At 30.6% G+C, this 72,089-nt stretch overlaps 7 protein-coding genes across 10 annotated transcripts; 2 read left to right on the plus strand and 5 right to left on the minus strand.

Annotated features, from left to right (window-relative positions):
- Positions 1-1,311: 1,311 nt before the first annotated feature.
- On the plus strand, positions 1,312-2,382 carry LOC115720327 (uncharacterized). Its single transcript, XM_030649480.2, has one exon. It carries the CDS (start codon positions 1,312-1,314, stop codon positions 2,380-2,382), a length of 1,071 nt encoding a protein of 356 aa, XP_030505340.2.
- Positions 2,383-4,049: 1,667 nt separating this feature from the next.
- LOC115720326 (uncharacterized) lies at positions 4,050-5,330 on the minus strand. The gene has a single exon (XM_030649479.2). It carries the CDS (start codon positions 5,328-5,330, stop codon positions 4,050-4,052), a length of 1,281 nt encoding a protein of 426 aa, XP_030505339.2.
- A 3,693-nt stretch (positions 5,331-9,023) lies between these two features.
- LOC115719680 (large ribosomal subunit protein eL18y) lies at positions 9,024-11,293 on the minus strand. Its single transcript, XM_030648812.2, has 5 exons — positions 11,138-11,293; positions 10,954-11,043; positions 9,930-10,058; positions 9,633-9,815; positions 9,024-9,424 (listed from the first exon to the last, which is right to left on the minus strand). Exons 1-5 carry the CDS (start codon positions 11,138-11,140, stop codon positions 9,266-9,268), a joined length of 564 nt encoding a protein of 187 aa, XP_030504672.1. The 5' UTR covers positions 11,141-11,293; the 3' UTR covers positions 9,024-9,265.
- A 7,197-nt stretch (positions 11,294-18,490) lies between these two features.
- On the minus strand, positions 18,491-20,616 carry LOC115721213 (putative F-box/LRR-repeat/kelch-repeat protein At1g11620). Of its 4 annotated transcripts, XM_030650474.2 has the most exons (3): positions 20,472-20,563; positions 19,896-19,936; positions 18,491-19,645 (listed from the first exon to the last, which is right to left on the minus strand). In XM_030650474.2, the coding sequence occupies exon 3, from the start codon at positions 19,593-19,595 to the stop codon at positions 18,753-18,755; it is 843 nt and encodes a 280-aa protein (XP_030506334.2). In that variant the 5' UTR covers positions 19,596-19,645; positions 19,896-19,936; positions 20,472-20,563; the 3' UTR covers positions 18,491-18,752. The 4 variants fall into 4 exon arrangements, with proteins under 4 accessions (XP_030506334.2, XP_030506333.2, XP_030506335.2 ...); XM_030650473.2 differs by having other exon boundaries at positions 18,491-19,936; positions 20,472-20,616; XM_030650475.2 differs by lacking the exon at positions 19,896-19,936.
- Positions 20,617-21,358: 742 nt separating this feature from the next.
- LOC115713334 (uncharacterized) lies at positions 21,359-25,889 on the minus strand. The gene is made up of 5 exons (XM_061109550.1): positions 24,641-25,889; positions 24,211-24,525; positions 23,012-24,037; positions 21,465-22,912; positions 21,359-21,370 (listed from the first exon to the last, which is right to left on the minus strand). Exons 1-5 carry the CDS (start codon positions 25,887-25,889, stop codon positions 21,359-21,361), a joined length of 4,050 nt encoding a protein of 1,349 aa, XP_060965533.1.
- A 12,326-nt stretch (positions 25,890-38,215) lies between these two features.
- Positions 38,216-39,996, plus strand: LOC115723083 (alpha-1,3-mannosyl-glycoprotein 2-beta-N-acetylglucosaminyltransferase-like). Its single transcript, XM_061109051.1, has 5 exons — positions 38,216-38,353; positions 38,446-38,491; positions 38,636-38,698; positions 39,250-39,372; positions 39,463-39,996. The coding sequence occupies exons 1-5, from the start codon at positions 38,301-38,303 to the stop codon at positions 39,514-39,516; spliced, it is 339 nt and encodes a 112-aa protein (XP_060965034.1). The 5' UTR covers positions 38,216-38,300; the 3' UTR covers positions 39,517-39,996.
- Positions 39,997-58,477: 18,481 nt separating this feature from the next.
- Positions 58,478-60,288, minus strand: LOC115721264 (putative F-box protein At3g16210). The gene is made up of 2 exons (XM_030650527.2): positions 60,101-60,288; positions 58,478-59,876 (listed from the first exon to the last, which is right to left on the minus strand). Exon 2 carries the CDS (start codon positions 59,872-59,874, stop codon positions 58,672-58,674), a length of 1,203 nt encoding a protein of 400 aa, XP_030506387.2. The 5' UTR covers positions 59,875-59,876; positions 60,101-60,288; the 3' UTR covers positions 58,478-58,671.
- Between the last annotated feature and the right edge of the window lie 11,801 nt (positions 60,289-72,089).

Consider the following 72,089-nt stretch of genomic DNA (forward strand, 5'->3'; position numbering starts at 1 on the left):
ATTTACTTGGTGAATTCCAGTTCTACTTATTGAAAGCTCAGTTATATAGGCCCATGGTCTACTCACTAGTTGAGATAATACTGCTTGCAGACTCAGTTAATTGATTTTAATTAATCAATTATAAGTCTAAAATTAGACTTTGTCTTATTTATGAATTTTCACTAAGCAAGTGCTTAATTGTGAAGAAAAGAGATTTTGGGATCAATTTGTTAATTAAGAGACTTTGCATGGTTTAATTAATAAATTACATAAATGATAATTTTATTTAGTAATTAATTATAATTAAATAAATAGTTTTGGCATTTTTATGATTGAATTAGAAAATATGGTATTATTGAAAAGAAGAATAAGTGGTTGAAATAAAGTGGCAAAAATCTAACTAGAGTTTGGTCCTTTAAAGTGTACGGCCAAGAAGTCATTTTTGCCTAATATTTTATTTTTTTTTTTAATTTATATAATTCAGCCCTAAGCCTTAGTTGAAACACTACAAAAGGAACATGATACTCTCACTCATCCAACTAATGTCAACCTGACTATTCAACCAACCTAGATGAGAGAGTTCCTTCCTTAGTGATTTCACCTCCTTCATTTTTCTTCACATTCGAAACTTATAGTGAATGAGTGTCAAGCCCACACATAGCAAGTCAAGTACTCAATCATAGTGAGTAAGACAGTGGTAACCAAACCCGAAGGAGAGAAAGAGATCCAGGTTCAAATCTTGATAATGCTTTGCTACAGAAAGGATTCAAGGGCTAGGGATCTTGAACGGAAGGTGATGCGTGTTGTAAGCCACAACAAATTTACTATTTTTTTTATTCCAATACTTCCAATTATTTTAGTATAATCGTAAGTAAGGGTCGATCCCACGAGGACTATGTTTATTCAATTATTCACATTTAGTTTTTAGTATTTTTAATTTTTTTAAAAAAAAAAAATAGAAGAATAAATTATTAGATTTTTTTAAAAGAAAAAAAATCAAATTAAAAGATAGATATTTAAAGAAAAATTTATTAGAAATTTTTTTTCTATTTTTTTTTTTTTAATTTTTGTTACTAACTTGTGCTTCTAGTTGTGGTTTTAATTTTCAGATCTTCCTTTAGAAACATGGCGATGTACAATCAACAATACTATAATCCTTATTATACCTCGCCACAAGTGTATCAATATAATCCCTACTATGACACTTACACATACAATCAATAATGGGGAGATTATTCTAGCACTTCCTACAATGAAATTAATCAATATGTTCAACCAACTTCTTACTATCCTCCTGTACTATCACTAGATCTAGAACGTGCTCTTATTGATATGAGCAACTCTTTGAAGGCTGCTACTTTGGAGATGAAACAAAATAGGATACAGTGTCAGCAAAACTTTCAGAAAAATATGCAGATCTTTCAACAATCTCTAGAAAATCCTGCGGAGTCAAGGGAAACATCTACAAGTGAATATGAAATTCAATGTTCAAACATTATGCCTTCACAAGTAGAGAGTGATCCAATAGAGAATGTCAGTGGCATCACTGTCCAAAGTGGTACACAACTTGAATCACCACACCAAGAAGTTAATAATTTGATTCCAAGTCATGAAGTCAGAAATTCATCCCTTGAAGAGTCATCTCCACCAAAGGTTGAATCTCCTACTTTAGTTGGTCCACCATCACTGAAAAAGTCATACAAACCAATTGTACCAACTTATGTCCCTCCTCCACCTTTTCCAAGTAGATTGAAAAAATCAAAGAAAGAGGTGCCCATTAAGGAGATCCTTGAGACTCTTCCTAATTTTGAGGTAAAAATTCCATGTCATGAGGAAATCAAAGAAGAGAATCATTGTGCTAACATTTTTAAGGAGTTGTTTCCAAATGTGAAAATTTTGAATGATGGCGAGAAAGTAGTGGGAGAGAAGGTTAATGTAGTTCTCCAAAGAAAGTTGTTGCCTGAGACAAGTACAATTCCATGCACAGTTAGTAAAACCAGGTTTGATCATTGCATGATAGATTTAGGAGAAATTATTAATAATAAGTCTTATTTTAATTTTGCTTATTTAAATCTTGGTCCATCAAGAAAAACTCAGGTTTTCATGCAATCGATTGATCAAACTAATGCTTATCCTTTAGGGATAGTTAAAGATATTTTTGTGCAGGCTTATGGACTTGTCATTCCATGTGATTCTTACATAATTGAGATGGACGATGAGGGTGATCCCAATCTTACATCAACTTTATTTGGGAGAACCTTCTTACTCACTGCAACTAAGAAGTGGAATACAAAAGCATGGATACTTAGATTGGAATTTGATGGTGAAACACTCAAATTCAATGTGTTAGATTCTATTAATAAATACATAAAGAATGTGTCTTTATTAGAAGACCCAACATGAAGATCATATGAGCAAAACATGCAGTCGAGCTAACGACGTTAAACAAAGCAACCTTACGGTTGTTTTTCTTACCCTTTTCTTTTTATTTTGCATTGATTTTATTTGATTGAGCCTTGAGGACAATGCTTATATTAAGTGTGGGGGGAGATTAACTGTCGTATCTATCCAATCTTGACTCTTGCTCGTCCTCGAGTAAGTTAATGAATGATACTTAAACAAATCGTTCTTTATGAAATATAATTTTAGTTTCAAAAATTTTACATCCACTTATAATTCCAAGAAAATCCAAACTCTTCAATCATTAGAATTTCAACTCAAGATAAATTACTTTTCAAACTCAATTTTTGTGTGTGTGTGCAATCAAATCATCATACTACTAACATTCAAATTAATTCATGCATGTCAACAATCAATGTTTGTCTCAAAATAAATGTGTATTTCAACGAAAAACCACTCCATAAGCTTAATTATCAAACCATTCTCCACTAAAGTAATTACACACAATCTAAAGATCAATAGGACTTTATAGGCTTATAATGTAAGGCTAGGGTTGAAAGGTAGATAAAGAAGGTTAATTTGGGCTCAAATCACACCATAGTATATACAACATTCTCTCAAATAATTCCTATTTGTATTCCGCAATCACTCTCCTCAACAATTCAATCTTATATCCTTTTTTTTTATCATAAAACTTACTATTCCCCCACACTTAAATTGTTGCAAGTATTCATATATTTCTCATCGAATTTTTTATCTTTTCTTAATGAAATACTTAGAACTTACAAACATTCATTCTAAGGGAATAATAATTATTTTTTTCTCATCATCACATATACATAACCATGAATATTTTCTCATCAACAAAACTCTCACATCTTTACATAAAATATCAATATAGCTGGTGTGAAAAAGGATGAATAAGGATTTTTTTAGGCTCAAAGGTTATTGCATAGGGTTAAAAAAAATTGTTAACATTTAGGCTCAAATTGGGCAAAACTAGGAATTTAACAAATAAGGTAGGCTTGAAAAGCTCAATCGATCCCAAAAAAAAATTGCATATATCATATCTCAAAATCATGTGTAATTTATCAATTTCGCCTCAAATGATTATCAAACAAGTTCTAGAGTGGTTGGGACTTTAAATTAAAAGTCAAACATGCATTCATCTTTCCAAACAATAGCAAATATGATAATTCAACTGATGTGCAAAAATTTTTAAAAAAATCAAGTTTAAGCAGTAATTAATCATGAGTTAAGCACACAAATCATGAGAATCTATCATTTTTTTAGAATTATAACCAGAATTCATCATCAACAAAATTATTTTCCCTAAGACCATGCATAAGACATCAAAATAAAAACACATATCAAACACGAGCAATCATTGTTAACAGAATTTCATTCAATCCACACTTACTAAAATTAAAGCAAGAAAATAATATAAACTAAAAAAAACGATAAAAATAAACAAATAAATAACTAAACAACTAAAAAAAAATTGGATAGACACGACAGTTAATCTCCCCCCACACTTAATATAAGCATTGTCCTCAAGGCTTAATCAAATAAAATCAATGCAAAATAAAAAGAAAAGGGTAAGAAAAACTCCCGTAAGGTTGCTTTGTTTAACGTCGTTAGCTCGACTGCATGTTGTGGTCATATGATCTTCATATTGGGTCTTCTAACAAAGACACATTCTTTATGTATTTATGAATGGAATCTAACACATTGAATTTGAGTGTTTCACCATCAAATTCCAATCTAAGTATCCATGCTTTTGTATTCCACTTCTTAGTTGCAGTGAGTAAGAAGGTTCTCCCAAATAAAGTTGATGTAAGATTGGGATCACCCTCATCTTCCATCTCAATTATGTAAGAATCACTTGGAATGACAAGTCCATAAGCCTGCACAAAAATATCTTTAACTATCCCTAAAGGATAAGCATTAGTTTGATCAATCGATTGAATAAAAACCTGAGTTTTTCTTGATGGACCAAGATTTAAATAAGCAAAATTAAAATAAGACTTATTATTAATAATTTCTCCTAAATCTATCATGCAATGATCAAACCTGGTTTTACTAACTGTGCATGGAATTGTACTTGTCTCAGGCAACAACTTTCTTTGGAGAACTACATTAACCTTCTCTCCCACACTTACTTTCTCACCATCATTCAAAATTTTCACATTTGGACACAACTCCTTAAGAATGTTAGCATAATGAGTCTCTTCTTTGATTTCCTCAAGACATTGAATTTTTACCTCAATATTAGGAAGAGTCTCAAGGATCTCCTTAATGGGCTCCTCTTTCTTTGATTTTTTCAATCTACTTGGAAAAGGTGGAGGAGGGACATAAGTTGGTACAATTGGTTTGTATGACTTTTTCAGTGATGGTGGACCAACTAAAGTAGGAGATTCAACCTTTGGTGGAGATGACTCTTCAAGGGATGAATTTCTGACTTCATGACTTGGAATCAAATCATTAACTTCTTGGTGTGGTGATTCAAGTTTTGTACCACTTTGGACAGTGATGCCACTGACATTCTCTATTGGATCACTCTCTACTTGTGAAGGCATAATGTTTGAACATTGAATTTCATATTCACTTGTAGATGTTTCCCTTGACTCCGCAGGATTCTCTAGAGATTGTTGAAAGATCTGCATATTTTTTTGAAAGTTTTGCTGACACTGTATCCTATTTTGTTTCATCTCCAAAGTAGCAGCCTTCAAAGAGTTGCTCATATCAATAAGAGCACGTTCTAGATCTGGTGATAGTACAGGAGGATAGTAAGAAGTTGGTTGAACATATTGATTAATTCCATTGTAGGAAGTGCTAGAATAATCTCCCCATTGTTGATTGTATGTGTAAGTGTCATAGTAGGGATTATATTGATACACTTGTGGCGAGGTATAATAAGGATCATAGTATTGTTGATTGTACATCGCCATGTTTCTAAAGGAAGATCTGAAAATTAAAACCACAACTAGAAGCACAAGTTAGTAACAAAAATTAAAAAAAAAAATAGAAAAAAAAAATTCTAATAAATTTTTCTTTAAATATCTATCTTTTATTTTGATTTCTTAAAAAAAAATCTAATAATTTATTCTTCTAATTTTTTTTAAAGAAAAAATTAAAAATACTAAAAATTAAATATGAATAATAAAATAAAACAATAGTCCCCAGCAACGGCCTCAAAAATTTGATGCGTGTCGTAAGCCACAACAAATTTACTATTTTTTTTTAATTCCAATACTTTCAATTATTTTAGTATAATCGTAAGTAAAGGTCGATCTCACGAGGACTGTGTTTATTTAATTATTCACAAATTAGTAACAAGAATTAGAAAAAGGGGACTTTTGATGATCAGAATAGCAATAATAAAAATTAAAAAGAAAACAAGTTTAAATAAAGAATACGATATGAGAAACTAGTTGAAGGTTATTCGCCACCCTCAACAATCATTCCTAATTCCTATTAAAGAATGTAATTTTCAGTTTACAATAAAACTATTAATCCCGCAGATAACGCTGAAGCAGCCAATTATTCTAATCTCCCTATTGTATGTAATCGAGGCGAAGTGCTCAACAATTAACTCTTTTACCTTAAGCAGTAAATCCATGAAGCATGCAATTTATTTAACTTAGATAAAGCATTAAGATTTATGAAGATAGACTAATCTAGGCAACAAATCAATGAAGCATATAATTCATTTAACCTAAGTTCTATTCTTCATCACAAATAAAAATTGTAATTTGTCACAAACACTTGGAATCCTAGACTATTAGGTGAATAGTAATCCTAAGATGACAGTAGATTAAAGTAAAACCTAATTTAGCGGTCGTCTAAACAAGATTAAAACAATAATCATAACATTGAACATAGAAAGATAGAAGCAATTTAATATATAATGGAAACTAAAAATTAACATTCAATAATAAAATTAAGAATTCATATTTTGGATTTTAAAATAACCCTTAACTAAAAGAAAACTACTCAGAAATAGACATTAATAAAAATTATAATATTTAATTTGTAGTTTTTGGATTATTTCTATTTGTAGTCTAAGAGGTCTTATTTATAGTAATGGGAAAGTTAGATGAATCCTATTAGAATTAGGATTCTATTTATAGTAGTATTAGGAAATATCTCACTAAAAGAAAAGATAACTCATCTTTTGAAAAAAAGATAAAAAAAATCGCAACTCTACTTGAAAAGATATCTTTATTTTCACTATCTTTTTTCCAGAAATTTCCTGCTGCAACGATTGATAGTATTTTAGACATAACTCTCTCGATATTACTTGGAATTGGACTATTCAATATGTTCTGGAAAGCTAAGAACGAGATCTAAAACTTTCATGTTAAGCTCCAAGTCCAGTTCTGCCTCTAAGGTTGTCCGAATTTGCAATTAAGTTCCGCCTTGTACAATCGAGCTCGCCGACTTCCACTATTTTCCACAAAAATATGCTAAAATCCCTCTAAATGACTCTAAATGCATGAATAGTCTTTAAAATAACCTAACAAATTAAAATCAAACTAATCAATAATTTAAAGAATCAATTTAAGAATATTAATACATAAATTGATCATATTTATAAGATAAATATGGACTCATCAGAGGGAGACATTATGTTCTGCTGCAATCAATGTAAGGTTTTCTTAAACTCTTATGTGTTTATTTCATTGTTTTAGAGAATTCATATTTAGGATGTTAATCAACATTCTTGTTAGTAAATCTAGATCCTGGTAAAATATTCTCAACAATCTGGTCATAGTACATATTCACAATGTATTTGGTTATAGTACACACTCCCAACCAGGGTTGGCCCTAAGTAATAATGGGCCCAAGAAATTTGTTCAGTGTGTGTTTTATCTAAAGTAAAATGTGAGTGTTATTGGGCCTCTTTTTACAAAAAAAAATATCAAAAATACCATTTTTTTTCAATGCAAAAAAACGTACTACATAAAATTTTTTAGGCCTTGGGTTTGAGTGGGCCCTATGCATGGACCTAGCTCGCCTTAGCCCAAGGTCGAGCCTACTCCCAACACATCTGATCGTAGTACATACTCCCAATGCATCTAGTGGTAGTACACACTCTGTCATGCATTTAGTAGTAATACATACTCCTAATGCATCTAGTCGTATTACATATACTCAATGCATCTGGTCGTAAAATATACTCCCAATACATTTGGTCGTAGTACATACTCCTAATACATCTAGTCGTAGTACATGCATTTAGTCGTAGTACATACTCACATGAATCTGGTCGTAGTACATACTCCCAATGCATCTAGTTGTAATACTTACTCCACCATGCATCAATCACGAGAAATACACAAGATAAAAGCTTCATTGCTTAAACGTTTTTGCTCAATAAATGTGACAATCTTTAAGTGTTCAGGAACAAGTAACACCCAACTCATATATTATAAAACGAGCTACTTGGGCTGGTACCAAAAGGAATAGGAAGGCTACGTATAATAAGCCAGCTTTGTGCAAACCACAAAAAGTGACTTAGGGGGAAATTATACCTATTTTTTGGACTATTTATTATTTAATAATCATATCAAATTGTATGCCATGTGGCGTTAATAATAATTCTCGCAAAAAATATATTATGGGACAGTTAGGTCGAATAAACTCTGGATTTAACCTATGAGGTAACATCATCTAAATAAGGATCCCAAGGTTTATGAAGTGAGGTATTTCAGCGTTGTCGAGATGTTTTTCAATAAACAATCAACATCTCGTAATACAAGGATCTTGTAGCTAGTCGTAATACAAGAATCTTGTACCCGATCGTAATACAAGGATCTTGTACCTGGTCATAATACAAGGATCTTGTAGATGGTCGTAATATAATGATCTTGTAATACAATGAACTTTTACCTAGTCGAAATACAAAGATCTTGCATCTCCTCGTATTACACAGTCAGCAATGCATCCCCGCGTATTACACACTCAGCAATGCATCTCCTCGTAATACATGCTCAACAATGTAACTCCTTGTATTACACACTCGGCTATGCATCTCGTCGTATTACATACTCAGCTATGTATTTGCTCATAAACAACATGGCCTGACCAAGTCAAAAGCCACTTTTTTATATTTTAAATATAAACATTTATTTATATTTATCCAAATGTTCAATTGAATATGAAATGGTATTAACCACCCATCAACTAAAATAGGATTGAGTAATTATCATCCAATTCCTATAATTAGGGGTTAGGCAATTTTAATTTATGAAAACTCTATCAAATTAAAAACACAACCAAAACTCAAAAATAATAATTACTCAATATGTAAATTTAACTACAAAAATGTTCATTTATTATTTTCATCTCTTGTTTTCTTGAATTAATAGTAAATTGACAAAAAATGGCATCAACATCCCTAACCATTTATAAGATAAGTTCATATATTAAACACATAAATAACGCAGCAATAATTAATAACTTATTTCACATTAACGACAAATGGAAACCTGTCATGACATAATGCATGAAATCCGTTTGCTATACGCAATATGCAATGAAATTTCGTTTCGTTTCATATTGTTTATTTAATCTTTCTAAAATTTCTATCGATCGAGATAAAATTTCTAGCTAACAATAACAAATAAATAAAGTTGTAATTAACTCAATAACGTAGCTACTGATGTATGTAATAATTGAAAATTAACTCAATGTATGAAATGCCATTTTTTAAAATGGAAGGATGGAATCAAACTAACTAGAGTACCGATTCTCAAGCATAAAACCAATATTGAAAATACATGTAATGGAACACACATAACCAAGAAAGATCCTAACACAAAGCAAAATTGAACTGTCAGTCAGAAATGACAAAAGTTGACTTTTAATTACTGAACTGAGCTTAAACTCTAAATCCCCTGCTGTTTCTCTTTCCCCTAGCCTTCTCAAACTTTCTTCCCTTGGAACGAACATAGGGTTTGGTGTGACTGTGAGGCACACCAGGAGCTGGACCAAAGTGCTTCACTGCTTCACGCGAGTTCTTTGGACCTCTGAGAAGAACCTATGGAGATATCACCGAAAAAGATTCTTATTACAGAATGGTAATAGATTAAACAGATCATTCTAGTGCAATGTTAATTGATCTAACCGAAAAAAGAAAACTAGCAACAGCAACATTTGGCAATTATATTGAAGAGTGACTGTTGATAGAAACAGCAACATTTGGCAATTATATTGAAGACAAAGTGATTTAGAAAGTGGTCAAGTACCGTGTTCTGGCCAAGCGGTGCTCTCAAAGCAAGCTGATCAAATGTGAGGCACTCCCCTCCAGCCTTCTCAATTCTGGCCCTTGCTGTCTCAGTAAACCTTAAAGCTGTAACTTTCATGGCAGGGACATCATGAACCCTGATATCATCAGTCACTGTGCCGACAAGCACAGCAACCTTGGAGTCCTACATAGTTTTGAGGAATAGCTGATTAAAGACCATAGCATAAATAAATAAAAACCAAATTTCTCAAGTTACAAAGATCATATAGTACAAAGCAGATGAGAGCAGAGTTACCACCTTCCCTTGCATGTAACGGATCAGCCTAGAGAGCGAAAGTGGCGCCTTGTTAACCTTGCTCATAAAAAGACGCTTGAGAATAACAGCATTGAACTTACTTCCAGTCCTTCGCACAAGAAAGCGATACAACTAATATAGGAAAAAAAATCTAGTCAGTTCATATACGTAAAATTTTATCATCGTAAAACAATATAAAAGAAAAAGGAGATGATACAATGATGAACAGAACATCTTTAGAATAAAACACACTACAAGTTAAATAGAAAACAACCATAAATAAGAATGTTTTTCCTTAGCCATTAAAAAAACAAAACCCATTTACATCCATAAATAAAAATATGTAAACCAGAGTGATGGCAAATGTCAAACTATAAAAAGTGCCGATTCCCTCAAGATATATGAGATAAAAATCATCATACAGTGATCAGTATTAACAGGGTTTAATTAAAGTACCACCGACATTTCCATAAATCTACTTCTGTTAAAATATATATATGTTTGAAAATTAAGTTGAATAAAATAATATTATAGCCGAGTAAAACTGTCAGAAATGAGTTCAAAGAATTAAGCATTTCAGAAAAAAAAAATCTGGAAAGATACATTCCCATTTCATAAGACTATACCCTAAGATCGATACATATCTATATCATTGCTATTCGCAAAAAACCAGACTTGTAAAATTAGCATTCACAACCCATTTGCCGAATTAGTAACATATATAAATTAACAACTAAGATTTACAAACCAGTTAAATAATCAAGCTCGCCTAATATTATCACTTTTTTTCCTCTATGAATAGGAGAAATGTAAAGATAGAACTACAACGCAGTCAGAAAATCACATTTAGTTTCTTACGTTCTTCAGAGAGATTATAATTTCTATGCACATACAAACACACCCATATATACCAAATGGCGTCTATACCTAAAAATAAAAAAGTTAAAAAGAAAAAATAAACATGTACCACAAGGATTTAAATCAGTCTAATATAAAAGAAAAATGGGAAGAGGTAGGGTAAAAGGACCTTGACAAGAAGTTTCAGATAAACATCGTCGGATTTGGGTGCGGTCCTTTTGGTCTTCTTGGACTTACCTCCTGCAACTAGATCGATACCCTGTTTACCATAGCCAAATCGAAAAAAATGAGTCCCAAATTCTAACAAAATGAAATAAGGTCAAGCACGGAGAGAGGGGAGATATTAGATTTACCATTGTAGCTCTAGGGTTGGATTAATCGAAGCTGCTGAAGTCTGGAGACGCCGTTTGCTAGTCCAACACAGAAGTGGCTAGGGTTTTGGAGCCTTTTATAATAACGGTAGTCTGGATGAGGGTCCATTAGTCTTTCAGTGGGCCTTTTCGAACTCGCAAGCCACCAAAACTAAACCATGAAATTATTTTGACATTTAAATCATAAATATTTAAATTTAAATTGCAAATAAATATGGGCTATTTTAAAACATATGGGAAAAATTATTAAGATTATGATAAATATGGCATAAAAAGTAAATGACTGGCATTATTTAACCAATCAAACTAAAAATATGATTTTTTAGAAAAAAAACCATATAAAACATTAAAAAGAAATCTGAATTTAAAATTCATAGAAAATAAAAACTTAATTAAATTACCATAAAAAATATTAAAATTCCCCTCATATTTATTTTTTAAAAAAATAAAACAAATAAAACTATAGTGATTGCCGAAGTTGTCACTCGTGCCTGAAAAGTCACCGGAGTTTACTGACGGCACCGAAAAAGTCGTCGGAGTAGCCGCCGGTGCCAGAAAAGTCGCCGGAGTTGCTGCCGGCGCCAAAAAAGTCGTCAGAATTAGCATTGTCGCTGGAAAAATCACCAAGAAACTGGTTTCTTGATGTTAGAAACTAGTTTCTTGGTAATTTTACCGGTGACAATGCCAAGTTCGACGACTATTCTAGAGTTTGATGTCGGTGCCGAAAAAGTTGCCAGAGTAGTTCCTGGTGTTGGAAAAATTACCGGAGTTATTGCCGGCGTAAAAAAAGTCGTCAGAATTGGCATTGTCACCAGCAAAATCATTAGGAAAATCACCAAGAAAGTGGTTTTTTCATCAAGAAACTGGTTTCTTCACCAAGAAAGTGGTTTATTCATCAAGGAATTAATTTTGTTACACAACAATAATAAAGATTATGAAAACAAAACAAAAATGATATACACTGAAAATAATTGAAACCAGTTTCATCAATCAACCAAATAGAGAAAAAAAATACAAAAAAAATTACCAAGAAACTGGTTTCTTCATCAAGAAATTAGTTTCTTGATGAAGAAAAAAAAAATCAGTTTCTTGGTGATTTTACCGATAATTTTTTCGGCAACAATGCCAATTCTGACGAATTTCCCAGAGTTTACTGTCGGTATTGAAAAAGTCACCGGAGTAGCTGTCGGTGTATTAGTCGTCAAAGTTGCTACCAACGCCAGAAAATTCGTTAGAATTGCCATTGTCGTCAGAAAAATTACCAAAAAACTGGTTTCTTCATCAAGAAACGAGAAACCAGTTTCTTGGTAATTTTTTCGGCGACTATGCCAATTCTGATGACTTTTCTGAAGTTTATTGTCGATGCCGGAAAAGTCGCCGGAGTAGCTGCTAGCATCAGAAAAGTCGTCAGAATTGGCATTGTCAACGGAAAAATCACGAAGAAACTGGTTTCTTAGACTTCAAGAAACCGGTTTCTTGCTGATTTTTCAGTGATTTTTCTGGCGACAATGCCAATTCCGACGAATTTTCCGGCGCGGCAACAACTCCGACGACTTTTCCGGTACCGACCGCTACTCCGGTGACTTTTTCGGCACCGGGAGTAAACTCTGGTGACTTTTCCGGCATCAATGACAAATAAAACTTCCTAAACAAATAAAAACATTAAATATGGGATTTAGAAACCTAATTACATATATATGGCATATCAAATACCATAAAAAAAACTAAAAACAAAAAAATACCATATAAACTGGTCAAACTTAAATGTGCCATATTTATCATAAGAACTTTTAAAATCCCATACTAAGTGTAATTTCCTCAATAAATATTAAGTTTAATTTGTTAATCCCAATTAAACCGACCAATCCGAATAACCCAATTTTAGATTTTAATTTTTTTTTCTTTTTAGTTTTTATTATATATAACATAAATAATTAAATATATAATAATATAAAATTATATACTTAATTGTTAGTTTAAAAGTCATATATATTGTGTTGAATGTAATATTTTAAATTTATCTTTTTAATTTTTATTGATTTTGACTTTGAAACTAAAAAAAAAAAAGTTTGGGCGGGTTGCACTTAAATTTTAACAACCCAAACTTTAGATTGGGTTAAAAAATATATAGGATAAACCGCTCAAACCGACCGATGTACAGCCCTAATATTTATTAACATAATTATAACTTTAGTATCAAAACTCATCAAGAATATTTTTATTTTTTTACATTTAAAATTTATTTTTTTTAAAATCTACCAATAAGACTTGTATTTAATACCTTAAATTATATTAAATATTATAAAAATATATGTGTTTACTAAGTTTTTCAAAAACTAGATATAAAAAAAAAAGATTAAGCTAAAGAAAAAATAAAATATAAATAAACAAAAGAATTTGACGTGGCTTGGCATTGATGAGTCTTTGTTCACGAATCAGTAGTAGTATTAGTGGTGTTTTTCCACACTTTTGTGCAGAGTTTTCTCTCTGTAAATACAAGGGTTTTTTTTACACCTTTAATAATGAAGATGCTGTTTTATTTATAGGCAGACATGCAAAACAGGATGGGATGACCCAGACTGTGGGATTATTCTAAGTATAAAGCCATTGGTGGGGTATTTACATATTGTTATGAGATTGGGCCTTGGGCTTAAGGTCTAATACCAAAAGTGGTAGGTGTGACACATTATTTGAAGATATTGTTGAGAGTTGACATGTCCAGATATGCATGGCCCTTTGGTGCATGGGAAAACGACAGTGTCGAAGTAGTGATCGTTTCAATTCTTAGATTAATCGTATATTTTAGCAAAAACCCTCTTCTTAGACAAGACAAGCGAGACATTCCACTGATTTGGTGGGATTTTGTCAGAGGGGTGCCATGTGGGACATTTTCCTTGAAGGTAACGTGAGACATCCCAAGACCTATGAGACCTTGTCCAGATTTCGTGTGTACCCAGGTAGTTGTTTCATTACCGGGTACTCAATTGAGGGAGATTAGGACTTCAGCCATCTTATCTTCTTCTTATGGCCAATAACTGGGAGTGTAATTCGTCAGTTCCTAAATAGTTTGAGCTTGAAAATAAGGTCTTAGTTTCTTGGAGACTACCATTGTAGTATTTTGATAAGCCTAATGGTAAATAATTAGGGTTTATATATATTATGGGCTAATAAGGTAATAAGTGGAATTATGATCCTACTAATCTACTTCAACATAAATTTTAGTTTTGTTATAAGTGGATAAATAAGCATAATTTATTAATTATGGAGATTTATATAGCGCGTGTGAATATAATATAAGTTATTAGTGGAATAAAAATATTTTAAGTTTGACGATCTTGGAGACTCGATTGGGGCCAGAAATATCATAATAGGTTTAATTAGTGACTTTGATAGGAATATTATGATAAGTTGATAGTGTAAGTATTGGGATAAGTATTTGGGATTTGACCTAGTGTCCTAGAAGTAAAAATTTCTTAGTGATTAAGAAATGGTGAAATAACTTTTATCAATAAAGTTTTTATTTATTATATAATATCATTATTATATATAAACTGATAAGTTTTAACTTATCAGTTAAGTTTATATTGTTGGAGATTATTTTACCAAGATTTTGAATTATTAACATGTATGTTGTTTAACACCTTAAATATGAATTCTCTAAAACAATGAAATTAAACACATATAAAGTTAAGAAACCTTACATTGATTGCAGTAGAATAATATGTCCCTAACAATATAAAGATCTCTAACCCTTGTTCCATTCTGTCGCATAGTATTATCAAGATCTGAGCCCGATTCTCCTTCAGGTGTTGGATTCTTCACAGTCTTACACACTATGATTGAGTACTTGACTTGCTATGAGTGGGCACGTACTCTTTCACTATAAGAGACGAAAATAATGAAGAGAGAGAGAGAGAGAGAGAGAGAGAGAGAGAGAGAGAGATAAAAATTGGCTAAAAATTTTCTTAAGTGGCCAACCATAGGATTGGGCTCCACTAGTTAGAATTTTGCTATTTTATTTAACAATTTATCTTTTTTTCACTAACACTATATTTTCTAATTTTAATCCTTTAAATGTCAAAAATATTTATTTAATAATTAAAATTAATTATCGAATAAAATTGCCATTTAATTTATTAATTAGACTTAATAAAGTCTCTTAATTAACAAATAAACTCTAAAACCTCTTTTTTCACAATTAAGCCCTTACTTAGTGAAAATTCATAAATAAGACATAGTATAATTTTAGAATTATAATTGATTAATTAAAACCAATTAATTGAGTCTTGCAAGCAGCATTATCTCAACTAGTATGGGGACCATGGGCCTATATAATCCAATTTCCAATAAGTAGATCTAGAATTTACTTGTAAATTCTCTAACTTATTAATTTCTCCTTACGCCACTATAGATTCAAAATTACACTCTTAATTATATAAAATGCTCTATATGTTCCAAAATATAGATACGCTATGAATTATCCATCGTTCTAATCCAAATAATCAAAGATCCTCTATAGATGATTTACATCAAGTATGGACAAATGTACCGTTTCACCCCTTAATGTATTTTATACACTTAGCTTTCTGTAAAATTGGAAAATATGACATTTGTGAAATAATAGATAAATACTTAAGAAAAATAGTAAAAATGTAACTAGTGTTGGGCCCACTTCATGGTTGGCCACTAAGTCCCTTTTTTGTTATTATTTTATCATTTTTTATTCCATATAATTCAATCCTAACCCTAAGTGAAGTGATCACTATCAAATTACTTCCCATTGTTAGACACACTCTTGTGAGGAAGGTCGTACTGACATATTATGTTCTTCACAACAAAGTCCAAGACTTTCTTTGAGGTGACCGTATTTATTGATTCTGCCTCCACCCACTTGGTGAAGTAGTTGATGGCCATAGAATATTTGACTCCTCCCTGTCCTGTCCTGTTGGAAGAGATCCTACAAAGTCTATCTCCCAAATTACAAATGGCCACGAACTACTTATTAGAGTGATTTTATTAGTGGAGCCCGTGGAACGTTAGCATAACATTGACACTGTTTACACTTACAGACGTAATCAATACAATCCTTTTTTTATTATAGATCAAAAGTATCCCTAACAGATGAACTTATTTGACAAGTTGAGCTCAAATATAATCTCCGCAAAAGGCTTCATTTCGTGAGTAACTATACTAGTATTCTATTTCTATTTATTAAACTATGTATATGTAGAGCTATTTATATGAATGGAGAGATCATTTCTTACAACTATTTTATGGTATATATAATCTTAGCTGGACATAGCATATATATATATATAGAACACTTTTTAATAGATATTATTCAAATCAAATTTGAATCTAATGGAATTTTATATAGCCAATCATATATAGTAATATGCATAATACAAAATAATAATAAATTCAGAAAAAAAAAATACAACTATCTTCTTCTACCTTGTTTAAATTATTATAAATTGCCCTCATAAAATTAATTTTTCAATTCGAATCTTCTAAAGTAGCGTTAAGTTGGGAGGAATAAAAATATAAGAATAGAAATAAAAATGGGAATTAGAATAGGAATAGAATAAAAATTAAAATGCATAAAAAAATTAATAAAAAAAATTATTAAATTTTTTCAAGTCTTGCATTAGAATAGTCTTTCCTTCTATTTTAAAATAGAATAGTCATTTCACCAAAATGATGAAAATGTCATTCCATCGGATTGGTATTCAAATAGTGTTAAATGCAACCAAACAAAGGAATCGAATGAAAATTATTTCCTTTCCATCCATTCTATTTCATTATCTCAAACCAAACGCCACCTAAGTACAACAAGAAGCCAAGATATAGTAATATAAAAATAAGGGATATTGGCGGCTAAACTACTTGAACTTTACGTTTTGTAACACTTAACCACAAAACTCAAAATTTTGGTGGCAACACCTACAGAACTCCCATTCTGTTTTGCTCTGTACCCCTCCATCCAAAAATCACAATTAAGTGCCACGGTGGACTGTCCACGTGTACACACTTGTACACGTGACAAATTTTTAGTGGTCCACGTAATATTAATTTTAAAAATAAATTATAAATATTTTAAAAAAAATTAAAAAATCAGAAGAAAAAAAATTAATTTTTTTTTTACTTTTTTTCCTTTCTTTTTTTTTTAAAAAGAAAATAATTTAAAAATTAAAAAAATATAAAAAATATAAAAAATAATTTAAAAATTATAAAAATAAATAAATTATAAAAAATTATTTTCTTTTTTATTTTATTTTTTCCCTTTTCCTTTTTCTTTCATTCTTCTTAATGGAACAAAAAAAAAAAAAAATCCTAGCTACTCATCTCTTCCATCAGCCGCCTCCCCCCATCTCTCTTTGTTCCTCCCTATCGGTGGAGGTGGAAGGCCAGCGAACGGTGCAGCCGTGCAGACCCTCTCCTCTCTTCTCTCTCGCTCTCAGACCCTCTCCTCTCTCTCGTTCTCGCGCGACCTAGGCCACCATTAAAGCTCTTCTCTCTCGCTCTCAAACCCTCTCCTCTATTCTCTCTCGCTCTCAGACCCTCTCCTCTCTTCTCTCTCGCTCTCAGACCCTCTCCTCTCTCTCGTTCTCCTTCTCTCTGTTAACCTTCTCCTCGACCACCATTAAAGCTCGAACAACCTCAACGAATTCGTACTTCGATGGAAGCATGTTCGAGACTCGTCTTCAAGCTTGGGAGTGAAAAATGGATTGAGAGAGAGAGAGAGAGAGAGAGAGAGAGAGAGAGAGAGAGAGAGAGAGAGAGAGAGAGAGAGAATTAGGTTTATTATTTTTAGGTTATTTCAAAAGAAGAAGAAGAAAAAGAAAAAGAAATAAATAAATAAATAAAATAAAAAATAAAAAATAAAAGAGAAGAAAAGAAAAGAAAAAGAAAATAAAAAATATATATATATTTTTTTTTTGTAATTTATGTATTTTTTTATAACTTTTAATTTATTAAAATATTTTAATAATTAAAATTACGCGAACCACTAAAAATTTGTCATGTGTACAAGTGTATACACGTGGACAGTCTACCATGACACTTAACTATGATTTTTAGACGGAGGGTACAAAACAAAACGTAATGGGAGTTCCGTAAGTTTTGCCATCAAAATTTTAGTTTTTGTGGTTAAGTATTACAAAACGTAAAGTTTAGATGGTTTAGCCGCCAATATCGCTAAGAATAATGTAAGTGAGAAAAACCATAGCAAAATCACTCGCAGCATAGTACAAATGCAACAAACACTCTGAAAACAAAATACATACTTTATGCATAAACTAACCTACAGATGAAGATGAAGTTGGAATAATAAGATGCCCATTGAAAATAAAATATTTAAATAGAAATAAATTCATATGAAGAAATTCATTAATTCTTTCACACACAGAGAGAAAGAGAGCTAAAATACCCAGAGGAAACTTGAGATGGATTTCTCTGGGACGCCTTAAAGCGCTCTTAATATATATGAACCAATACTTTCAATTACATACTTCCCGAGACAACAAATGTTTAAACATGCCATTTCCCATTTTTGAGGCTCCATTTTCTAGGTCAAAATCTTTCACAGGATCAAACTTCACCTCCTCCTAATAGAAATCAAACTCTTCACATAGAAACAAGCCCAATGATCAAATCTGATTCCCTCTAGATCACAAACAACTTCTCTAAACTTTTGGGTATGAATGTTGCAAGACACTAACTGTACATGTCCATCTTTCTGGATTTCAATCAGTTTCTCATCATTCTTCCAAAATGATATCTCACTCCTAACATTTTCTAGTGGTCCAACGCGAAAATAGTTAGTCCGAGAAATAGCACCATCTTCAGCACCATCAATCGGGAAGAAATGATACTCACAAGAGCTTCCCCTTTCAGTTTTCATATACACAACAACTGAATCATTCCACACTGAAAGGTGGAATCCGTATTCACAATAATCATTATCAATATCTCGCATATAAATCAAATCATCAATAACTGGCAAATGTATCAGATGAAATTCTTCATTACTTATATTGAAACTAAGGACCTTGTCAAATTCAAAAGCATCTGGATTATGCACCAACCAGTAACAAACTCCCTTCCAACATAAACCACTGAACAGATAAGAATATGTTATAGTGTACATCATGTCTTCAGAATCAGCAGGCATAATAATCTCTCTCCATGAATTAGAACTCAGTGTGTACACCTGAATTTTGCAATTGTCATGACACCAAATGGCAACACATTTGTAATCGTTGCTTTCAGGATCAAGTCCAAATCCCATAGCGGAAGGAGACCCTTCAAGAATAGCATTCTTTGGTTGTGGAAGAAGCATGGATTCTTTCAAAACAGGATTACATAACATCATTGTTCCAAAATCGTTTACTAGCAGAATGAGCCCATCACAGTGGTAAGCCTGGTCCCATTTGTCCATATCCTTATATCTTTCATTTTGAATTAGTGGCAAACTGAGAGCTTCGGTGACTGATAAAAAAGGCTTGCTCTTATCATTATCATAAAATATAGTCAACAATGGGAATGTGAATAAACTATGATTGACATGGGGAGAAGGCAATCTGAAAAGTAGGGATGCAGACGACTGGTTTTTGGTAAGGAAGAGGTGCTTGGCAATAAATTCCGGGTCATTGATTAAAGGCGAGATAAGAGAATAGCAAAACTTGTTCACAAATTTCAATTGCACCAGTGAATCAGCAGCTAACAATAATAAGATTACCTCCAGTATCTCCTTTGGAAAATCAGAGAAGCTTCTCATTTCTGCCATGATCAGGTAAGCTTTATATCATAACTAATTTGACTTAAGAAAATGGCATCACTCAAACAAAACTAATTTTATATAGACTTGTTAGAATAAACTTAGTTTTGTAAAATCTGGTTTATAACAGACTTAACCTTTTGTTTTTGGGTCTATACAAAGACCAGTCTCTGTAACATTTTACTTTACTTGTGCTAATACAATCAAATAGCAAAGCTTTTATTCTTCTCATATCTATAGTAAGACTTTTCTGTTTCTAAGAGAATACATACTAAAATCTCAGGAACACAATATACAGTACAAGATTCACGTTAACAAAAAAAAAAACAAAAAACAAAGATCAAAGATCAAATATTAATATCATGTTGTTATTACATGAGAAGAATCACATTAAAAAGAAGCTCGAAACAAACCCACATCAAAATTGTCAAATGTGGTCTGTTGAAAATGGAATAAGTTCCTCGCCCTAACTGTTAGTAATAATAATAATAATAATAATAATAATAATAATAATAAGAGGTGGAAGTAGAGGCTGACCTTAACCCGTGAGAATTTAAATTCAGGTCTCTCCAAAAATTTCTTGTAAGGAAGCTGTATGTATTCGCTCACCGAGACTGAAATGAGTAAAGGTTAGTGATGATGACTAAGGAAAGACTGCACTGTCAAAGTGTTTTGGGTTGGGTTAGGACTAACTACGTAGGTTGGGCTCTCAAATACGGTTTTGTATGCAAAAGTACCCAATTTCAATTTTTTATTTTAAGAATATATTTTCCATTTTGGCATACATTATATGTAAAATTAAATAAACTAGTATATAAAATATATAACTGTTAAAAATATTTGTATTTATAAAACACAAATTGTGTAAAGTGATATTTTAAGACTTTATATATATTACTAGGGAACGAAGCCGCGCTTCGCGCGGATTTGACCCTAGTTTTGTATTTTTTTTTGACTAATTTAATTGTATTATAAAAAAAAAATATAATATTTTAATGTGTGTATTATAAATAAAGGAAAAAAAATATTGAAATTAGAAATATTATAAACTATTGTGAAAATTATATTAAGTTTGCAAAATTATAAAATTTTTAAAAAAATATTGGATGTCTTTACAATAAAATAAATTAAAAAATAAAATTATTGAACTGGGCGTGTAAACAAAAGTTGAATGCCTTCCCACAAACGTAAATATAGGATAAGAGCTATAAAAGGGACCACACAACATTTCTGCTTTTGAAAACTGAAAATAAGAATTATATAAAAATGTTAGTGTTTGAATTTTGTTTTAATATAAATATGTACATAAAAAGATTATGTCGAACAAATTATGGTGATAGGAATTGTGTACCTTAAGTTGTAATTTGAAAGGGGGGTCATGATTCATGAAACTACTTTTTTTGAAGATGGATTTTTTTTTTGTGTTACTGCTTTTCCTGTTGATTAAGCAAATAGATAATTAAAATGATAAGTAGAGTATGAAGTCGAGTTTGCCTTTGCAATGAAAATAAAAGTGTGAAAATGTGATACCTTTCTTTTGCGGGATGATGAGAGAGTATTTTGAAATACTTCTTTGTACACGATATTCTTGATGAATGTTGGGTCTTCCACCTCATTATCAGCATTTATTATAATCAATCCTTCTCTTGTAGTGACTCGAGATACCGCGACATATAATTGGCCATGAGTGAATACTTGCTTAGGAAGATACAATCCGACATGTTTGAGTGATTGTCCTTGGCTTTTATTGATAGTCATGGCAAAGCATGGTGCCAACGGGAGTTGTCTTCTATTAAGCTTGAATGGCCACTTGGATTCATTCGGGGACATGATTATTCTTGGTATTGTTACATTTTGACCAATGTTTGTTCCTGAGATGATATCACCTCTAATTGACCATTTACCAAGGCGGGTGACAATCAGTCTTGTGCCATTGCATAAACCTTCTGTTTGATTTAAATTTCTGAGGAGCATTACTGGAGCACCTTCCTTTAGGTTTATGTCATGATTTGGGATGCCATTAAATTTCAAACTATGCAAAAACTCAGTTGGATACAAAAGATCCTCTTCATTTGTGTTTATGCTTGCTTTGCATATACTGTCTGAGCTTAAATAAGTCCTTCCTTCTCCTGGTATCATATTCATAATCATCTCATTCAACTCATGGACCACTTCATTTTTTGGAGTTAGTATTGCTCTTTCTTTCAAATAGGTTGGGTCACTATAATTATGCAATAGTGAAGGGTAGATAGCTTCGACCATAGCATTCATGGGATCATTAGATGGTTTTTTATAGATATCAGATGGAATTTTAATAAGTTCTCTATCAATGTCATCATATAATGAACCATCCCCAATCTGCAACAACCATTTGTCAAAAGAGGCTATTTTAGCAACCTCATATTCATCGACACTTGCATTATAGAGCCTCATATTTTGGTTCAGCTCATATATTTTAAAAAATGGCCATAGGTAGGATGAATTAAGAGATGCGTCAACAATATCTGCTCTTGTACCCTTTGGTACAACTGGCAATATTTGCCGAAAATCTCCTCCGCATATTATTGTAAGTCCTCCAAAAGGTTTGGTAGTGCTATTCTCATACCTTGTTCTTAGAATATCTCTTAAGGTCTTATCTAAAGCTTCAAAGCAATACTTATTTGCCATGGGTGCTTCATCCCAAATGATCAATGAAGTCTTCATCAAGAGTTCAGATAGTAGGGTTCCATGTCGAATTTCACAAGTTGACTCAGCTGAAACCTCCAAGGGAATATGAAACCGCGAATGAGCGGTCCTGCCATTAGGCAATAACAAAGCTGCTATGCCTGAAGTTGCAACTGGCAAGACTATTTTCGATTCTGATCTGAGTTTTGCAATAAGTGTATTCCATAGAAATGTTTTGCCTGTACCACCATGTCCACTGATAAAAAATAAATGACCTTCTTCATTCTCTACAGATTGTAGTATTGCTTCATAAGCTGATTTTTGAGAAGGATTTAGAACAGCAAATGATTTGTCATGGAGGATTTTTTATTTCTCTCTATCATAAGCCAATTCTTCATTTACCAATCTATTACCCGATTCTCTCATCAAAGACGGATTAGGCAGGGGCATTCCATCTATGTCTTTCAAACTTTTTCCCATCTTTTGCATGATACTTTCAATTTCAAACAATGTGTATGCTTCAACTTGTTGATCATTTAGTTGAAGATCCTTAATTCTAAATCTTTTTCTTTGTAATGTAACAATGTCTTCTGACAATGTAGTGTAGTTTGATTGCCAAAGTTTTGCCGCATCAGAAACCTGACAATGAATGAGGATTGTTACAAAAAGATGCCTTAATTCATTTCCAGTAGCCCAAATTGCAGCTTCAGTCAAGCAGTAAATCCATTCTTTATCATCATCCAATAATCCCAAAGCATAACATGCACCCTTGAAAGTTGAATATGTCACTCCATTCACCGTTCTAATACTTTCATAAGAAGTGCATCCTTTAACAAAATTTAATAGCATCCTCATGTAGAAGCGTTCTCCTGTTGAAGGGTGTGCAAAGTATATTCTTCTAATTGCAACTCCATGTTTTCTTCTTGTCCATATTTTATCTTTCGAATTCCAAACCCAAAATGTAGGGAAATCAGAATAAGCTAGCTCTCGGGCATCCTCGTTATTTTTGTTTGTCTCTAACCATTCAGTAAACTTTGTTTTATCTACTCCAGGTGTGGCCAAGACATCTTCGGTGCACTTATCTTCTCCGAATATTACTGTATGCTCTCCGGGTAAATGGAATGGTAATCTTTCAACTGATGACTTTCGATAATGTATGTCGAATTGGAAGATTCTCCAGCAAGCTTCAATTGCCGATATGTATCTGCAGTCAAGATATGTTTTAATCTCGTCTATCTCTTCTGTGGTGTCGATAGATTCCATCGTTGCAGTTGTTCTGTCAGACCCTTTATGGACATACTTGAAAAGGTACTTGATGGACCTTGAGTAATTGCAAAGCTCGACATTAATATGTGCATCGAATTTGACTATTAAGTTTCTATGATAAGGGACCACGTAACGATTATCTAATAAGACATGTTTCTTTTCAACATGAATACCTGTATAAAAGAATTTGAATTTTTTAAATGAATTGATGAAAATAAGTATAGTATTTCCAAAGAATAATAATATTATAAGTTATTTCATGAATTTTTTAAAATCACAATTGTTAAAATGGTATATAATTAACTAAATGTGAATTCTAAATTTTGTAATTATAATTTTTGAGTACCTGTATTTCTCCTTTTGTAGATTGGAAATCCATCTATGTCGATTGTAGTTTGATCATTGAATTTTTTGGGGAAATGTTTCGTGCACTTGTCTTTCATCATGCATGGAGAATTTGCATTGAGCTTTCCACATGGTCCATGAATCATAAACTTTTTTACTGCATTATAGCCATCAGGATCGACATTGATGTCTGGGATTTCTGCACTTATTATTTTATCAATATGGGCTGCCGAAGGATTTTTCATTGTTGGATCCAAGAAAAGTAGTATGTGTGCATGAGGTAAACCTCTTTTCTGGAACTCAATTGTGTAGACACCTGTGATAATTTGTAAAAAAAAAATAACTTTTTAGGGATTTTGTTGAAAGTTGTAAAATAAATATTGTGTATAATAAATTTATTTTGGGTGGATATGATAACCAAGAAAACTAACATGCAATTATTTTTCCAAACGGTTGTTCTTGTTTGAGGTCTTGCATTAGTTGGAATAACTTTATCTGAAAGACTCTGCATATGATATCAACCCGATTCTCATCATCTTTCTGTCCAATTAAATTGAGCATATCCTTTATTTCTGGCCATTTTGGGTTGCAAGTGAAAGTTAAGAACAAATCAGGATATCCTGCCCATTTACAAATAGCCATTGCATCTTGATAATTTTGTGCTCTATATCGTGGTCCCCCTGTATGTGATGAAGGCAGGATAATTGTTTTTCCGACTTTTGTACAATCTGAATCACCTCGATGAATAGCATCCATTAAACCAGAGTAAAGGTGAGTTCTTAGTTTATTTTGGTACTTTCGTACATAGCGAAATCTTTCTTCTTCAATTGCCATGTAAGAATCAACTATGTACTGTTGCAATAGTCTACCGGCTCGAAGTAGGGTGTGTCCCTCATTTAATCTTTGTTGGAACCTAAATGAATAGTATTGCAACATTGTTAATTGTTTCCTTTTGGAAGTTGTTTCTGTTACGGCTCTGAAAGGTATGTGAAGTCTGTATCCATCTTCACCATAAGGGTGTATCAATGGATATGTCATAGACATGAAGCTTGGGTGTAAATCTGTTATTCTTTGAAGTCCATTAGTTCGATGCTCTACAATAACATCACGTTCATAGTTTGCTTCAGTGAAATCACCCACTATTAACCCTGCTACTTCAGAAACTGTTGGCATATTGTATTGACGACCATCGGTAGTCCTGCTTTGTAGGAGCCGTAAACGGAATGTAGATTCTGGTTGTTCTTTGTATCTATCCCTCACCATTCTAAATGATTTGACCAAATTATTATTTTGGTCTAACATTTTAGATAATTCAACAACTACTTCATGATCAATTTCTGTCTTTCTTTCATGGTTCAACATTGTGTTTATTCTATTTCCGATCTCATTGTCAGTATCATATATATAGAGTTGAGCAAATTGTGGTCTTCTTCCATCTTCTGGCAATAATGAACCAATGTGATGATAATTTTGGCCGTTGATCCGAAAAACATAAGGGCCTTTTGATTGATTGATTGACCTATCAATTCGGCCTCCCATTGATGTGAATGCAAACATCGAGTTGTAAGTCCTTATGTTTTTCCTAAATTTGACTCCTTTTTGCCCAGAGTCGTCTTGAAGGAGATATTTGAGAAAAGGGGGTGCTTCTTTCAACAATGGTATTTGTACACGTCCTTCCATACAACATAATGAGAATTTGGGATTTCGGATCTTTTGAAATTTCTTAGTTCGTTCTTCATACCATAGAATGGCATCACAATATTTGCATGTGTGAGTAGGAGGTCCAAAATTCCATGTTGTTGTCCAATTAGCTGTTTAAAGAATAAATAAAAATACTGTTACAAATAAAATATTGAAATTTATAAAGTGAATATTATAATTTAATAAAATCATTACAATACCATGATTCTCTTGGCTTTGGATATTTTGATGGACATAGCTGTTAATTCCATCAATTTCGTAATCATGATTATAAGGAATGTTACCTATTTTATAGATATTTAAATTGTTAAATAAGCCTTCATAGTTATATTAGTATCATAATTATGGAGACATGTAGTTTCACATAAAATACCTGTTTTTGGGTTGACTCTATTCAATGAAATTCTTATGGAGCTTTGTATGTTTTCATTGACAGAGGGGCAAAGTCTTTTTACTTCTCCACTATCTTCTGTATTATCTGTTGGACATTTATTGTTATTTAAAAAGTACAAATTTAATTATGAATTTAGTTTTTTTTTTTTTTTTGTGAGGATTATAAATTTAAACTTAATATGTGATAATTGAAATAGTTATTTTTTAAGACATTAATAGTCGTTTTAGAATTTTCTTTGTTTAATAATACTTAAAAGTACATGAGTGTTGTGAAAATTTCAAAAAAAAAAGTACATTAGTGTTTAAGAATAAAATTATTATTATATTTGTAGATGAACAATAGAAATTTATGTTGTAAAAAATCATTATTAGTCCATGAGTGTTTTAAAATAACTTTATTATTATTATTATTATTATTATTATTATTATTATTATTATTATTATTAGGGTGCCATGTGGAATCTTTTGGCCATTCCTTTATACACATATATATTGATATTGATTTATTATTATTATTATTATTATTATTATTATTATTATGGATAAAACTGTTGGAGTTGTTCCTAAAAAAAATAAATAAAAAACTGATAATTTAATTACTTAATAAAGACATAATTCTAACACTAATATATCAATATTATTTCTAGAGAAACATAGATATACATCTTTTATTCTGAAATTAAAGTTAAAAAAAATCGGTGGAATTCTTTTTTCTCAAAAAATAAAAAGCCAAAGATATTATGAAAAAGTGCAACATCAACAAATAAAAGATGTTATCAAATGCAATAATAGCCAATAAGTTTTTAAAGATTATGACACAAATGGTTGTTTTATAAAATTTGATAAACAACTAAACATAATTTACATTTTCATATCTCCTTAAATTAATAACTTTATCAAATTATATGTCCAAAAATCTAACAACAGTTTACAACAGTTTTAAGGGACTTATTGATAGCAAACTAATTCTTCACTCTTTCACCCAAAATTTTCAAAGGTCTCTGCATATATGGTATATATTTTCTGCAGTATTTCCAAGCCCAAACATTGGAAAGGAATAGCATAACTAAATTAATCAAACACTTGGCATACATGAATGAATAATTATAAATTAGTACTCACGTTATATCTTTGTTGAGGCACCTCAACATTGTCTCTTGAAGATGCAGAAGAAGATCCCAATAATACAAAGTTACATGAACTTCTATATCTGTATTTAATATACCCAAAAAAATGTATTAAATTTAAAGAATAGAATAGAATAAAATCTAACTTATGATAATACAATTGCTTATAATTATCTATATATATATATGTTGAGTGTTGTAATGTAGCATATTTTGAAAATCCAAAGAAAATAATTTTCTCTGAATAAAAAAAAAATACATTTTTTAAACAAATGATCGTTATATATAAATTAGGATTAGGATATGTATATATAAAATAAAAAGAACAAAAATTTCAACTTATAGAAAAGTCAAATATTACAATTGCTTATAATTATATATATCTATATATATTGAGTGTTGTAATGTAGCATATTTTAAAGATCCAAAGAAAATAATAACATTTTTTAAACAAATGATCTTTATGTATAAATTAAGATTAGGATATATATATATATATAAAATAAAAAAAGCAAAATTTAATGAAATGCAAATAGTTTAATAGTTTACTAAAAGTGCATAGCAAACTAACCATTTCACCCTTTATAAAATGCTTCTTTCTCTAAGATTTGTATTTATATTCACAACAAAAACAGAAAAATAGAAAAAGAAAGGGTATGCATATATATATATATTGAGTGTTGTAATGTACCATATTTTAATGATCCAAAGAAAATAATAACATTTTTTAAACAAATGATCTTTATGTATAAATTAGGATTGGAATATATATATATATAAAACAATAAAAGCAAAAATTTAATGAAATGCTAATAGTTTAATAGTTTTCTAAAAATGCATATCAAACTAACCATTTCACCCTTCATAAAATGCTTCTTTCTCTAAGATTTGTATTTTATATTCACAACAAAAACAGAAAAAGAGAAAAGAAAGGGTATTCATTGAGTGGGTCATGACAAAAAATCAAAAAAACAAAAAAAATTCTAAATCGCAATACATCCACACATTACCTAAGCTAACTAATTCAACTTAAAATTCATTGAGAAATTAACAAATTTTCTTGTCCTTACATAATAATAATAGGGCTATTTACAAAAATATGGGAAAATAAAGATAAGTTTTAATATATATGGCATAAAAACTTAATTACACTAAATATGACATTTTTTTAAAAAACTTACAAATATGAGAAAAAGTCTTGAGGAATGTCATAAAAAACTTTAAATTTGTGTTTCTTTTTATTTATTTTTTCTTTTTTTAAAAAATAAAATACTAAAATAAATAAAAAATGATCTCAACTATAGATATTATTTTTTTTTACAGAAATTAAACTTGTTTTTTTTTTTTAATTTAAACTACTATTTTTTTTTCTTTGTTTTTTTGTTAAAAACTAATTATTTCATTAAAAGCAGCAGAAAAAAAAAAAACCAGTTTCATCAACATCATCCTGAAGAAAAAACAATATAAAAAATTATAATCTAAAGATAATATAAACTTTAAAAATCAGTTTCATCAACATTGAAAGAAACTGTTAATTTCATTAAAAGAATAAAAAAAATAGTTTCATTATGTTATTAGAATTTTTTTTCAAGTTACTTTTTTATTATTTTGTTTCTAGGTTGGAAACTTACACTTATATTTTGTTATTAAATTATTGGTAGGCATTATGTGTTGTTTTGATTATATTTGTGATTAGTATTTTTTTTTTTTGTATATTTGTGTGTGTGTGTATGTTTTTATTTGATTGTCTGATGAAACTGGTTTCAATTAACTTTATTATTAACATTTGTATTTTGTTATAATGTTTTATAACGTCAAAACTGGTTTCACATGTTTTAACTATTCTGTAATGGGGTTGCTCAATTTTTATGATATTATTATATATTTTTTCGTTTGTATAAAACCAGTTTTATTATTGTATGATATTTGAACAACAATTTTTATTTTATTTTAATTAATCAGTTTCTGACATACATATTATTTTATTATTTTCATAATTGGTTTTTTTAAGTAATTAATTTTTTTTATTGTTGTTCATAATTGAGTTTTATTCAATTTTTTATTAATTTATCTCAAGAAACTGGTTTTTATTTGTTTGTTTTTATTTTGGTTGTTTTACTAACTGGTTTCTCACATTCCACTGTTTTTTTTTTTGTTATTCTTTTATGGTTTTTATTGCACTTTTGTCTCTTTAATTTTCTTTGTTTCTTTTTTTTCTCTTTGATTTTAATTTGTGATTCTCTTTGTTATATTTGCTGCATATTGTATGTTTAAATTAACTCTAATTTTTGAGCAAGCAAATAAAAAATTAAATGCCAAAATAAAGAATGAAGTTAGAAGTTTGATTATTAGGTATTGATATAAATTTTATATGTTCGAAACTGGTTTTTTAATTTTGGATCGTTAATTTGTAAATGTTTAGTTATTAGGCATTGTGTATTTTTTATTATGTTATTGTTGAAATTATTTTTTTTTTTGCCTCTTTTAATGAAATAATTCGTTTATTTTAATATTGATGAAATTGGTTTTTAAAGTTAGTATCGTCTTTAGATTGTAATTTTTTTTCATTATCTTGTTGATGAAACTATTTTTTGTATTCTTTAAATGAAATTATTAGTTTCTTTCAATGTTGATGAAACTAGTTTTTAAAGTTTGGATTCTTTTTAGATTATGATTTTTTATATTGTTTTTTTTTTCAGGATGATATTGATGAAACTGGTTTTTTTTTTTTCTCCAGTTTTTAATGGAATAATTAGTTTTTAACAAAAAAAAAAAAACGAATAGTAGTTTAAATAAAAAAACAAGTTTAATTTTTGTAAAAAAAAATGAAATATAAAAATGTACACTTATTATATATATTAAGAGAAAAAAATTAGGTTGAGAAAAAAATTGAAAAAAAAAGAGAGACACAAAGAGAAATTAAAAAGAAAAAAAAAATAGAGAGAGATAAGCGAAAGAAAGAAAAAAAAAAGTAGCAACTGACTTAAAAGTTGAAAAGAAAAAAGAGAGCCAAAATTGACTAAAAAATATATAAAAAAGACAAAAAAGAAAAACTTTTTGAAGTTTCAATAAGTAAAAAAGAAAAAAAAAATTAATAAAAGTATAAAAGTAAAATGTTCTTGTCAAATTAAAAATGTAATGTTTGAAAAAAAATGTAGTATTTGGTGTAAATTTTTCAAATAAAAAGAAACCCTAAAATGTAAGTGTAAAATAAATTAAAAAAATAAATAAAACTAATTAAGCTAAAAACAAAAACATAAAATATGGGATTGGATAATAAGTTTATAAAAATATGGCATATCAAATACCATAAAAAACTTAAATATGAAAAAATGCCATAGAAAAGTGGCAAACCTAAAAATACCATATTTTTCTAACTTTGTTATGAAATCCCATATTTCATGTAATTTTCACATAATAATATATCTGAAATAAAAATAATTTAAACAAACAAAATCAACCCTAAAATTTTCTAGGCTGATGATGGGTGAAAGAGGAGGGGATTAATTTCTAATAATGACTATAATTATACATAATAGAAAGACGAAAAAGAGAGAGAAGAAAAAACAAAGCATACCACAAACATCAGCCCAAATAATGTGAGTCTTTTGAGAAGAGTAATGCCCTCTTCCTTCACCAATCATACTTTAATACCAAATCATCCTCAAAGCCAAAACCGAAGAAGAAGAAAGCGATTCTTAGATCTCTCAACTCATATCAAACTTCTCAAATTTTCTCTCAACTCAGATCGAACTTCACTTCTCTCTCTCTCTCTTTCTGTTCTATCTTCTGAAACCTAAGAAAAGAATGAAGTTCTCTCTCTCTGTTTTCCCGTTGAAGAAAAGAATGAAACCTTAAAAAAATGAAGAAAATGAAATTGTAATAATAAATGCCCATTAAAATCAATCAATATATAGAAATTTAAAAATGTATATAATGACATTGTAATCGGTCCATTAATGAATGTATATATGGAAAGTGAAAAATATAAATAAAGAAATTAAGATTAAATCAAAAAAATTAGAAATAGAGGAATTAGGAGATAATGAGAATTAGAGTGCCATGTGGAATCCTTTGGGCATTCCTTTATATATATATATATTGATTATTTACTATAGCTTTTTAATTCTATACACTTAAATATTATATTTTTTTTTCAACTATTTAAATTCACACTATCCCCAAATCACACAAGCCATTTGTTTCAAGTGATGAGCATGGAATATTAAAAAAAAAATTTAGGTTGGGGAACGAAATTTTAAAATTAATCTCATAAATACCATTGTCTTTTTTTATTTGAATAATTACATAAGGCACTATTTTTTGTAAAATATTTACATTTTTACGTTCAAAGAATATTTTTTTACATTTTTACGGTTTTCCAAAAAATAACACGAAAACAACATAAAATCAACAAGAAAACAACATAAAAGTAACATGAAAATAAAATCAAAATAACAACAAAAAAATAACAAAAAATAACATACATATAACAAAAAATTAACAACAAATGAACAAAATTTCAACATAAAAAGACCGTATTTTATGTAAATAAAATCAAAAAATCGTAAAAATGTTTAAAATTCCGTGAAACCGTATTTTTGTTGTTTTTTTTATTGTTTTTGTGTATTTGTTTTTTTTTTTTCTTTCTATGTTCTAACTTATATTTTAAGTTTTTCATGATCTATATATTTATATAGAGTAATTTGCGGCATAAATACCTAAGTTTAACTTCTAGTTGCAAATAAATATTTAAGTTTAATTTTTGATGGTAATAATACCTAAGTTATAATTTTGGAACTTCTGTAAGTACCTGGTTAAATAAATTGCCACGTGGCAATTCCTGATTGGTCCAAGTCATTAAATTTTTAATATTTAAAAAAAATAGTTCAAATATACCAATAAGAAAATGACAAGTAGATATAATGACTTCACATTTAACGGTTAGGTACCTACAGAATTCCAAAAATATAACTTATGTATTATTATCGCCAAAAATAAAACTTAAGTATTTATTTGTAACTGATAGTTAAACTTAAGTATTTATGCCAAAATTACTCATTTATATATATAAAAAAAATTAATAATTACATCAAATATATAACTATAATGGTTATATTTAATTTTAGTCGTTGGCTACTACATTACTAAACTATATTCTTTTTTTGGTAAATCATCACTAAACTAAATTATATGTGTATACATTGTCAAAGCCACATATACATAAGAATCACATTATGAATCTAAACTATATATATGTATTTTTTTTTTTTGTGGTTATATAATTCCTTTTCACTATACTCGCACTTAAAACTATTAATATCTAATTACATAATGAAAGTTTTTGAAAAAATCATAAATTTTCTTTTATTTAAATAATTTATTGTTTTATTTGTATCAAATATAAATTTTAAAAAAATAACAATATTATATGAAAAATAAGCTATTATTTTTTAATGAAAAGCAAAAATAAAATAAGCTTATATTTAATATGAGCACAATATTGAAATATTTTATTTATGGAAATTATTTTCTAATTAAGGAAATGATTTTCTATTTAAGGAAATAAATAAATAATTAATTTTTTGATAAATGAATATTTTATATTCATTGAATCTGGACAAAATCAATTATGTAATATTCTATATATGGTCAGATTTTTATATTCATTACCTGATTTGATTTCTTGAATTAATTGTCAAAATATTCTGACAATTAATGTGGCGCAGATACTGATGGAGTATCTCACCTATAAATATAGGGTTTCGGTCCCCGAACTCCTCACTCATTCTGAATTCATTCAGCAAATTCCATCTAAAGAGAGTTGAGAAAGCGAGGAAGCCCGAACTCCAATACCGAAGCTATCGTAGGGATTGAAGCTCAAAGATCAATGGCTGGAGGTATATCGATCCTTTCATTGCATATATTATTGATATGATTACAGTTTATTTTCCGCATTTCATATCGATTGTATATGCTATATTACATATACTACATTTTAGTCTAACAGTTGGTATCAGAGCGGTTTTATCTCTGTCTTGATTTTATTTGAGTTTCATATATATATATACATATATACACTGTTCATATATATATATTTGTTCGTTCGGTTGGTATATATATATATACGCATATTCATATATCCCAAATATATATATAAAATTTATACGTATATACATATACATATATATATTTATTCATACATTTATATCTTTATATATTAAAAGTGCCTATCTAACGGCAATTCTTGGTTTAACAGAATATTCTGTTAAATTTAACGGAAGATTAACCTTTGAAGTTACCACTTCTCTAATCTTATACGACCATCCTTCTCTAACCTTACGAATAGTTTCAAAAGCCCTAACCTAACCAGGATCTCCCACTCCCACTCCCACTCCCAATCCCAATCGATTGTTGTCGCTGTCTTCTTTCTCCGGAATGTTGGTGATACCACGGCGCTTGTCTGCTTCGAGAATCAGGTTGAAGCTTTGGAGAAGATCGAATTCCCCAAAGTGAATGGGAATTCGATTACTCCAATCACTGATAAGGGTTCACCTTATGTGAATTTTTGGATGGGGAGGTGGATCATCGTCTCCGTCTCTGATTATGTAATACCCGATAAAAATATACATATATTTTAAATTTTATTTGTTATACAATTTGTATGAGAATAAGTATTTTATTTATTTCTACTAATAGTGAATAGAGATAATTGCTTAGAATAGTATTGATAGATTTCTACACATAGTTGAAATTATAGTAAGTGTCAAAGTAAAATTATGGTGTTTTTACGAATTAGGATAATTGCTCAATTAAAGCCCAATATGAAAGTCTATTAGAGTTTTATAGATTATTTAGTGGGTTTAATTTATTGTATGAAGGGCATTAAATAACATTATAATGGAATTAATGTTAAAAAAATGCGTAGGTTTGGATAAATTCACAGGATTAAAAACTGATTTAGTAAAATGATCGTATCTAGAGTTTTAGAGCTCCGATTGAGGTGATTCCAGTGGTGTTGAAAAGATAATTCAAAGATCTATAAATTTTGTAGAAATAGTTATATCATAATTCGGACTTTTTCTAGGTGAAAACGGAGCCTAAAGTTACGAGATAAATGACTTACTTTTAAAATTTAAAAATTAGATATTTGTTGATTTAATAATATTTTAGCATTTTATTATATATTATTATTTTTAGTTAACCTAAACCTATCAGAATACGATATCTCATAATCTTTTTTATCAAACCCTAAACGTTTTATTTTTCCTCTCCAAACCAATTAGTCAAAGCTTCATTCTTCTTCATGGTTGCTCCTCTCAAACCTTCCACACTTCTTCTTATTTTTCTACCTTCATTCTTAAAGTTTTGGATTTATAATCAAGGCTTGCGGGCTTGAGACATCAAATAGAAAGTTGTGAAGAGGTATGAAATATTTTCTTGCTGAATAATGCTAAATGTTATCTAAGGTTCGGACCTATTATATTTTTCGTTTTCAGAAAAAACAAGTTTCAGTAAAGTAATGATATCTCTCTTGATATTGATCCGTTTTTAGAGATTTTTGTATCGTTGGAAAGCTTATTTGATGATCTAAAATTTTTATCAAGAAACTAATAACCAATTCGGTGTTCTTCTAAGTCGAAAATTATCATCTTTCTGCTATGGTTGTAATTCGTTTTCTTCATATTTCCAGAAAAAGTACTTTCACTTAAAATACAATAACTCTCTCAATTCTCATCCATTTTTAATGATCTATATGTGGTTTTAAAGCTTATTCAATTTTCCATAAGGTTTATGAAGAAACTTTTTATTAATTCGAAGTAATACTATGTCAAAAAGTTAGTTTTTTTTCAATATCATGTGATTCGTTTTTAGAATCTTGTTCTTGCAAAACTGTTTTGGTAAAATTGTAATATCTCTTTGAATATAATTCCAATTTCAAAGATTTTGGTATCATTTGAAAGGTAATTTAATTTCCTAAAACTTTGATGAAGATGTAATCTTCTAGTTCTGAACCATTCAATGTCAAAAGTTTGTGTTTTTTCTAAGTCGTGTAATTCGTTACTCCATATTCCTTCTCAGAAATAGTTTTAGTAAAACAATCATAACTCTCTCAGTTTTAATCCATTTTTAATGATCTTTATATCATTGGAAAGATAATTGAATTTCCTATAATTTTTATGAATACAACTTTTACTGAATTAGTATAGTTGTTGGTCAAAAATAGTGATCTTTCTGCTGTACTGTAAAAGTACGAATTTTAATGTTAGGACCTTGAACCATGTGTTGTTATAGGTAGTAGTGACGAGATAACAAGTCTTAAGCAGTGGGATTTGAGGATCTTGTCCTCAAAAAGAAAATTCATTGAGGTGCTTGGAGTAGCAAGAAGGTGTTCTTAACAACTGAGGTAAGAAGAGTGGACATCTGTGCAAAGGGTGTATGTTGAAACATACAACTTTATTGTGGGTTTGATGTTCATGTGTTTATAAGATTTTGTACTATGAATTGTTGTTATGTTAGTATTGTTAGTATGTGATAGTGATAAGACTTTTGACTGTTTGTGTGAGAATAACACTTATAGGATATGTTTTCTGCTGCTGGTGTGAGCATAGCACTGCAGGATATATTTTTGGCTGCTTGTATGGGTTTACTTGTAGGTTATCCTTTCATGGGTGAGTACAACTTGTGATAAAGGATTGCCCTATTGGATGTCGAGTGTGAGAACAGCACAAGGCAGGGCAAGTTACACTTCATGTCTGATCAACATGAGTGGGAGTAGATTATCGTATGTGAGGACAATGTGCGATAAGATACTATGTGTTATGTGTGTGAGTATAGCATGCATTAAGATTACACTGTGATATGATGTTGTATTGTATGTGAGAATAATATGTGATATGACATGTTGTTATATGTATGCAAGTATGGTATGAATTAATTTGATGTTGTGATATTGTTATACTTATGACTATGTTATCTAGTTGGGGGGTTATGTCTTACATAGCTCTTCTTACTGGGCGTTAGCTCACGGGTACTCTGTGTGCAGGTAAAGACAAAACTAAACAGTGAGGATGGCGAGCTCGAGACGTGGATTACATATTAGGGGATTGTCACGATGTTTTGGTTTAAGAATATTTCTTTAAAGATTATGGCTCGATTACTTTTGTAAAAATTAATGTTTAAAAATTTGTAAATGAATCAATTGTTTTTGTTTTAAAATAATGAGATCTCATGCTTTAATTATTTTCAATAAATTAGTTTATTATTTTTATAATAAATGGTTTTAAACGGACTAGCTAGTGTGACGTCTCGGGAAATCGGGGCGTTACAGATTATGCCTCTGATATCTGTTATAAATTTCAGAGAAAGAGGAGATATTGATCAAGCAAATTATTGTCATTCTAAAGAAATTACAGCAGACCCTAAAGACTCTTCGCGACTCAATCTGAATAATCTGATCGCCTTGCTGTTGCGGTATGTCTAACACTCTATATTTTGTAATTTCTTCTTCATTTTTGTATACTCTGATCGACTCATTGATAGTGTGAATCTCTGATCATTTTGTTATTTTTTTACATTCTAATGTGCTAAATACTAATAAGATTGAGAAAAAATTTTGTTGGTGGGTTTTCTTTGAATGATCTTGTTAATTTTTCTTGCATTAATCATTTGCTGATACACTGTTTAAATTGTTTCGAATTCCGTGTTCTTTAATCTTCTCATAATTTGCTAAACTAATCTTCATGCTCAGAGGGAATTTTCTTCTAATAGTTCAATACTTAATTCTTTATAATCACCACTATTGCTGCCTAGGATTTTTACTTCTTACAACTTCTTTGGTAGTTGTTTATTAGGCTATTTTTATGCTATACCATGATCAAATTCAAATTCCCCATGTTTTGATTCTATCAGGTTGAATCTGAGAACCATTGTACAAATCAATTGCGGTTACTAATTGATCAAATAAGTATGCAACAAGAATGTATTGTTTCTTTAGAAGGTATGGTGTATTTCTTGTACACTTTTATCTAATGGGAAAACGGATTGTACTTCACACTTCATCAACACTTAGGAAGTTTTAGACTTCAAGAGAACTAAAGAGTTAAAGAAAAGAAAAGAAAATTCCAATTTCTCCTTTTTCTCAATGGCAATATTTTCTGATAGGATGCTGCACCATCCGTACATCATATGGTTACCTCATGTTCCTAATTTGTCTTAATAGGAAAGAGAAGAACTTCACAACTTTTTCTTTTAGCACCTTTCTTCTCCATTGGGTAAGCCAGAGCGCAGAAGATATTTATTAGCTGATCTTTTACTATCTATTGCATATGCAGATGAAAGGAATCGTCGAGAACAAGAATGTGGGAAGTTGAAGGCTCTTGTTCAGGATCTTGAAAGTATGTCCTCATTAATAAATTTTTCTTCTCCTACTTTCAATATTACTAAAATGTGGAGAATTTTGGATTGTTTTCTACCTTTTTTTCCTTTTGTTAGTTAGTGGCTACTTTTGTCAAATAACTATTTGACTTTTGCTTATTGAAACTAGGGGGAAGTAGTCATATTTCCAATGGTATATTTCATAGAGGCTTGCACCATGTTAGACATGTGAATTAAATTAAATTTAGATCATGGACATTTGCTATTAGAATTGTGTTTGTACGAGCGAAATTTGTTCTTTTTAGCAACTCAATTATGTCATTTTTTCAGGGAAAGGTGTACAAAGATTGATTGATAAAGTACATGTCAATGAAAGCAGAGTTTTCTTCTCAAGTTCTCTTTTTATTTTTAAAATAATAATTGCTTCTAACTGTAATTGCCTTTATTTTTTCCATGTTGAATTCATTAGGCACCAGTGGCAACAGTTGTGGTCATGGCATGTAATCGTGCTGATTATCTAGAGAGGACCATTAAGTCTATTCTAAAGTAAGCTTCATATTTATAACGTATATTTAGTCTAATTCATGACAATCATTTTAGTTTATGCCTGACCTACTGCCATATTTCTTTATTGTTAGATATCAGACATCGGTTGCTTCAAAATATCCCTTATTTGTCTCCCAGGTAATTTTTTTGGCTTCAGTTTGTGATAGAAAAGAAAATGAAAAAAATAGAGTTATGCCATTGTTTTCCCCTTCTTCCATATGAAAATCTATGGGTTTAGGTGAAAGAGATGTTCAAACAAGATTTATTTGTTTTTTTTCTCAGGATGGACCTGATCCAAATGTCAAAAGGAAGGCTTTGAGCTATGATCAAGTCTCATACATGCAGGTAGATGATAAATTTGTGTGAATGTGGACACGTGTGGAGAGTCTTGTATGTTGAGTGAAAGGTTTCGTACATTTGTCTTCCCTATCAGTTGTTTGTTTGCAAAGTGCCTTATTGGTTAACTGTGATATACTGTAGTTTTCTTTTTGAAGCTTTTCATCATTAAGCAATCAACTGATGATATGGAGATTTAAGTATCTTAAGATTCTTAAAAGTGATGGAAATAAAGGGGCAAATAACAAAAAAGCAACTCCATACTAAGGCTGATTTAAGTGTAATTGATTTGGTATTATTTTTTTTACTTACACTTATGCTTCATTTTATAACCGACGCAATAGGTAAAAAGAAAATATTTCATTTTATACACTGGAAAGGAAAAGAATTGTTTGCCACAAGTTGGTCAATTTAATACGATGAACAAGGTATGGTAATTGTGTATGTATCCACCATAGGCTTATTTGTGTACCTATTAAGTATTAACTGGGTATTTATTATTAAGTATTTGAATTATATAATGACTAATTCAATTTATGTCTTTTGTTCATGTAATACAGAAAATGATTAATGGAATGACTGTTAGCCGGTGGGCGTGCATTAACTTCTCAAGAAGTGTGCAAGAGAGAGTAGCTCGTGGATTTTGCAGTGAACTTGCTCAAATGTGTCAAGTATCTGGCATGGTAAAGTTTTGTGTATTTTGTCTGCATGTTTCCATATAATAGTTCGGTTTTGAAATTCTTTTCTTCCTAATTTTGGTGTGGGCTTGCAAGAATTTAACACGAAACCTGTTATTCCAATTTACAATGCTCGACCTGAGCAAGTAGAGAAGGCATTGAAGCATGTTTACCATGCATCCATGAACAAAACAAAATGAAGAGAATTAGAGCTTGTGTTAGCTATCTTGCCTGACAACAATGGCTCCCTATATGGTAAATCATAATTAATGTTTGTTAGCGAAGCTTACTCAATTGACCTTTCCTTGTGATTATTGAGTTCATACGGAAGTTGCCTACAACTAGATGTTAGAATCCTATACCATCAGAAGAGAATGTTTGGATTTGTGACTTTTTTTGTGCAGTGACAGTGAGCCTTACTTCATTGCATATTTGTGTTTGTACGCGATATTATGTGAAAAATTTGATTTAGTTTAGTGGAAAGATTGAGGCATAATTTAAGATTTCTTTTTCTGAAATATTTTTAAGATGATGATATCATTGAATTGAAACATTTGAATAACAATGTGTATATTATATGTTTATATACACAATTATTATAACATTCTTAACAAGTTTATTTTCATAAAACATATCGTTAAATAATTAATTTACAATTTATTACCGAATTCTTAAACAAATTTCACTAGAACTTAAATGAAACTAATATTTACGTGGCTCGCCACGTAACTTTCATCTAGTATATATAATACATACACGTACATACAGTATATATATATATATTTCATTTTTTTGGTATATTTACGTATATATATGTTTATATACATATTGTATATTATATATATGTTTTATCGCATAATAATATTCATAATATTCATTTTCATTTATGTGATATATATATATATATATATGCATATATATATATAACATAGAATTATCGATGTAAAGTTTATTTTTTCCGTTTTTCATTTTTTTTTCGGTATTTATTTCGAATTCTATATACATTACTATATTCGTATAGTATTATAGATCGATCTAAGCATTGAAAATCCATTGAAAAACTTAAGGATGGAAAATTTTTTCAGTTAAAACTTTTTCGGACCCGATTAACTTCGTGTTATTAAAGTATATATTTTTTCGTGTTTTCGTGCATAAAATCTACGTGGATCTCTTTATTATTTGATTTAGAACATTTTAGATTTGAAAACACGCAATTTGGTCGTCGGAAACGCAATTTCTGATCGGGTTTGGGTCGGGTTCGACAGACCCGCGTGTAGAAAAACGGGTCAAAATGACCCGGATTGGCTGAAGAAGACGACCCAAACGACGTGTCGTTTTCCACAAACGACATGTCATTTTCAGTGTTTCTGGGCTGCTGTCGTTTGATAAAACGACATGTCGTTTTTCCTTTCTGAAAAACGACGCGTCGTTTTTTTAAGGATCGTGTCTGCTGTCGTTTTATTAAACGACATGTTGTTTTTTTCCCCCATGGAAAACGACATGTCGTTTTTCATTTTGAGATCAGCCCTTCAGTATGTAAAAACGACGTGTCGTTTTGAGCTTTGCAAAAAACGACATGTCGTTTGGCAGTGTGGTTTTTTCAAAAAAAAAAAGGGAAAAATTCCGATTTTTTTTTATTTATTTGGAATATTAATTATTTCCTATTTTTGTGTTAATTTAGTCAATAAATTGCATTTAGTTAATTTTCTATTTTTGTTTAATACATATATCTAGTATAAATTGAAAATGGAAATTTGTTTAAATTGGTAATTTATTACATGATTTATTTAGGCATGTAAAAATTGTGCTAATTTGTGCATTTAATTATATATTACCAAATTTATGCAATTTATTGTCTAAATTAATTTTGAAAAATCTGCCATTAATTTCATATTAAGGAATTAGCATTTAATTAATAATCATACATTAATTGTATTATTTTGTATTTATTTGACAAATTTATGTTTAATGCAATTAATTTAGATATGTATGATTTAAATGCTATACATAAATTCCTTTTATAGTGCTAGATATATTTAGAAATATTCAAACATTAAGATAGATTGAATATTTTATTTAGCAATTAAGTTTCATAAAACTTCATAAAATTATTCATAAAACTTTATAAAATGAATAAAATATGAATAAAACGTAAGTAATTTTGTGGTTTGACATAAGAAAACATGAACCTGGGACAAATGCTCATATCTAGAACGGTTTTTAATGATCTTCGGACGACCACACTAGGAGCACTAATCTCAGTGATTGTCTATTATGTTAATAACGAAATTACTTTTAGGTAGAGCCCAATACCTAATGTCTAAAGTGAAAATATAATTTTAAATAATTAGGGAGTAGCCACAGCATCTTTAATTATATAAAATTATATATTAATTAAAATTCACCTTAATGGACAAAACTTGTAATTAATTATTTGGATATAATAATTTTACCCCACATGGATTTTATTATATTTTTATAATTAATTAGGATAATATATTAAGTTAAATTCTCTTAATTTACCCCACAGGGAGTTATGAGGATTTGATTTAATAGTGTTATCACAAATTTTAATTAAAGATAGATTTCATTCCTCCATTAATCTAAATTAAATATTTCTTTAAATCTATCATAAGTTCATATAATTTTATTAGATTTAAAATTTAGCCCACATGCAATTTTAGATTTAATAAAATTTTCATATTCATCATGTTTCTACATTGGTAAAACATGAATTCATTAAAGCCTCAATTCTTTTAACATCTAAATTTTTGCAATCCTATTCTTGCAGCTATTTCATCCACCTCTAAATATGCTAAAATCACTAGTGAAATCCCTGAGCTTAGGAGTGACAACTTCAAAATCTGGAAGGAACGAGTTCTTCTCCACATAGCTTGCACTGACATGGACTATGCAATACGGAAAGATGAACCAGCTGCTATCACTAATACTAGCACTGCTGCTGAGATTGCACTGCGTGAAAAGTGGGAGCAATCTAATCGTCTTTGCATCATGTTCATTATGTCCAGAATTCCTATGGGAATGCGTGGATCGGTGGAGCCACCTGAGAAGGTGAAAGATTTTATCAAAGTGATGGATGAGCAATTTGACACTTCAGATAAATCTTTGTTCATCAACCTCATCCAAGAGTTCTCGTCCACAAAACTCACCGGTGTTAAAGGAGTTCGAGAACACACTTCTAAAATGAGGGACATCACTGCTCATTTGAAGAAACTCGATGTTATCATTCCTGATATCTTCCTGGTTCATTACATCCTTCACAATCTTCCTCCACAGTATGGGCCTTTCAAAATTTCCTATAACACACATAAAGAAAAATGGACTATCAATGAATTGATGACCATGTGTGTTCAAGAGGAAGCCATGCTCCTACAGGAGCAAGGAGAAAGTGTTCACCTGACCACTCAAACTAAGAAACGCAAACCATTCAAGAAGAACAAAGGGAAAAAGCCCATGGCTCCCAAGGCTGCAGTAAAGAAAGATTCCATCAAATGTTTCTTTTGTAAACAAAAGGGACATGCGAAGAAGGAGTGCAGCCAGTTCAAGAAATGGATGGATGACAAAGGTAATCCAATTTCCTTAGTATGTTATGAATCTAATATGGCTAATGTTAATCTTAACACATGGTGGATTGATTCCGGTTCAACAATTCACATAACAAATTCCTTGCAGGATATTCAAAATCTAAGGAAGCCAGTGGCAAGTGAGCAAAGCATCTTATCTGGAAACAAGATGGGCTCACATGTGGAAGCTATTGGAACATGCAATTTAGTTTTAAGTAATGGTTTTGTTTTAAAGTTAGAAAAGACCTTTTATGTACCAAGTTTCTCTAGAAACTTGATTTCAGTTTCACGACTTATACCCTTTGGTTTTTCCTTTACATTTTCAGACAAATATTTCAATTTATATTATAAATCTGAATTGTTGGGTTTTATGCCCTAAATAAAACTCATTTCATATAATCAGATTTACTTATTAATAAAGATCAGAAATAACATTTTATGTTGCATGGTTCACATGATTTATTTCATGATTATGTGTATATAATGTATGAATTCTTTTTAAATCCAGAACATATGAGTTGGTTAAAGATTATAGTGTTGTCAGCACAGTGGAATATAATCTTTATTATATGTTCAAAAGTTGATTCCCTGATTTGTCAGAACACTGGATTTAGACTGACATGGTATAATCAGCGATAGGTATTCTTACACCTTGAAAAAGTGTTATGTCCTTTCCAGGACATTGGCAAAGTTTACCAGTATCGGATGCATGGAGTATGCATTGGAATGGACCGATATTGAACTTTGAATTAGATTTTGAAACTTACCGTAAATATCTATTCAATTCAATATCATAAGTTGATCCTAGATCACATGATCGAAATCCTGATATGGTTAGGCTCAATTTCAAGAGTGTTACTCGTGTTCTTTGATTTGTTAGTTAAGCCCAGTTTTGTATCAGGGTGATACGTACATTTTGGGAGCACGGTAGTACAATTGAGTGGGGGAGCGCTAACATAAATATGGAATCTATAGCTTCTATTTGGCAAATAGAAGTAAAGGATGATTTCCTTCGAGCTTAACCAAACGAAGATAAATGGTGGAGATCTCATTTCACTTAGGTGAAATATCATTTATACAGGGTTAAGTGTTTTAAGGATAAAATACATTGTAGGGTGTTACGGTAATTTAATCCTGTACAGTGTAAATCATCTATATAGAGGATCATTGATCACATTAGGGTTATAACAATGGATAACTAATGACGTGTCTATATCGTGGAACGTATAGAGCGTTTCTATATGACTGAGAGTGCAATTCCAAGTTCTAAGTGTGGATTCAATGAGGAATTAATAAGTTAGGGAATTTACTTGGTAAATTCGGTTCGACTTATTGGAAGCTCGGCTATATAGACCCATGGTCCCCATACTAGTTGAGGCCATACTGCTTGTAAGACTCAGTTAATTGATTTTAATTAATCAATTATAATTCTAAAAGTTAGACTATGTCTACTTTATGAATTCTCACAGTTTAAGGATGAAATCGTAAAGAAAAGGGTTTCTAGGTTTAATTATTAATTAAGAGACTTTGTATGTCTAATTAATAATTATTTTAAATGACAATATTATTTAATAATCTATTTTAGTTATTAAATAATTAGTTTTGGCATTTAAATGATTAGAATTGGAAAAGTGGCATTTTTGGAGAAATAGAAATAAAATTGAGGAAACTGCAAAATCCAAGTGAGGCCCATTTCCCTCTATGGGCCGAGCACTCCCTTTGTGTTTCCCAATTATTATTTTTATTTTTTAATTGTCATGCAATTGCTAATCAAAGCCTAGCTATAATAGGAAAGTGGTGGATCACACTAAATAAGGCAGTTAATTGATTACACAGTAATTAAGGAAACTGTTTTATTTGGAAAGTTGTGCTCTCCCTTCTCCCTATATAAAGCAACCTTTGTGTCTCTTCTCTTGCATACTATCAGCCACGAAATTAAGAGAGAAAAGAAAGAGAATTTTCGAAATCCTTGTGAGATGAGTAGTGCCCACACACATCAAGTGGTATCTCAATCATAGTATGGAAGACTATGGAATTTCTGCATCAAAGAAGGAGAAAAGAAGATCCAGGTTCAGATCTTGGTGATGCTCTGCTCGTAAAGGAATCAAGGGCTAGAGATCTGAATGGAAGGAGTCATATTATTCCGCTGCACCCACTGTAAGGTTTTCTAACTTTATATGTGTTTATTTTCATTGTTTTAGAATTCATATTAGGTTGTTAATCCAACATACTTGTTAGTAAATCTAGATCCTGGTAAAATAATTTCCAACAACTGGCACCAGAGCCATGGTTTTGATTTACTTTCATGTAATATGAATTAAAACGATGATTGCATGTTTCTGTGTTGATTTGGATGGTTTCATGTTGGTTTATGTGCTTTTATGATGAATGTTGATGTTGTACGAATTTTTTCCATGAAATATATTTTTTCAGTTTTTGAAAATATTTTATTTGGATTCCTTGTGAAAAATTAAGCAATTTTGTTTTTTACGGAACTCGATTCCGATAAAAATTGAGAAAGATATGAATTTTGGAAGATTGGAAATCTTGGTTGCTGCATGCAGCCTATCGTGGCAATTCCCCACAAATTGCGATTTTTTGAGGTTTTTCCCCAAAAATCCAATTTTTTCATGGGATTGTTTCCCAAAATTCATTTTTCCAATTTAAAATATTTCTAAATTGAAATGTTTCCAATTTTAAATATTTTCAATTTGGAATTTTTTCCAATTTTAAATATTTCTATTTTGGATTGTTTCCAATTTTTAAATATTTCCTATTATGGTCAGATTTAAAAATTTGTTAACTTCTTTAATATTTATTTGTTATTTAATTATAAGATTGGATATTTTGATATTTAAGATATTTTAAATTAAAAGATAGCTTTGTCTTTTTATTTAAAATATTATATTAAAATTATCTTATATGGTAAATTAAATAATTAATAAATTTAAAATTAACATAGATATTTTTATAGATATACTTACCATAATATTTTTCAAATTCAAAAATTTGTTATTTTGTTAAATATTTAATTATTTATAAATTATAAGTTTAAAAATGATATTTTTTCTATATATATATATCATTTTTTCCTTATTAGAAATTTATAAATCATATCTTAAATATTTAAATAACATAGATATTTTTGTAGAGATTTGAATATTGCTTAATTTGAGATATTTTGACATATAATTATGGTAATTATTATTTATTTATTATTTTATTCCTAAAATAATAATTATCTAACCAAATCTATTTTAAAATTGGTTTATTTTATTAAATTATAAGATCTGAAAGTGATATTGGAGATTCTTTCCTTTTAAATCATTGATCTTATTAGATATTTAATTTAATTTGATTCAAATAAACCTAGATATTTTAAAATTAGTTTCCTTTATTTGGTTAGTTTAAGAATAATAATTTAATTATATTAATATCTTGATTCACATCTGTTACATGGACAATGTTTGTTAATTTATATTGTTTTATTCAAAAAAATTTCACAAACCTATTATTTATCTGATCTAAATTGCTATGATTAACTTGGTGACAGATCATGATCCAATGATCTGATTTTAATCATAGTCCAATTGACGATAGATCTTATAAATAATTTGTAACGGAGTAAATTTTGTACTTCTTTCATCTGTGTAAACCTAGTAACATGATAGGGTCCATCCAAATCATTTGACTCCGTGTGAGCCTATATGTTTGCTTTTGGGCTTAGATACATATAGGGAGCCCATTTAAGTTTTTACTAAGTAAATGGACTAGGTTGCTAAAATAAATTTTGACATAAGGAAATTTATTTAGGCCCAATTAGATTTGGGCTTATTCAATGAATAACAATTGTTTATTTTAAGGTTAAATTCCTCTCTTTTGGGCCTTGTGTGAGAGTTGGGGGCCATAGAAGTGGGTACGACATACTGAACCCAGCTCCCCCTCACATGAACTACCTCAATTGTGAAGGCCCATTTGCCTTATTTAAATAATTGTATTAGGTTAATTATATTAGTCTAACCTAATTAAAATTGAATTAGCAACATAATTAACTTTTAAAATATATGAAATTTATTTTTCATTGTAATATTTTAAAGTTAATTTTAGAAAAACACTTAGTCAATGATATATTCTAGATAGTTATTTCTAGTACTAATTATTATTTCTAATATTAAATAGGAAAATATCATAGATTGTGAAATTAATTGTTTCCTAATTAATTTTGGTACAATCTAAGTTTAGAATATTTTCCTAGTATTAAACTAGAATTAATAATTAAGTTTCCTCTTTACTTAATTATTTGTTTCTTGAATTTAATACATTTAATTAAATTGAAAATTTCAATATCTAAGTTGATTTTCATCATGATACTTTAATATTGTTATTTTCATGTTATTTAATTAAAGTTGAAAATTATTTTAAGTTTGGAATCTTATTTCAGAATAACTTAAGTTTGAATAATTTTCAGAATATATTTTATTTTATTTTATTAATCATTTCCCAAAATTTCGAAATTACATTTCTTTAATGTAGAAATTTTGAATTTTATTTGAAAAATAGATTAAAGTTGAAAATTATTTATTTAATTTTGGACCAACTTAAATCAGTGACTTTTTCATTTAATGATTAATTAAAATAAATGAACTAAAATATATTATAATTAGAAATTGGATTAATTAGTCAATGAAAGTCTAGATAGATATTATCTGTTTTGCTTGAAGTATTTTTCTAAGTGTATTTAATTAAATAGAAAATTAATATTTAAGTTGATTTTTTAATCATGATACTTAAATATTTGCAATTTTTCTTAGAAATTTAATTAAATAGGGAAATTATATTTTTTGTTGAAAATTAATTTTTATTAATTTTGGGCCAACATAAAATTAGAGTAATTTTTCAGGATTTATTTTATTTTATTTTAAAGCATTTTCGAAAATGCAATATATATTTATAGAAAATTAAATTTGAGTTGTAAATTAATTCAAATTAATTTTGAAACAACTTAAATTGAATAATTTTCTAAATATTTATGGAAATTATTACTAAGATGGAAATAATTCACGTTATTTATCCATCTAAGTATAATTTATAAATATTAAATTAAAATTTATATTTGGAATTTTTCATTCTAAATTGGAAATTTTAATTGAATAAATATATATTTAAAATAAATGGATTAAAATAAATATTAGAAGAAAATACAACCCTTCATTAAATAATGAGCTTTATTATAAGGATATTCGATCTCCATTGTTGGTTTTACATAGCTATTGTTTTAGTGAGTAATCCTCCCTAATGGAGGAATGTTCATTAGCAAGTTAGCACCGTTTAATCTCGAAAGATAAGTAATCTTGTAAGTTTTTTTATATAGTTTATGACCACCCTAATGGTGGCGACTGTATAAGACTTGCAAGAATATGAAACAATGGTGGAAGCTCATAAGATAGAATAGCCTTGACTCTCGCCTAAACGGGACAACGCGGATTCACATCTTGATCGAATAAAAGGTTGCTAGAATGTTTGACATTTTAGATGAGCTGACAATTCTATTCAATGAATGATAGCTTTGACTCTCGCCTAAACGGGACACTGATATCAGTTTGTTGAAAACCTTAGAAATTATTTAGGATTGTATGTTTTAGTATTTTCACTTGTCATTCCTACTTGCTATGTGCTTGATAATTTCTGAATTGTGTATGAATTTGTATTGAACCATGTTATTTTCTGTTATTAAATTGTAGTTTAATTTCGAATCTTCATTGTTGGTCCAACTTGATTTGTTTTTCTAATGAGATAAATTCCTAATGGATTTTCACCATTAGACTAACATAATAGTGTTAGATCTCGAAAGATAAATATTGTAAATGCAATATCTAGATGTTCATCAATTGATGACACCTTAGACTAGTGTTTTACAATATGAAACAAGAAGATTATATAAATAAGATTACTTTGACTCTCGCTAATCAGAGCATCGTTGGATTCTTATTTAAAACGAAATTATCCTAATTCCTCTTAGCTTATTCATTTCGAATTAGCTTAATGACATATCATTGGATGAATGGTCTATAAATCATATAAAGTCTTATTTTCTCTTAAGAAATTAGATGACGCATATGATTATATTCCCGGAATTCTATCCCTAAATGATATAAATCCTCAATCTTAGATATCTCCTACTTGTATAGGCAAATCATAGAGTTAGATTAGTAGTGGTGGTCCAAGAAAGAATGACTAATTATACAGTTACACTTTCACAAGTGTTTCATGACCATTTTCTTTCAATGGATTCAAACTGTATGAGTTTAGTATTCTGTGACCAGAATCCACTTGCACTATTCTAAGAACTCTTTGATGTAACTAACCTAAGTCATCAAAAGATACAACCACATTTTATAAATCTATGGCATTTGTATCTTGTTCATAGTGGTTTTGACAAGATCATTCTCTGCAAAGAGTTAATATGCCTATATCCATTGAAAGTAATTTCATCTCATTCGCAGATGGATGTACATTCAGGGGTGGATATGAGTTTTCGTTGTATTCTTAAAACGATCACTCTAGATTTTACCTTATGCAACAGAAATTTGAAATGTTTGAAAAATTTCATGAATTTCTAGCAATGGTGAAGGTAAGTGGTTAAAGATCTTGCGAACTGATAGGGGTGGAGAAAAAGTTAGTAGATATGCAGTTCAAAGATCATTAATTTGATTTTGAATAATATCCAAACTTACCTCCCCAGAAATTCGAGTTGCATATTGATGATTAGTTACTAGTCGTTGCCTAAATCCTTCTATGGAAATAAAATTTCAGAATGATGTAATGGTTGTATACTTAATGTAAATCATTACTAGATTCATGGATGACCTAATCGAAATCTTAAGAAAAGCTAGAACTGCTAACCCTGGTTTGCATGTTTGTTAGCTATTCTAAGTGATTAGGGGTGGAGCATCCCATAGTCATTAGATAAGAAAGTGTTTGATTAAACAAATACTGCTTTTCTAAGAAAATGACTAAGTCTGAAAATAAAGTAGCAAATAAAGGAGATATTTTTTCTTGATTCCATAAGTGTTCTATCATCTTATTCGAAACAAGATGATCCCACTGCCTCTGTTGTCTTAATACAACTGAAGAGGTCTATACCATTTAGTTTTCTTTGACATAGTTCACAGTACCTTATTGTAGTGGGAGAGTTTCTAAGAACTCACTCTTCTTATGACTTGGAAGACACTAGTGATTAAAATCCATTGTGAGTTTAAACAAGTAATGGATTGTCAAGATAAGAAACTAAGAAGAAAGCCAAGAGAACTATGTTGTGATCCATTCACATGGAGTAACCTAAAGTTTTCTATTACAAGGACATGAAAGGAAATTTTCGTTCATAAGTCTATTCAATGGACTTAACAAAACTTCCTGTTCCTAGTATTGTAGGTTTGAGTTTATCTAAACCTATGGCTTGTGGTATACCTGGTAATTACTTACTCTAATACAAGCAACTTACTTTAGTAAGATGCTGGAGCTTTTTCTTTCCAATGGAAATCTATAGAAGCTTCACAACTTCTTAGATATAGATTTTATTTGTCTAAGGAAAAGTTTCAACTATTCCAGAGAAGATAAAGCCATGAAAGAATTCTTAAGTCAACAGTGAGAGGTCTCAGATATGCTTTAGTATGCCTTAGACCAGACACCTGCTGTTGAGTGGGAGTAATGAGTAAGTATTAGATTAATTCAGGAGAGGAACATTGGAAGACAATCAAGTAAATCTTAAGATTAAGAAGAGGAACTATATGTTAGTCAATAAGGGTGGTTTTTGAAACTCTTAGACTACACCACATCAGATTTCGAGACTTGCTTGTGTGCTAGAAAGTCTGCTGATGAGATGGTGATTACTTTGGGGGTGGAGTAGTGATTTTGGAGAAGTGTAAAAACCTATCTGAAATCTCTTGGTCTACCAGAAAGAGACTGAATGTTAAAAGTTGCAGGAAAGATACTTTTTCAGTCTAAGGAAAGTTCTATACATTTGTGGCAGTGTTCCAACTTGCCTTAACTACTAGGGTTACTTCCTGTATAAGAAAAGAGTAGTTGCCCAAAAGTATAGAATCCAGTATCCCAAAAGAGTAGACATATAGAGAGGAATTTCACATTATCAAGGATTTTGTGATTAAGGAAGAGTAATGGTGGAGAAGAGGTTGTGTTTAATTCAACCTGTCAGATCCCATTACGAGGAGTATACTACTATTACACTTGATTGGTATATCAAGGTGTTAATGATTATTTGAAATGCACTTTTTGTTTTATATTAGTGCAAGTGGGAGTTTGTTGGGTTTTATGCCCTAAATAAAACTCATTTCATATAATCAGATTTACTTATTAATAAAGATCAGAAATAACATTTTATGTTGCATGGTTCACATGATTTATTTCATGAAAATGTGTATATAATGTATGAATTCTTTTTAAATCCAGAACATATGAGTTGGTTAAAGATTATAGTGTTGTCAGCACAGTGGAATATAATCTTTATTATATGTTCAAAAGTTGATTCCCTGATTTGTCAGAACACTGGATTTAGACTGACATGGTATAATCAGCGATAGGTATTCTTACACCTTGAAAAAGTGTTATGTCCTTTCCAGGACATTGGCAAAGTTTACCAGTATCGGATGCATGGAGTATGCATTGGAATGGACCGATATTGAACTTTGAATTAGATTTTGAAACTTACCGTAAATATCTATTCAATTCAATATCATAAGTTGATCCTAGATCACATGATCGAAATCCTGATATGGTTAGGCTCAATTTCAAGAGTGTTACTCGTGTTCTTTGATTTGTTAGTTAAGCCCAGTTTTGTATCAGGGTGATACGTACATTTTGGGAGCACGGTAGTACAATTGAGTGGGGGAGCGCTAACATAAATATGGAATCTATAGCTTCTATTTGGCAAATAGAAGTAAAGGATGATTTCCTTCGAGCTTAACCAAACGAAGATAAATGGTGGAGATCTCATTTCACTTAGGTGAAATATCATTTATACAGGGTTAAGTGTTTTAAGGATAAAATACATTGTAGGGTGTTACGGTAATTTAATCCTCGTACAAAGGTAAATCATCTATATAGAGGATCATTGATCACATTAGGGTTATAACAATGGATAACTAATGACGTGTCTATATCGTGGAACGTATAGAGCGTTTCTATATGACTGAGAGTGCAATTCCAAGTTCTAAGTGTGGATTCAATGAGGAATTAATAAGTTAGGGAATTTACTTGGTAAATTCGGTTCGACTTATTGGAAGCTCGGCTATATAGACCCATGGTCCCCATACTAGTTGAGGCCATACTGCTTGTAAGACTCAGTTAATTGATTTTAATTAATCAATTATAATTCTAAAAGTTAGACTATGTCGACTTTATGAATTCTCACAGTTTAAGGATGAAATCGTAAAGAAAAGGGTTTCTAGGTTTAATTATTAATTAAGAGACTTTGTATGTCTAATTAATAATTATTTTAAATGACAATATTATTTAATAATCTATTTTAGTTATTAAATAATTAGTTTTGGCATTTAAATGATTAGAATTGGAAAAGTGGCATTTTTGGAGAAATAGAAATAAAATTGAGGAAACTGCAAAATCCAAGTGAGGCCCATTTCCCTCTATGGGCCGAGCACTCCTTTTGTGTTTCCCAATTATTATTTTTATTTTTTAATTGTCATGTAATTGCTAATCAAAGCCTAGCTATAATAGGAAAGTGGTGGATCACACTAAATAAGGCAGTTAATTGATTACACAGTAATTAAGGAAACTGTTTTATTTGGAAAGTTGTGCTCTCCCTTCTCCCTATATAAAGCAACCTTTGTGTCTCTTCTCTTGCATACTATCAGCCACGAAATTAAGAGAGAAAAGAAAGAGAATTTTCGAAATCCTTGTGAGATGAGTAGTGTCCACACACATCAAGTGGTATCTCAATCATAGTATGGAAGACTATGGAATTTCTGCATCAAAGAAGGAGAAAAGAAGATCCAGGTTCAGATCTTGGTGATGCTCTGGTACAGAAAGGAATCAAGGGCTAGAGATCTGAACGGAAGGAGTCATATAAATTCGCTGCACCCACTGTAAGGTTTTCTAACTTTATATGTGTTTATTTTCATTGTTTTAGAATTCATATTAGGTTGTTAATCCAACATACTTGTTAGTAAATCTAGATCCTGGTAAAATAATTTCCAACATGAATGTGTTGGAAATGGTATTTTGTCTGATGGTCTTTACTGCCTTAATTTACAAAATAATACCACTAATAATGTTATGCATGTTCACGCTGGCACTAAAAGATGTGTTATGAAAGAGGATTCCTGTACATTGTGGCACCGGAGATTGGGACATATCTCCATTGATAGAATTAAAAGGTTGGTAAAAGATGGGGTACTCAATACCTTAGATTTTACTGACTTTGATACTTGTGTGGATTGCATTAAGGGAAAGCAAACCTCCAAGTCTGTCAAAACTGGTGTCCATAGGAGTTCTGAAATATTAGAAATCATACATACTGATATATGTAGTCCATATATGGAGTCACATGGTCAGAAATACTTCATCTCATTCATAGATGATTACTCACGCTACATGTATATCTACTTACTTCATAATAAAAGTGAAGCATTAGATGTCTTTAAGATATTTAAAGCTGAAGTAGAGAAACAATGCAACAAGCAAATTAAGATAGTGAGATCAGATAGAGGAGGTGAGTATTATGGTAGATACACAGAAGATGGACAAGCACCTGGTGCATTTACGAAGTTTCTTAAAGAAAATGGGATTGTTGCCCATTACACCTTGCCCGGTACACCCGAGCAAAATGGTGTTGCAGAAAGAAGAAACCGAACATTAATGGACATGGTGCGGAGTATGCTTAGTAGCAACTCTAACCTTCCTAAATCCTTGTGGACTGAAGCATTAAAGACATCCGCGTACATATTAAACCGAGTTCCAACAAAGGCAGTCTCAAAAACTTCTTTTGAATTATGGAAAGGTTGGAAACCAAGTTTGAATCATGTACGCATTTGGGGATGTCCATCTGAAGTCAGAATATATAATCCACAAGAGAAAAAATTGGACCCAAGGACCATAAGTGGATTCTTTATAGGGTACGCTGAAAAGTCTAAAGGTTACAAGTTTTATTGTCCATCTCATAGCACAAGAATTGTGGAATCAAGGAATGCAAAATTTCTTGAGAATGCCTTGATCAGTGGGAGTGATCAATCAAAGGACTTAGGCCCTGAGAAAGATCCTTTAGAACCTTCCACTTCAAAAGCAAGATTGATAATGGTTAACACTCCTGTAGTTCAAACGAATGTTGAACAACCATTACCAATCACTGAAGATCCACAAGTTGGTAATGATAATCCAGTAGATCAAAATGTTCAAGAGTTGCCTGCAACTGTTGAACAACCTGCTGAACCTGCTGAACCAGTTGCTGCTCCCCAAGAGCCTGTTGGTGAAGTCTTAAGAAGATCTACTAGACCTGTCGAACCAAAGATTTACAAAGACTATGTTGTGTATTTATTAGAATATGATATTGGAATTGGAAATGATCCAGAAACGTTTTTACAAGCTATGAACAGTAGAGAATCAAAATTGTGGTACAATGCTATGGATGATGAAATGAATTCTATGAGGTGCAACAGAGTCTGGGAACTTGTAAAGTTGCCTAATGGGGCGAGAGCCATTGGTTGTAAATGGGTCTATAAAACTAAGAAAGACTCATTAGGGAACACTGAGAGGTACAAAGCGAGACTTGTTGCTAAAGGATTCACTCAAGAGGAAGGAATTGACTATACGGAGACTTTTTCTCCTGTAACAAAGAAAGATTCCCTTAGAGTCATCTTGGCATTAGTTGCTCATTTTGATTTAGAGCTAGAGCAGATGGATGTAAAAACTGCTTTTCTGAATGGTGATCTAGAGGAGGAGGTATACATGAAACAACCAGAAGGATTCTCCTCTAGTGAAGGTCAGGATTTGGTATGCAAGCTCAAGAAGTCCATCTATGGATTAAAACAAGCATCCCGCCAATGGTATTTAAAATTTCACGATGTCATCTCTTCCTTTGGATTTGAAGAGAATGTCATGGATCAATGTATATACCTGAAGGAAAGTGGGAGTAAAATCTGTTTTCTTGTTTTATATGTGGACGATATTCTTCTTGCATCCAATGATAAAGGGTTGCTACGTGAAGTGAAACAATTTCTTTCAAAGAACTTTGAGATGAAAGACATGGGTGAAGCATTCTATGTCATAGGCATTAAGATTCATAGAGATAGATACCGAGGTATCTTAGGTTTATCTCAAGAAGCCTACATCAACATAGTTTTAAAAAGATTTCATATGAAAGATTGTTCACCGAGCGTTGCTCCAATTGTGAAGGGTGATAAATTAAATTTGAGCCAGTGCCCAAAGAATGATTTTGAAAAAGAACAAATGAAGAACATTCCTTATACTTCTGCTGTCGGAAGCCTAATGTATGCTCAGGTGTGCACAAGACCCGACATTGCTTATTCTGTCGGAATGTTAGGAAGATTTCAGAGTAACCCGGGGATAGACCACTGGAAAGCTGCAAAGAAAGTAATGAGGTATCTTCAGGGTACTAAGGATTACAAACTGATGTTCAAACGAACTGACAATCTAGAAGTAGTTGGCTACTCAGACTCAGATTTCGCTGGTTGTACTGATTCACGTAAATCTACATCTGGTTACGTGTTTATGTTTGCTGGTGGAGCTGTGTCCTGGAGGAGTAACAAACAAACCTTGACTGCTACTTCTACTATGGAGGCTGAGTTCGTTTCTTGTTTTGAGGCTACATCACATGGTGTATGGCTAAAGAGTTCATTTCAGGCCTTAGAGTGGTTGATTCCATTGCAAGGCCACTAAAGATGTTCTGTGACAATTCAGCTGCTGTTTTCATGGCTAAGAACAACAAAAGTGGAAGTCGAAGCAAGCACATCGACATTAAGTACTTAGCTATTAGAGAACGTGTTAAGGAAAATAAAGTGGTCATTCAACACATTAGCACTGAATTGATGATTACCGATCCTATGACAAAAGGCTTGCCACCTCATAAATTCAAGGATCATGTAGAGAACATGGGACTTGGTTCCCTTATGTAATTTGTACAAATAAAGTTATTATTAATGAAACTCTTATTTTGATTTTTCTCATATTTATGCGCATCTTAATTTACATTTGAGAAAAATTTCAGAGGACCTGAATAAACATAAGGTTTAGGGTTTATTCACTTAAGTACATTACCACATAAAGTACATTGTTATATAGTAAATGTATTGTAATACATGGAAGATAATACTCGATTCATAATGAGGACATGTCGCTATGATTCATATGTTTATTATATAATGAGGAACGTTGGGTTTGAATATTTTAGTTTAAATGCTGACCAGGTGGGAGAATATTAGAATATTTTATTTATGGAAATTATTTTCTAATTAAGGAAATGATTTTCTATTTAAGGAAATAAATAAATAATTGATTTTCTGATAAACGAATATTTTATATTCATTGAATCTAGACAAAATCAATTATGTAATATTCTATATATGGTCAGATTTCTATATTCATTACCTGATTTGATTTCCTGAATTAATTGTCAAAATATTCTGACAATTAATGTGGCGCAGATACTGATGGAGTATCTCACATATAAATATAGGGTCTCGGTCCCCGAGCTCCTCACTCATTCTGAATTCATTTAGCAAATTCCATCTAAAGAGAGTTGAGAGAGGGAGGAAGCCCGAACTCCAATACCGAAGCTATCGTAGGGATTGAAGCTCAAAGATCAATGACTAGAGGTATATCGATCCTTTCATTGCATATATTATTGATATGATTACAGTTTATTTTCATCATTTCATATTGTTTGTATATGCTATATTACATATACTACATTTTAGTCTAACACACAATACATAATAATATATTTAATTGAAATAAAATTTTAGTTTATAAATATTACCATTTGCTCACCGTATAGTGAATAAATAATTATTTTTAGATATAAAATAGTAAATTTACTATATATGATAAAAAAAATTATGAAAATTTTAATATTCTAAAAAAAAAATACAAAATATAATATACAACACTAATAAAAAATAAATAATATATTAAATGAATTCTATCAAGGCCGTGTTTAATTTGTTGTTGCTCCGTTTAACATCTGAGAAAGGAAAAAAACACATTGTCCATTTAGATGGAAAAGCCTTACCCTATTGACAGATCCATAAGAAAAATATTTTTCCATTCTTCAAAGTTGAAACTCTAAATATTAATTTTTTTAATGATACTTTTTAAAATATTAAAGTTTTATAAAAAAGTTCTCATATTATTATAAAAAAAATTATATTAAAAAATATTAATGTAATTCAAATTTGATACAATTTTATTGTTTAATTTTTATTAATAAAAAAAGTCATACATATTTTTTTAAAAAAAAAATTAACAACCACACACGAAACATGATTTGTATTTTATTTGCAAAAATATTAATCGAGACCACATTTGTACAAAGAGTTGAATAAGTACAATTAGTAAACTAATTAACTTTAGATTAATTATTAATATCTATTAGTTTATTAATAAATGAGTATATATTAGTAAATTAATTTTAAAATAACAAAAAATATTTATTAAGTAATTAAATCATAGGAATAAAATTAATTATTTATTTATTAAATATTTTAAATTAAGTGAAGTTTCTAATATTAATATTATATGTAGACATATAAGAAAGGGTAAATAGTGGCATAAGTACCCAACGTTTTGAGTTTGTAAGCGGCATAAACCGAATGATTTTTTTTAGTGGCATAAGTACCCAATGTTTGTAAAACTGTAATTTTTCTCTATGTTCGTCAGTACAGGCTCCGTTTTAAATTTATTAAAAAAGATTTAGAAGTAACTGATACTACATATTTTTCGTCCAGACCAAATAATCTAAAATTTGGGTCTTATATGTGTCCTGGTTAAGACAATAACATAATCTGTATTGATGAAACTGGAAGAAAATTACAGTTTTATAAACATTGGGTACTTATGCCACTAAAAAAAATCATTGGGTTTATGCCGCTTACAAACCTAAAACTTTGGGTACTTATGCCACTATTTACCCTATAAGAAATGATGGGTGGGATTAGGAGATAAGGGCACACGGCTTAGACTAAGGTTATACTTAGTTTTGCATTTGAATTTGAAAAAAAATAACTGTATACTCATGTTTGGTAATGTATGACTTAGGGACGATCATAATTATGTGAAGAAATTAAGTAATCAACCATAACAGAAAAGTTATCTACTAAGATTCCAACTATCATATCAGGTGGTAAGTTGTAATGCTCAAGTAAGAATGGAAATTTGATAAAATAATTTCTCTTAATATTTTTTTAAATTTTTTTTTTTAAAAAATATTAAATTTTAAATTTAACACATTATTACTAATTTTCTAATGAATCAAATTAGAATTAAAAAATTAAAAAAATATATGAAAAAAAAGCTGTTCAGAAAATACATTATTACATTAATTAAAAATCAGCAATAAATGATGAACATGCTTATCATATATACATAAATAATGCATGGTACTCATTTCATGTACCAGTCCCAAGCTTTGGAGTTTCTAAGCTTATGCTTGAAATCTCCAAGTTGATCAACCTTTTTACCTCCTTTTGACAGAAATAAGACTCTTTACATAGAAACAAGCCCAATGCCATAATCGATCTACATCACGAACAGCAATATCTCTGATCTTTTTAGTATGAAAGTTGTAAGAGATCAACTGCCCATCTTTTGATTCATCTATATCTTCCACAAGGTGTATGAAAAACTCATCCTTTTTCCATGAAGATAACTTCACTATAACGCCAGGTATTACTGGTCCAATAACCAATTGTTTGGTCCAAGAACAAGCACCATTTACACCATTATTCATCACAAAGAATTGATACTCAAACGACACATTTCCTTCAGAGGATACTAATAAAGCAACTGAGTCATTCCACACAAAAAGCTCCAACCAATATGAAGAAGCTGCAGCAGCACTATTTTCAAGATTTGGCAACGGTGTGATATGAAACTCTTCATCACACATATTAAAACAAAGGATTGCATCCCCATTCACTAAATTCCTCAGCAACCAATAACAATTTCCACGCCAAGATAATCCATCTAGATACGGATACCCTTGTGTATAGTATTTACATAACTCTTGAGGCATGTTGATTTCTCTCCAACAATCGGTTCTCAGAGTGTATACCTCAGCTTTAGCAGTGCGACTAGGAAAAGACCAAATGGCTACAAATTTATAATCATCAGCTATAGCATCATACCCAAATCCCATTCCAAAAGGAGCAACACCAACTATAGCCTTATTTGATTGAGGGAGAATCCTGGATTCTTGCAACGCAGGGTTGCACAACATTATAGTCCCATAAAGTTTGACTAAGCAAATGATCCCATCACAATGATATGCCCAAGCCCACTGATCCCACCTACAGCTTTCATTCCGAAGACAGGGAACATTGAGATCTTCAGAGACAGAGACAATATGATCTTTGTTGTTACTACCATAGCCATCGCCACTGGATATGGTGAGAAGTGAGAACATCTTTGCATAGCAGTCTCTTCCGTTGTGGTCAACATGTGAACAAGGGTTATTGAAAACTAAAGAAGTGGAAGTTGGCATGTTCTTGGTTATGTAGAGGTGTCTGTCAACAAATTCAAGGTCGTTGATGAGGCCAGAGATGAAGGAGTGCCAAGACTTGTTGAGGAGCTTGAGCCGTACCAGAGAATCGGCAGGCACCCACAACATAATTTCCTCCGCAACCTCTTTTGGTAAATGGCAGAAGAAGCTCATCTCCATTTCTGAAATAAATATAAAAAGCAGTCAAATTTATTATTTGGTCAGTTAAAAAACTTATTCGCATATGAAATTATTGAAACTGAAACCAACAACTTATTCGCATATTCCTTTCAAAACTGAAATTAGGTATGGCCCTAAAGATTATCTTATACTATGAAAACTTTTTGGTAAACCAAAATTAAACAATAATTACAGAGAGAGGTAGAGAAAGGTAGAATCTGCTGACCCTTATAATTAAATGTAATCAAGAATGAGTTTCCTCTAGTGTTGTAGAGAAAGTTCCCTTTTTACCTACCGCCTCTTGTAAAGACGAAGATTCCGGAGCTAAGAGAATGCAGACGACACGACACGCCCATCATCGGAGGTTGAGGCTCAGAGTGAAGAGTATTAAATGCAAAGAAATAGACGTGTTGGACTGGATTGTTATCTAGTCTTATTGGGCTCGGCCCTTGATTCACCTAGTTTTTTTTTTGGGAATTTTACAAAAATACTGTTTTTGGACCAAAACTTTACAATTATACTGGGACACGGCAAAAATAACATTTTTACTGCCCCAGCCCAATTTCATTACTTTTGTACTGCCCAAGCCCAACAGCATAACATTTATACTGTGTGTGTGGGGAAACAACCTTCTTCGTGTGTGGGGAGACGCCGGAGACGGAAATCACCAAGAAAAAACCATTAAAACCGGCAAGAATAAACAAAAGCAGTAAAATCGACGTCAATAAATAATCATGGCAAAATAACAGTAAAACAACAGTAAAACAACACTAAAACAATCAAACAAAACAAAAGAAAAAATGATTAAAAAAAACAAACAATCTGCTGCACAACCTCAACACCAGATGCAAAATCAACTATATTTGCAAGTCTATTCCTAGAAAATTATAAAAAAAAACTACTAAAACAACACTGAAACAACACAAAAACAAATGAAGCAAATTTAACTACTTAGAAAAATATAAAAGAAACACACACCTCCATCTTCCACACTCACAGACATAACCATCACAACAACACGAGAACACCCAGAAAATACCTATTAATTCAAATAAATAAATCATGAAAAACAACAGTAAAACAATACTAAAACAATACTAAAACAAAAAAAACAATAAAAAAATGATCAAAAATTAACTATGTTGTGCACATCCTCAATACTAAATGCACTATATTTGCAAGAAAAGTTCTAGAAAATTAGAACAAAAAAAAACCACACTAAATCTTATATTTTAAAAAAAAAACGTAACTAAGAACTTCAAAAAATTAAAAAAAAAAAAAAGAAGAAAAGAAAAGAAGATGAAGAAGAAGAACTGAACATGAAAAAAAAATAAAAATCATGAAAAACAACAGTAAAACAATACTAAAACAATACTAAAACAATACTAAAACAAATAAAACAATAAGAAGAGAGAATAACCACAAACCTTTGTAAACCAGAGAAGTGTAATCAGCTGCAGATTCAGTAAGTGGGACAAGCTCAAAAATTGTTAGGATTGGAAGAATGAAGAGGATGAGAAGAGAAAAGGGTCTAGTGGGAAAACCCATTTGGGGTTTGGAGAAAAAAAAATGAACTTTTTTTGAAAGATCAAATCATGACAGTTTTTTTTGGAGATTTTAGTTGATTTTCAGAGATGGGTTTTGGTTTGAACAGAGGAAAAAGAAAGAACTCAATAGAGATTTTTGTGATGTTATAACCCTATTGTGTTTTATCAAAGGGTTTTTGGTCTTTGTGTCGTGGTGAATGTATTTTTTTATTATTTATTATTTTATTTATTTATTTACTTTTTGATTTTTAGTGTGGCCTACCTCTGGAGATGTGCAGAGTGGTGAGGCATCTTTTTATTTATTTATTATTATTTGCATAATTTTAAATAAATAAAAAAATTTATTTCTTGAGGAAAGGGATTGATGAGTAGAGTGTATTATATTGTTGTTTCTCTAGCTTTGTCGATTCAGAGTTCAGGTAATAGGGTCTATAATTAATGCTCTATTATTTCATGTTGCTATTTAAATTCCACATCATATTTAGGTGTTTGACAGTGGGAGATGGATAAATAAATAATATATTTTTAAATTTATAGAGTATATCACTATTTTAATAAGAAGCTCAAGGATCGAGGGGGTACTATGGCTTAACATTTTAAAAAAGAAAAAAAAAAGATTGATGGGAAAGGACGCCATAATTGCCAAAAAAAAAAAAAAAAAAAAGACAGTACAAAAGTTGTATTTTCCGTGCAACAGTAATAATGTAATAAATGGGGAAAAAACAGTAGTGGGTGTAAATTTCCCTTTTTTTTTTTTAGATTATTTCACAAATACTTAAAAATGACAAAGAAATACAAAAATACGGTTGTATAGAATTTTAAATATTTTTACAATTTTCATAATTTTATTTACAAAAAATACGGTTTTTTTATGTTATACTCTCACTAATTTGTTATTGATTTTTTGTTATTTGTATGTTATCTTTTGTTCTTGTTTGATGTTATTTAGATGTTATTTTCTTGTTAGTTTTATGTAATTTTCTTATTATTTTTATGTTGTTTCTTTGAAAAACTGTAAAAATGTAAAATAATTCTTTAAATGTAAGATTATAATTCTTTTACAAAATATAGTGCCTTATGTAACTATCCATTTTCTTTAAAAGAAAACAATTATATATATAATAAATAAATATAAATTTTTTCTAATCTATATATATCTATGTTATATTAAATGTGATTATATATCTATTTCTATGTTATATTAAATAAGGTTATATAACAAAAACTATTTTTTTAAAACATTACAATTCAAATTTAAACTCATTACACATATTTTTCTTATTTTTTATCTTATGTTAAATGTATCTATATAACATAAAGTATTATTTTTTAAAATATTACAATTCAAATTTAAATTAATTGCGCATATCTAAAAAAAATATCCTTTTATTATCCATTTTTTAACCCAATTAACATGTCTAAAAAAATATATTTCTATAATTGTTTTTTTAAACAATGAAATAGAAAAAATATTTATATTTTTTTTAAAGAATCAATATTACCTTTTGTAGTTACCAAAAAAATATATTTTTATTATTATTTTAAAAAAAATAGAAAAAATGTATGATATTTCTAAAATAATTAAAAGTATTACGATGAAATGACTCCACTATTTATAAAGAAGAATTACATTCGGTTTGTTTCCCAAATCAAATAAGAAGTTGTTATCCAAATATTGGTCAGGTGACGTGGCAAGTTCTTTTGGCTAACACGTATCTTCACTCCGAGACCTAGGCGGATAAAAGACCCTCACGAGTCAACCGCCCAAGATGTATTCAAAGTTGGCAAAAGTAACAGACAGACTAAAAGCAACTAGCCGCACAACATTAACACGAGTAGACCTAGTCAGAAGGAACTAGTACGAACCGCGTACAGACCGGCCAGGGAAAACCCGTGTGACAAAAATACAATTAATAATTCTCCTTATTTAAATATGTCATTAATACACAGTCAAAAGGGAATCCCAATTATATTTTCTTTATTTTAGGAGGATGAGTTAGTTCTCTAAATTGGTAGGAGCTTGAGGAGATAGAATCCTATTTTGAATATCCTCTATAAATAATGAGTCAGTTCTAATGAAGATGGATCTAAAATCATTCATTCGAGTGAGCCTATATGCTGCTCATTTTCTTATAAAGCTTTCGAGAGAAAAGAGACATTTTTGCTTCTCTACTCACAAGTTAAATACAATAATAGGGGAGTAGGCCATTACCAGAATAATGGGCTGAACCTCTATAACACATCGTGTTCTTGATTAGACTGCATGTCATTTATATATTTTTTAATCTTATAAACTTCTTGTCGCTTTAAGGACTCAGCGTCATTGACCAAAAGCGAGGTCAATATTTTGGTGCTTTCATTAAGAGCTGAGGACTCAAGAACACAATATGATTAAGTCTATTCAGTAAAGTGCAAATGGTTGTACAAACTTGAAGAGCTCAAGCTATTGATCTTGTAGACCTAATGGCAACTAACCCAAATTCCCAAATTCTTGCTAATTGAAGAAGCCCTCCTATGGTTGATCAGAGCACCCAAAACACTAGTATCAATGGTGTTGGGGAGAGTAGTCTGGGTTCCAGAGTACCACCAACAAATAGAACTTAAGTGACGATCGATGATGACACCGAGCTGCAAAATTTGAGGGAAGTAGTGGCTCATATTCAAAGCCACACTAACACACTTCATCACGACCAAGCTGATACCCGGGCAGATATGAATGAGGCCTTTGTGCAACAGAAAAGGCTCTTCCAAGAATAGATGGATAAATAGGCAAAGAATTTTAGAGCCCAAAAGAGGCGATCAATCACTGGTCATGCGAAACCACAAAGTTGATAAGGTACTTTAATCAACGGGTCGGACAGACATTGCAGGAAGACATCCATGTTGTTCAAGATCCCCTTTATGAAATGACCCATATGTCCTGCCTGGGAATAACCACGTGTCAGAAGTTCCAATGACTCACACCTAGAATTCTTTACGCCCCGGACCATCCAATCCTAGGCTACATGTAAATGTGGGCCAAGTAGTAAACGGTCAGGCGCTGCCAGGTCAAAACAATGGGCAAAACAGTCAGAACTCTCGACCCTAAGTGGGAACACTTGAGCAGTCAAATGTAGAATTTCAGGACCCTATAACCATTTATGATCGAAATGGGTAGGTTTAGTATTTTCAATATGTCACGTACACGGCTACACAATAGGGTCAAACTACAACTGCTCGTAGTCAGTCATATTCAAGTAACAATTATGATGGAGCAAACAGTGCAACCCGCGCTCAAAGGCGAAGAGATGGAGGTGCCTAGAGAGAAATTTCACCGGCCAACACCAAAGATGTAGGAAGGCCTCCAAGACAATCAGTCTTTAAGAGGATAGGAACCCAACCTGTCAATCTCAGACACACATTGAATCAGTGGAGAGAGCAGAGGACCGGGGCAGTTCCCAAAAATGTACAACCTGCTAATGTGGAAAACTATGCATTGGTCAGGACTCAAGGAGGACAACAAATGACTCAGGTTAGGCAACATGCAAAACAAGTTGATCCAGGGGTGCAAGCCCAACTAGATCATCTTAAAAGCTTAGTTGAAAGTTTGACTGGTCCCAAACTCACCGACCTTGAACTTGAACAAGAAAGAGGTTCACCCTTCACTACTCGGATAAACGCTCTCCCTCTTCTGCCCAAATTTAAAATGCCTACCTGGAAGGCATACACTGGAAAAGAGGACCCCTTGTCCCATATAAAGAATTTTGAGCTGTAAATGGATTTGTAGTTCACATATGGCGATGTACGTTGCAAAGTCTTTCCAGTAACATTGGCAGAGGCAGCTCAACAATGGTATTTCAAATTGACAATGAGAAAGTTTAATTCTTGGGATGCTTTCATATCAGAGTTCCATGCACAATTCTTGCCTTCTAGGCAACTCCCTAACACTTGGAGGACTTAGTCGGAGTTAAATAGCTCCCAAACGAGTCGCTCAAAGATTACATAAGTTGGTTCGTGGCTGAAGCCACAAGATTAAAAGGATTGACTGAAGAAGGAAGACTTGCTGTCATGCTTGGGGGAATTATACCATTGGGAGATTTGTAGAAAGACATCAAGAGGCTAACGGTAAACTCCATGGTAGGATTCTTGGACAGGGCAGATGGATTCATTAAGTTGGAAGATGTAGTGCAAAATGTTGCCCCTAGGGCAATTTCCACCAGCCAGAAGCAAAATACCACACATCTTTAAGTGCTCTGGTCCTAAATCAGGTTGGGGGCAGCCGCAGTAGAAAAAGATCAAATGGTGAGAATAATTAGGGAAATGGAAAGAAGGGAAAATTTAATAATCCAAAAAACTAACACCCATGGGAGAAAGCTCCAAAGTTAACATCCTTCACTATTCTCACAGAAGACATAGAAACCATCCTAACAACCATGGAGTCAGTAGTCATAAAAAAAATCTCTACCCATGAAAAAGGACACGAGCAAGAGGAATCATTCCAGATACTGTTGCTTTCATAAGAATTTTGGCCATGATACCAATGAGTGCAAAAATTTGAAAGAAGAGATTAAATTTTTGATCCGAAAAAACAATATCCACATAAGGAGGTATGCAAAGGTCAATCAAGAGCAAAGGGCTGCCCCACAGGATGATAACAAGCACCCACTTATGCCACCACCTATTGATGGGCATCTATAAGTCATCATAGGATGCTCAAACATTGTAGGAGATTCTAAGAATACAAGTGAAAAATATGCTTAAACTCTTCAGTACGAGCAGGAGAATAAGTCTTGGTCGTTGAGGAAAGGAAACCTAAGCAGGCACAAATATAAGACCCAATTATAACTTTAAGTGATGAAGACTCTAAAATTGTAAATTATCTGCACAATGATCCCTTGGTAGTGGAGGTGCAAATTGCGAACAAAATAGTGGCCCGTACAATGATCGACAATGGAGCCTCATCCAATATCTTGTTCAAACCCACCTATGAGAAGATGGATCTTAATCTCAAGGACTTAGTTCTGTGCCCACAGCTGGTTTATGGGCTCTCTGGCCAGAGCATTGCACCGATAGGAACGTGTAGGGTTTTGTGCCCTAAATAAAACCCATTTCAATATAATCAGATTTACTTATTAATAAAGATCAGAAATAACATTTTATGTTGCATGGTTCACATGATTTATTTAATTATTGTATATATAATGTATGAATTCTGTTTAAGTCCAGAACATATGAATTTGTTAAAGATTATAGTGTTGTTAGCACAGTGGAATATAATCTTAATTATATGTTCGAAAGTTTATTCCCTGATTTGTCAGTACACTGGATTTAGACTGACATGGTATAATTAGCGATAGGTATTCTTACACCTTGGAAAAGTGTAATGTCCTTTCCAGGACATTGGCAAAGTTACCAGTATCGAATGTATGGAGTATACATCGGAAGGGACCGATATTGAACTTTGATTAGATATATTAAAATTTACCGTAATATCTATTCAATTCAATATCACTCGTTGATCCTAGATCAAATGATCTTAATCCTGATATGTTTAGGTTCGATCTCAAGAGTACTATACATGTTCTTTGATTTGTTAGTTAAGCCTACTTTTGCGTCAGGGTGATACGTACATTTTGGGAACATGATAGTATAATTGAGTGGGAGCGCTAACATAAATAAGGAGTCTATAACTTCTATAGGAATTTAGAAGTGAAACGATGATATCCTTCGAGCTTGGCTAAACAGAGATAAATGGTGGAGATCTCATTTCACTTCGCTGAAATATCATTTATACGGAGCTAAGTGTTTTAAGGATAAAATACATTGAAGGTGTAACGGTAACTTAGTGCCTATTCAATGTAGATCATCTATTAGAGGGTCATTGATCAAATTAGGATTATAACAACGGATAACTAATGACGTATCTATATCGTGGAACATATAGAGCGTTCTATATGACTGAGAGTGCAATTCCAAGTTCTAAGTGTGGATTCAATAAGGAATTAATAAGTTAGGGAATTTACTTGGTAAATTCAGTTCGACTTATTGGAAGCTCGGAAATATAGGCCCATGGTCCCCATACTAGTTGAGACCATACTGCTTGTAAGACTCATTTAATTGATTTTAATTAATCAATTATAATTCTAAAGTTAGACGATGTCTACTTTATGAATTTTCACTAAGCAAGGGCAAAATTGTAAAGAAAAGAGATTCTAGGTTTATTTATTAATTAAGAGACTTTATATGTCTTAATTAATAAATATATTAAATGACAATATTATTTAATAATTATATTTTAGTTATTAAATAATTAGAATTGGCATCTAAATGGTTAAATTGAAAAATTGGCATTTTTGAGAAAATGGGAATAAAAAATAATAAAATGGGAAAGTTGCAAAGTGAGGCCCAATTTCCTTATATGGCTGCCCACTATGCACAAGCTTTTACCATTTTATTTTTCCATTATTTTAATGCCATACAATTCTAACCTAAACCTAGATGGCATTCTATAAATAGAAAGTATTGGCTTCAGGAAACTCATGACTTGCACATTGTTTCTTTCAGAGAAAGCCATCCACTTTCCTCTCTCTCTTTTCTTCTCTTTAAATTTCGAAATTCCTTGAGTGATAGAGTAGTGCCCACACACATCAAGTGGTATCTCAATCATAGTGTGTAAGACTGTAGGAGAATCCAAACAACAAGAAGGAGAATCAGCATCAAGGAAGGAGAGAAAGAGATCCAGGTTCAGATCTTGGTGATGCTCTGCTACAGAAAGGAATCAAGGGCTAGAGATCTGAACGGAAGGAGTCATTATATTCCGCTTCACCCAATGTAAGGTTTACTAAACTTTATATGTGTTTATTTCATTGTTTTAGAATTCATATTAGGATGTTAATGAAACATACTTGGTAGTAAATCTAGATCCTGGTAAAAATTTCCAACAACTGGCACCAGAGCCATGGTAATGATTTACTTTCATGAAATATGAATTAAAATGATGATATGTGTTGATTTGGATGGTTTCATGTTGATCTGTGTGTTATTTGATGATTGATTGATGCTTGTGAAATTTTATGAAAAATAATTGAATTTTCGTTTCTGGAATTATTTGTATTGGATAGTTTGGAAAAAATTAAGAAATTTCCTTTTTTACAGAACTCAATTTCGATTTTATTTGAATTAGTTATGATTTTTTGAAGTATTGAAAAAATCGGAGTTGGTGACACTTCCTTGTGTGCGTGGCTGGCTGCTGGAAGCACCCTTTGTGCGCCCAAGCAGCCCCTTGCGCCCAAGGATGCGCACCTGGATGGTGTGCTTTGCATACCGTCCGTACAACTCAAAATTTTTTTCGTTTTTCTTCGATTTTTCATGCTATTTCATGGAATTAACTTCCGATTTTTGTGTAGTTTTGTATTTTGATTTTAAATTTTCATATTTCAAATCTAATTTTTCAGAAATAAATTAATTTAATTTTTTAAAATTAATTTTAGATATTAGTGTAATTTGATTTTGAAAATAGGTAAAAATCAATTTTTGCTTGCCTCTTTTCTTATTTATTTATTTTTTTTAAAATTTGATTATTTTATCTTAATTTTAAATCTAAGGTCAGATATTAAATTCCTTTTATAAAAAATATTCTATTATAAGTAATTTGACCTTATTTAGATTTAATATAAGATTACTATAATCATGGTATTTTAAAAGAAAATAAGATATTTTTGCTAACTTTTCAATTTTGTTATTTTTACTTAAATTAAATTATAAAATCAGGAAAGGGTATGTATTTATCATTTTATTTTATTGAATATTTAATTTATAAAATAACATGAAAATTTAAAAGGTGGTTAGCAATTTTTTTTGAAATGATATTTAGGTTAGTAGAAACTTAATTTTTCAAAAATTGTAGGTTTAATTTTAAATATTATTTTATTTTACTTAAAAATGAAAATAATTTTTTATTTATTTATTATTTTCGAAATTAATATTTTAAATTAAATAAATCCTACATCCAACTATCCAATCTAACTTGTTGCGGAAGTATGTGTTTTAGATTGTTTGTAAGTTTTTCTAAAACCTATTATTGCTTGATCTAAATTGTCGTGGTTAACTTGTTGACAGATCCAATGATCTGATTTTAACCCATGGTTCAATTGTCAATAGGTCAAGTAAATAATTTGTAACAGGTAAATTTTACATTCTTCTTTCATCTGTGTATGACCTAGTAACATGATAGGATCCATCCAAATCTGTATGCCTGTGTGAGCCTATATGTTTATTTTATTATAGATGCATATAGGTTGTTGCTAAATAAAATGTCACACCGTGATAGATTTTATTTAGGTCCATTTAGTATTTGGGCCTATTCAATTAATAACAGTTGTTCATTATAAGGTTAAATTCCTCTCTTTTGGGCCTTGTGTGAGAGTTGGGGGCCAATAGAAGTGGGTACGACATACTGAACCCAGCTCCCCCTTACATGAACTACCCCAACTGTGAAGGCCCATTTGCCTGATTTGGATAACTGTACTAGGTTAATTAAATTAGTTTAACCTAATAAAATTGATTAGCAACATAATTAATTTCAAAGTTTTTTTTTTTTTTGAAATTAATTTAAGAAAAACACACTTAGTTTAATGAATTAATTTCTAGATTAACTATTTGTATATTTCTTGTATTTAATTAAATAAAGAAATTTAACTAACTAGATTCTTTCTGAAACTTACTTTAAATATTTCATTAAATATTCCTATTTAAGTTATAAATTAGTTATTTCTAACTAATTTTCCTTATTAACTTAAATTTGAATATCTTTGAATTCAATATTAAGTTGAGGAATTCTAGGAATTGATTATTGAAGATTCTTAAGATGTTTTTTTAAGTTGATTTTAAACTTAAAATGGAATATTCTTAAATTAAGTAGTTACCACTTAATTTTGATATTTAATTAAATTTCATTTGGAAACTTTTTAAGTTGGTTATTTTAGATTCTTTCTATAACAACTTAAATTAGATATTTTCTAATCTTTGAAAAGATACTTAGTTAAATTGAGATATTTTCTAGATAGTTATTTCTATTCTAGTTATTATTTCTAATATTAAAATAGGAAAATATCATTGATTGTGAAATTAATTGTTTAATAATTAATTTTGATACAATCTATATTAAGTATATTTTTCCTAGTATTAAACTAGAATTAATAATTAAGTCTCCTCTATACTTAATTATTTATTTCTTGAGTTTAATACATTTAATTAAATTAAAAATTAAATATCTAAGTTGATTTTCATCATGATACTTAAATATTATTATTTTCATGTTATTTAATTAAAAATTGAAAATTATTTAAGTTTGGAATCTTATTATTTTCATCAAGCAATTTCAGAGAGAAAAAAAAGAGAGAATGCCTCCAATATTGCAGTTGATCTCTCCACTTTGTATCTGAATTCTCTCTTTTTTTCTCACTGAAATTGCTTGATGAAATCAACTCTCTTCTGCTCTTTATATAGGCATTCAGGGCCTAAAAGATGGAAAAACGCACATGTTAAATGCATATTCAAACTAGGAAACCCCCAACACCCACGTGAGAGAAATAAGATTTTTGTGCTGTTTAGGGAGGCGGGCCGCGGCATGCTAAAGCCATGCCGCGGCCCGTGTTGGAAGTGATTTTTCTGCTGCATTGACTGAGAGTATTTTGGCCATAACTCTCTCAATATTGCTCGGAATTGTACGATTCAAGATGTTCCGGAAAGATAAAAGAGAGATATAGATTTTTTATGTTTTAACTTTTTCCAAAATCCAATCAGAAGACAGTAAAATTCAGGCTTGAAGTTTCAGCTTTATTTCCTTGCACAATTTTCTCTATTTTAAATATCATCTTTTTGTGTGATATTTTTATCTTTTTCCCATTTTTTTTTCTGATATTTTCCTAATCTTCTTCTATTTTAAATCTTCACAAATAAAAGATAACAAGCGTAAAAGTGCTCCAAACACGATTAAAACTCAATTAAAAATATATTAAACTTAATCTAAAATTAATACTAAAAATAACCTAATAGTCATTTAATATATTTATTAATTTAGACATATAAAATATCTTAATTAATAAATAAACCTAGAATCTCTTTTCTTTACAATTTCGCCCTTGCTTAGTGAAAATTCATAAAGTAGACATAGTCTAACTTTTAGAATTATAATTGATTAATCAAAATCAATTAACTGAGTCTTACAAGCAATATGGTCTCAACTAGTATGGGGACCATGGGTCTATGTAACCGAGCTTCCAATAAGTCGAACCGAATTTACCAAGTAAATTCCCTAACTTATTAATTCCTTATTGAATCCACTCTTAGAACTTGGAATTGCACTCTCAGTCATACAAAACGCTCTATATGTTCCACGATATAGATACGTCATTAGTTATCCATTGTTATAATCCTAATTTGATCAATGATCCTCTATATAGATGATTTACACTGTAAATGGATTAAATTACCGTAACACCCTACAATGTATTTTATCCTTAAAACACTTAACCCTGTATAAATGATATTTCAGCTAAGTGAAATGAGTGCTCCACCATTTATTTTCGTTTGGTTAAGCTCGAAGGAAATAATCCTTTACTTTCTATTCGCCAGAAAGAAGCTATAGATTCCATATTTATGTGAGCGCTCCCACTCAATTGCACTATC

The sequence above is a fragment of the Cannabis sativa genome, chromosome 2 (genome assembly GCF_029168945.1).
Source record: "Cannabis sativa cultivar Pink pepper isolate KNU-18-1 chromosome 2, ASM2916894v1, whole genome shotgun sequence".
In the NCBI taxonomy this organism is placed as follows: Eukaryota; Viridiplantae; Streptophyta; class Magnoliopsida; order Rosales; family Cannabaceae; genus Cannabis; species Cannabis sativa.

Excerpts from the sequence above, each read along its gene's own strand:
- LOC115720327 (XM_030649480.2), top strand. The coding sequence starts at position 1,312 with ATGAGCAACTCTTTGAAGGCTGCTACTTTGGAGATGAAACAAAATAGG.
- LOC115720326 (XM_030649479.2), bottom strand. The coding sequence starts at position 5,330 with ATGGCGATGTACAATCAACAATACTATGATCCTTATTATACCTCGCCA.
- LOC115719680 (XM_030648812.2), bottom strand. Across the intron at positions 10,059-10,953 it reads ATCTGAAACTTCTTGTCAAG|TTGTATCGCTTTCTTGTGCG; the intron begins GTCCTTTTACCC and ends TTCCTATATTAG. Across the intron at positions 9,425-9,632 it reads CACCGCTTGGCCAGAACACG|GTTCTTCTCAGAGGTCCAAA; the intron begins GTACTTGACCAC and ends ATATCTCCATAG.
- LOC115721213 (XM_030650472.2), bottom strand. The coding sequence starts at position 19,943 with ATGGCAGAAATGAGAAGCTTCTCTGATTTTCCAAAGGAGATACTGGAG.
- LOC115713334 (XM_061109550.1), bottom strand. The coding sequence starts at position 25,889 with ATGGAAGGACGTGTACAAATACCATTGTTGAAAGAAGCACCCCCTTTT. Across the intron at positions 24,038-24,210 it reads CTACAAAAGGAGAAATACAG|GTATTCATGTTGAAAAGAAA; the intron begins GTACTCAAAAAT and ends TCTTTTATACAG. Across the intron at positions 22,913-23,011 it reads GTCTTTGATGAGAGAATCGG|CTTATGAAGCAATACTACAA; the intron begins GTAATAGATTGG and ends CTCAAAAATCAG.
- LOC115723083 (XM_061109051.1), top strand. The coding sequence starts at position 38,301 with ATGGCATGTAATCGTGCTGATTATCTAGAGAGGACCATTAAGTCTATT. Across the intron at positions 38,354-38,445 it reads ACCATTAAGTCTATTCTAAA|ATATCAGACATCGGTTGCTT; the intron begins GTAAGCTTCATA and ends CTTTATTGTTAG. Across the intron at positions 38,699-39,249 it reads ATCAAGTCTCATACATGCAG|AAAATGATTAATGGAATGAC; the intron begins GTAGATGATAAA and ends CATGTAATACAG.
- LOC115721264 (XM_030650527.2), bottom strand. The coding sequence starts at position 59,874 with ATGGAGATGAGCTTCTTCTGCCATTTACCAAAAGAGGTTGCGGAGGAA.